The sequence below is a fragment of the Neolamprologus brichardi genome, chromosome 9 (assembly GCF_056152115.1).
Source record: "Neolamprologus brichardi isolate AB-2024 chromosome 9, ASM5615211v1, whole genome shotgun sequence".
Classification (NCBI taxonomy): Eukaryota; Metazoa; Chordata; class Actinopteri; order Cichliformes; family Cichlidae; genus Neolamprologus; species Neolamprologus brichardi.
Genome location: NC_142112.1, coordinates 30,196,197 through 30,266,864, shown reverse-complemented (window position 1 = coordinate 30,266,864; position 70,668 = coordinate 30,196,197). Strand labels below are relative to the sequence as shown.

General features: G+C 38.1%; 6 protein-coding genes across 8 annotated transcripts; all 6 read right to left on the bottom strand.

The window, feature by feature from the left end:
• Positions 1-13,256: 13,256 nt before the first annotated feature.
• Positions 13,257-20,842, bottom strand: and1 (actinodin1). Of its 3 annotated transcripts, XM_035911347.2 has the most exons (7): positions 20,637-20,841; positions 20,117-20,197; positions 17,555-17,599; positions 17,048-17,193; positions 15,344-15,730; positions 14,722-14,928; positions 13,260-14,643 (listed from the first exon to the last, which is right to left on the bottom strand). In XM_035911347.2, exons 2-7 carry the CDS (start codon positions 20,187-20,189, stop codon positions 13,669-13,671), a joined length of 1,833 nt encoding a protein of 610 aa, XP_035767240.2. In that variant the 5' UTR covers positions 20,190-20,197; positions 20,637-20,841; the 3' UTR covers positions 13,260-13,668. The 3 variants fall into 3 exon arrangements, with proteins under 3 accessions (XP_035767238.2, XP_035767239.2, XP_035767240.2); XM_035911345.2 differs by having other exon boundaries at positions 13,257-14,928; positions 20,637-20,842; XM_035911346.2 differs by having other exon boundaries at positions 13,257-14,928; positions 20,117-20,191; positions 20,637-20,842.
• Positions 20,843-23,540: 2,698 nt separating this feature from the next.
• Positions 23,541-30,679, bottom strand: cops9 (COP9 signalosome subunit 9). The gene is made up of 3 exons (XM_006799226.1): positions 30,503-30,679; positions 29,524-29,596; positions 23,541-23,726 (listed from the first exon to the last, which is right to left on the bottom strand). The coding sequence occupies exons 1-3, from the start codon at positions 30,563-30,565 to the stop codon at positions 23,689-23,691; spliced, it is 174 nt and encodes a 57-aa protein (XP_006799289.1). The 5' UTR covers positions 30,566-30,679; the 3' UTR covers positions 23,541-23,688.
• Positions 30,680-31,165: 486 nt separating this feature from the next.
• Positions 31,166-34,181, bottom strand: otos (otospiralin). Its single transcript, XM_006799227.2, has 4 exons — positions 34,073-34,181; positions 33,835-33,901; positions 33,367-33,390; positions 31,166-31,575 (listed from the first exon to the last, which is right to left on the bottom strand). Exons 2-4 carry the CDS (start codon positions 33,890-33,892, stop codon positions 31,388-31,390), a joined length of 270 nt encoding a protein of 89 aa, XP_006799290.1. The 5' UTR covers positions 33,893-33,901; positions 34,073-34,181; the 3' UTR covers positions 31,166-31,387.
• Positions 34,182-35,761: 1,580 nt separating this feature from the next.
• On the bottom strand, positions 35,762-39,222 carry LOC102790970 (apolipoprotein D). Its single transcript, XM_006799228.3, has 5 exons — positions 39,181-39,222; positions 38,862-38,977; positions 38,184-38,305; positions 36,922-37,007; positions 35,762-36,102 (listed from the first exon to the last, which is right to left on the bottom strand). Exons 2-5 carry the CDS (start codon positions 38,970-38,972, stop codon positions 35,873-35,875), a joined length of 549 nt encoding a protein of 182 aa, XP_006799291.2. The 5' UTR covers positions 38,973-38,977; positions 39,181-39,222; the 3' UTR covers positions 35,762-35,872.
• Positions 39,223-39,786: 564 nt separating this feature from the next.
• LOC102791448 (apolipoprotein D-like) lies at positions 39,787-42,206 on the bottom strand. The gene is made up of 5 exons (XM_006799230.3): positions 42,083-42,206; positions 41,317-41,432; positions 41,103-41,239; positions 40,478-40,563; positions 39,787-40,377 (listed from the first exon to the last, which is right to left on the bottom strand). Exons 1-5 carry the CDS (start codon positions 42,144-42,146, stop codon positions 40,151-40,153), a joined length of 630 nt encoding a protein of 209 aa, XP_006799293.3. The 5' UTR covers positions 42,147-42,206; the 3' UTR covers positions 39,787-40,150.
• A 13,200-nt stretch (positions 42,207-55,406) lies between these two features.
• Positions 55,407-57,163, bottom strand: LOC148101492 (apolipoprotein D-like). The gene is made up of 4 exons (XM_087845661.1): positions 57,029-57,163; positions 56,803-56,933; positions 56,512-56,597; positions 55,407-55,925 (listed from the first exon to the last, which is right to left on the bottom strand). The coding sequence occupies exons 1-4, from the start codon at positions 57,137-57,139 to the stop codon at positions 55,693-55,695; spliced, it is 561 nt and encodes a 186-aa protein (XP_087701787.1). The 5' UTR covers positions 57,140-57,163; the 3' UTR covers positions 55,407-55,692.
• Positions 57,164-70,668: the final 13,505 nt, after the last annotated feature.

Genomic DNA, 70,668 nt, shown 5'->3' with positions numbered 1-70,668 from the left:
TTCTTTTATTTATTTTACTCAAAATTTTGATTTCAATTTAATAAGGGTAAGGAGAACAAGGTTGTGGATTTATCCTCTACTGTATCATTTTTGCAGTTTCAATTAAGACCAGGGCAACATCCACATCTCAGAATATGAAACAAATTACTTTTTTTTTAAAATCACTTTTGCTTTTAAAAAAAAATATCTGATATATCTGAAATATCTGATCACAGCTGCAATATTTCGGATATAAAGCATCGCTCCAAACACTGTCCATGGATGTTTGTACTTGGAATTGCTTTTCTCGTTACACTCCAGATAAAATATCCAATCCAATTTTATTTATAAAGCACTTTAAAATACCCAGCACAGGAACAAAGTGCTGTACAGAAAATAAGTTAAAACAGCAAAATAAATAAATAAAACACAAAAAACATAAAATTAGAACAGCCGTATATTAAAACAAAAACAAGATAAAACAGCATTGAATCACCTAAAAACAACTTAAATAAAAATAAAAACCAAATTCACGTGGTGTCAAAGGCCAGGGTAAAGGGGTGGGTTTTCAAGAGTGACTTTTGGAGCTGCTACAATATAAGCACGATCCCCTCTAAGTTTACGTCCAGTCCTGGGTACATTCAGGAGCAGCTGATCAGCTGACCTGAGAGAGCGGGTGGGTGTATAAGGCTGTAGCAGCTTTAAAAGTAAATAAAAGAATTTTAAAATGAATCCTAAAAGAAATGGGCAGCCAGTGAAGTGAAGCTTAAACAGGGGAAATGTGCTCAAACCTTCGAGTGCCAGTTAAAAGACGAGCTGCAGCATTTTGCACCCTCTGTAGATGACTAATATATGATGCGCTGACCCCAATATAAAGTGCATTACAGTAATCCAGCCGAGTGCTAACAAAGGCGTGGATCACTGTCTCAAAGTGCTGCCGTGAAAGAATTGGCTTTATTTTTGACAGCTGCCTGAGGAGAAAGAAGCTAGATTTTACCACTGCCTTAATCTGATTATTAAACTTCAGATCACAGTCCACTTTGACCCCCAGGTTTGTGACAGTTGGCTTAACATACTGTGCCAGGGAATCTACATACACATTGGGGGTCTCAGTGGGGCTACCAAAAACCATCACCTCTGTCTTTTAATCACTGAATTTTAAAAAGTTAACAGACATCCAAGTCTTAAAGTCATCGAGACACTGAAGTAATGGCTGTGTAAGGTATCTGCCTTTTTTCTTTAGAGGGACATAGATCTGACAGTCATCAGCATAAAAGTGGAAAGCAATGCCATGCTTTCTCAGTACAGAACCAAGAGGAAGCAGATATAAAGAGAAGAGGAGGGGGCCTAGAACTGAGCCCTGTGGGACACCACACAAGAGGGGAGCGGAGAACGACACATAGTCACCGAGGCTGACACAAAAAGTTCGCCCCGCCAAGTAGGACCTGAACCACTCCAGTGCTCCAAACAAGAGAATAAAATGGCATAATCCACGGTATCAAACGCAGCTGTCAAATCTAAAAGCACAAGAACAACACAGTCCCCAGCATCAGTCGCTAAAAATATGTCATTAAAAACTTTTAAAAGGGCTGATTCAGTGCTATGAAAGAGTTTAAAACCAGATTGGAAAACCTCTAACACATTTTGCTTTTCCAGGAAGGCCGTTATTTGGCTGTAAACTACCTTTTCAAGAATTTTGGAAAGAAAAGGTAGTTTGGAGATAGGCCTGTAATTTGCAAGAACCGTAGGATCAAGAGCAGGTTTTTTAATCAGGGGTTTGACTACTGCATGTTTAAAATCTTTAGGGACAACACCTGACATCAGACTATGGTTTACCAGCTCAAGAACCAAAGGGCCAACTGTAGGTAACACCTCTTTTAAAAGTCGAGGAGGGACAGCATCATTTGGAGACCCTGTAGGCTTAAGATGACCAACAGTCTCCTTTAAAAAGGACACAGTCACAGGCTCAAACCTGTCAAAGACAGCAGAGCAGGAAACAGAGACTGAGAGGTCATAAGCACAAGGAGAGATTTGAGCCCTTGTGGAGGAGACCTTCTCAATAAAAAAGTGTAAAATTTTCACAGGCTTCTGATGAGGGCTCGATACAGTCAGTATATGGTGCACTAAGAACAGAGTTAATAGTTTTAAATAAAACTTGCGGGTTGTGGCAGTTTGACAAAATAATGTCAGATAAGTGTTTTCTTTTGGCATCTTTTACAGTTCTTTGATATTGACGCCAACGGTATGGATCCGATCAGCGGCACACACTTAGATCCTGAAGGTTCCTGCTTATTTTCTTTAGATTCCTTTCTTTGTCTGACCTGGGAAACATCACCAATCCTCGTGGACATCCTTCCAAACTGCAGTCTCAGCCTCAGATATTTGTGCATTCTGTCTGCCTTGCTATTTCAGTTAACTTTGTCTATTCATAAGTAAGCTGTGGTCCCTGTTAGTAACATTTTTTGCATTCTTTTATGAGGCTTTTAATATAAACATTTTAATATTGTGATGTCAGTATGTGGTTCCGCTAATCTTGTATCCTGAATACAATGACAGTAAAAGCTTTCTGTCCTATTCTAATGTAAATTTCCCATTAACAGCTGCTGACAGGATGGAGGGTGTTGAGGATAGTCTGTAATTGATTTGACAGTGCGATCTATTGTTAGTCTTTAACAACTAATCAGTTTGGACTTGTTGACAGCATCAGTGGAGTCGCCTCCTAGAAACAAGAGGGAGTCCCAGCTCCAGCATGTGTGTGTGCTCTGACTAACAGACGAGCGTGATTACAAAACACAATTTTTCACTGCTCTGATTTCTTAAGTGATGAAAATTAGGCTTTTGTTGCAGTTTTGTTTGTGTGCAGGGAATATGAAACTCTCAGCATCAGGAGGCTGAGGATGCTTTTTCTGTTGCATGCAAATGAGAAATGTGCCACTATTTACTTCTCCATTCAGCTGGAGTTTGTCTCACACCATCTACTTTATGATTTGCTTCATTGTATTGTTTTGTTGGAAATATTTACTGATGTATTTAACATGCAAACTCCTTCGTTAGCTCTTCCGGTGTTGTCGTCCTGTCTGCAGGAGAGGAGGAACTTACTGTGCAGAAATTTTGTCCCTTGTTAATCTCAGCTTCCTCAGTAGGATCTCGGTTAGTGAGATCTTTGATAAAAATAAATTTCTTGAGAGACTCTTCCCCACTTTACAGGTGTGAGAATTGTATCACAGTCTGTGTGGAAAAGTCCTCTTTCAATAATGAAGTTAATTAAACACAAAGAATCTCTGGGTAAGAAGTTTTAGCATCTACATGGTGCAGCGTGCTGGGTGAGAAGGAGGAGAAATAAGTCTGGATTGGCAGGGGTTCAGACTACGATTGAGTTATAGGCACATGTAGTTAGTGATCCAAGACATGTTGTCAAACAGCGTCTGGGCATACTCCACCAGACTCCGGAGCAGCTGGTTGTGCCGACCCAGGAGGATTCCTTGGCTAGAGATGGCTTTTTGAGACTGTGGCTGGAGTCGAATAGTTGAAAAAATTACCTCCTATGTGTTTTTGTAATCACTTTTCCTTGGACTTGATGGAAAACGTCATGAGGTCCAGAAAAGATGTAAGGGGAGACTTGGAGCACTGAGGTGAACTGTAGCAAAAACCTGACTGTACCTCTAGTATAGTGCTTAATACTCTATCATGTTTAAACTACAATGATCCTAAAATGAGCTACAAAAAAAGTGCATTCTTAGCATGTTGTTTCATGCAGGATCGTTATTATGGACAAGCCTCGGGGGTCCAGGCTTGCTCGATAAAGTCACTGTGCCCTCTCAGCTGAATTCTACTGATACACTTTGACTCTAATTCATGCAAATTGGTTAATCACCCATTTTGACTATAAGTTATTGCAGTGCAAACTCAGTTTAATTATTCAGTTTAGAGTAGTTTAGTGCTTCTGCAGAAATCGTGGTAACCAGCATGACTCAGATCAACACTGAGTGTTCACCCCTCGTGTCTCTTTGAAACTAAAAAGAGATCCTACGTCATCTTGTGCAGCTAGTTTTGAAGCATTACCCTACTTAAACTTTTCAAAACAAATGGAAATGTGTTGGGGAGATAGACTCACAGTTAGCTGTCCTTGTGTGTGTGGTGAGTTCATTGATCCACTTCTGCACCTGGAAAGAACGTCTCAACTGTCTGTTCCTGCTTTGACCCTAAAATCTGAAACAGGTATTTTTGCACTTTTCTAAGTGTGGCTTTCTTCTTCTGTGGTGGCAATTCTGAATATGTTATGTGAGTGTAGAATAGCAAATTGACTTGAGCTGAATGCTCCAATGTCAAAGTTAGTTCCCCATTCAGTTCAGTTCATGTGCTCTGTTGCCGACACTGAAGCTGCATAAATGGAAACATGCTGGTAAAGAATTTCACTTCATAACCAAGGCTGGAAAGAAAGATGGAAAACAAGTGAAATGAGCTTTTAATTTGTTGTTCATATTTCATCTTCTGTGAAGATATGATCCAGCGCAGGACCTAACTGTATTTAAGACTTTCAAGATTAAACTACAATTTAAAATACTATTTTATTTTCCTAATGAGACCCAATCCTTCGTATGCCTACAGAATTCATCCAGCTCTTATTTTGGCTGCCACGCCGATGACATGGTAAAAAAATGGCCTGTATTTGTATAGCGCTTTACTAGACCCTAAGGACCCCAAAGCGCTTTACACATTCAGTCATCCACCCATTCACACACTGGTGATGGCAAGCTACATTGTAGCAACAGCTGCCCTGGGGCGCATGATAGGAAATCTTTTAACAGAGCAAAATAACCAAAGAAAAATTGAGTTTTAAAGGTGCTATTTCTGTGGAGTCTACTTTGGCAAGATTATGCAACAATTAACTGGCTGAAGCACAGAACAGAAATGAATTAGCACCTTTACAATGTTTTGCTGATGAGTAAATGGAAGACAGGTGTGAAGGCTAATGAGCAATCAGGAGTCCAGGTGGAGGTGAGGACATGGACACAAACATAGAGACGAAGCAAAACAGTAAACACAGGAAATGGAACAAGAGCTGAAATGAGCACACACACAGAGACAGGTCTGTGTGCGCCCGCAGCAACTCTTAAACTACATTATGTGCTCTCAGATGTTTATGGACCATTGTTGGTGCCGCAATGTGGGAAAAGCCTGACTTTGAAATCCAGAAAGTAATTTCACCCCTTACAGAGGAATGTCCGTGGCTTTCAGATGGAACACCAGGCGCTCACACACATGTAGACAGCTAATCAGAGGGCTCTAATACAAAACAGAATCTGGGGCTATCAAGGTAACTAGAAGTTTAACCACACCAGTCCTTCTGACCCGTCACTGATTATGTATTAGTTTGAGAACTGATTTTAGCACTACATTGCAGTTTTTTAAGCCCTCCACGGTCTGGCCCATTTCTATATAAGCAAGATGCTGACTCCATATGAGATGTCGACGTCAGAGTAGGGAAGGCGGCCGGTGTCCTCTGACGTCTCCAACCTATTTGTAACTCGACCTCCCTGAATGTTAGTATCAAGATCAGACTATTGAAGTCTATCGTCATTCCGACTGCACTGTACGCTAGCAAAACCTGGCGCTCAACAAATGCGATCACTTAACGCCTGAACTTGCTTCAACAATGTGGTCTGCAGAGAATCGTGAGAATTTCTTACCGGGACCCGATAATGAACAATGAGGAAGGCACCTGCCCTTTAGCTGACGTTGTTGGAGAAAGGCGCTTCCGCTTTGCAGGCCATATTCTACATCTACCCCCTTATCGCCCAGCCAAGATCGCCATTACATGGTTCCTGCGCACTGGCCAGCGAAAGCAAGGCTGACCAAAGATCACATGTTGTCGAACGTTTAGGGATGATCTGAAAACCGTCGACATCGCCTGGGACAAAGCCGAGGCAATCGCCGCTGACCGGCATCAATGGAGATCGTTAGCTGTCCGATGCCGGCGGCGTAGGAGGGACTAAGTGCTTAGTAAGTTGGGTGAGATCTGTTGGCATGATTTGTGGAGGGCACTAAAGTTTGTCTAGTAAAAGCTGATCAAGCCTTTGCAATTGGGGTTCCAATTCCCTGCCTGAGGATCTCAGAGAGCTCTCTAACCTCTTTTAGAGAGCTCTCTGTATTGGTTTTTCCTTCATTTTTCTTTTTCTTTTAAATTTTTTTTCAATTTCATTGTAGTTATTTAAACTTTAACTTTTCATAGCTGTTGCTTTCATTACTATTCAACACTTTGTAACTTTGTTTTCAAGAGTGTTTTATACATTTAAGTTCAACCTTTGATGGTCAGTATTATGAAGGTGGTTCTCTTTTTACTAGGGTACATAACTATGGTAAGTTGTGCTGCAAACCTAACCTGCTCCAGAGCTAGCTATGTTCCAGATTAGAAATCAATAGATTTGAAATCATTGCTAATAAATTATTCATAAAATTGCAAAATCACTCGTAGAAGATTTCTTGGACTTCACACATTGGTGCATGGATGGATAATTTGATTACCCTACATGGATTAGTAGAGCAGTCCATGTCTGTTATATGCTGCCAACCCCAACATCACTCATATCACATCTCATTTTTATTTCTTCCCCTGCGTGAAAAATAGTACTTTTGTGCGTTGGACACTGACACTAAAAATCTAAATTGCTTTGGAATAATCCGTAAGTAAAGATCAATGTTGTTGTGACAGAAGCCAGAGAAATATGAAAAAAGGTTTATTTTTTCAGTGTTGACCTCTCAGGACATCCAAGCTGCATCTAATATTTTCAAGATAAACTGCGCATGTGTCTATTTTGATATGATCACATAGTTAATTTCATAGAAGCACAATATCCTTAGGATGGGAAAAAAAATCAGATAAAGCAGAGGACACGCAGACAATAACCAGCCTTGTGAATAAACAGTTACAGACATGACCTCACTTCCAGAAGAAAGTTAGAGCAGATTTACGACGCTGGCTTTGAATGAGCAATGAATGATTTCTAACTGGCAGACATTTAAGAAATAGTTCAAAGAGGAGTACGAATTAGCTTGATGACGGCAGAATAATTAAAGGACTCTGGTTTAGTCTGTACAGCGTTTCATTGGACAGGATTTTTGTCTACTAAGATGGTCACTGAGTCATTGAGTCATGTTGTAGCTTTGCATGTTTCACTATCTACATGATGCATCTTCTCCTCCTCCTGCTGCTTCCTCTCTTTACTTTCATGTATCCTTAAAATCTGCTCTCTTCACTCATGATGCTAAGGCTAAGCCCATCCCTTGAACACAGGGTTGTTTTGAACATGCAATAGCTCACTTAATGTTTTAAATCCTCCACAGTAAATGAGGAATGCCAAGGAGGATGATCTTCTGGAGCTCTTGTATTTATGTTATTATATTAAGATATTTTGCTGGGACTTTGTTAGTGTGGTCTTCCACCCTTTATTGATCAAACCTAAAGCAAAAATTGAGAAACCTGAATGGCATAACTCGAGAACGAAGCAACGTAGGAGCTTCATATTGATGCCATAGGTGTATCTAAAAAGTTGGAATCTCAGTGACCTTGACCTCAAGGTTAGAGGTCAAGTTTTCTGAAAAAATCTTCTGAATGCAATAACTTGTGAACATACTTTGAAAAGAGATTCTTTGCTCCTTAACTCATTTGTTGTCTTGTTCACGTTGGGTAGATTTAGTAGAAGAGAAGCTTTGATTTGTTATCAGTACCTGGATTTCTGGTCCAGTTATTTTTCTCAGATGTCTTTAGTTCAGACGTAAAAGGTCATGTTATTTTAGGCGAAGCCTTTTACTCGCTGCATAGCTGTGAATCCACTCAGCAGGAGAGGACTGAAGATGTGCCAATGTGACAGGATATTATTTTTCCCACTCTTTTATATTTCACAAAATAGAGTCAAAATTTTATTAATTTGTTAGTGATGCAAATTGTGTTTTTCTTCCCACAGCACCTCTGTTTTGTTAGATAAAACATTTTTAAAACGTTTGAGTTGATTTTCAAATCTTTAGAAGCTCTCCTGTCAGTTTGTTTTTATGTTTTTATCTCAGTTACTCAAAAAACTGAGCCAATATTTGTAACTCTGATGATAGAAGACAGCTTCTTGTTTTACTTCCTGCTTTTCTCTTAATGTTTATTCATCTGGCTAAATGCAATCACATTTCAACTAAAACTTCCCACTTCATTTAATTTATTTTTTTTAACTGTGTCCACAGTGAATAAGTATTCCAAAAAAAGAGGCTGATCCAGCTTTATCAGTGCAAGTATCATCATTTTCTTCTACTCATACCTGACAGTGAATCATCTGACGCATATTACAAGTCCATGATGTGTTGCTTCCAGATTTAGGTCCTCATTCTTCATTCCAATCTTAGAAAATTACTTAACCACCCTTGACAACGATCATCCGGTGAATCGGGTCTATCTTTGCTTTTGAGCATGTTGTTTGACAATGTTCCTCCTTTTCAAATCTATAAATGCACCTACCCTTTTACAACCATCCTTCTTTTAATTAACACCAATATGTGATGACTCAAAGGAGTTTCTCTCTGTTTTTATAAAATAAATTCTCATCATATATTCATCACAGCTTGCACCTTATCCCCTGATTTTTATTACCTAATTAAAACAAAAACAAATCCTGCATACCCTTTGTCCTTTTGTTTGCAACTGAATGGCAAAGTTTTCAGCTGAACTTTGAGACCTACAAGAGCTTCACTCCAGTCTGCTGAAGGCATGTAGCGTTAATGTGTTTGACGGCTCCTGGATTAATGAAAGTCGGGCCTCTCACCCTCCTCTTGCTGTGTCTTTTGGAGCTAACTGAGAGATTCAGCATGGAAGACAATGGAGTCAGAATTTGGATAAGAGTAGAGCAGAAGAAACCTCAAATTTAAAAAAAGAAAAAACCATCAGTCCTCACTTAGAGGAAGCGCAAGCAGTGACTGACTCGACCAACATAAAAATAATCTAGTTTAGGACATACAAATAAGTAAATTTAGGAAAGTGATAACAGTTCTTTTGACACTGCACGCACAGCACTGGAAACTACAGCAAGTTGAATGACAGTTGCGATCGTTTGGTGTGAATCATGCAGTTCTTTCCTGCATGACCGTAACACTGCTGGAAGTGTAGTACAGCTCTGTCTCCTTGTGCCTTCATTTACAACAACAGTTCACACTCCAGTGTGAGTGTTCATATGCTCAGGCACTTTGGCACGGCTGGCCGGCCGCACGCACTCAGTGTCAGGTCGCTCAATCATCTGATGGTTTCTATCACACCGGCCACCATCAGTGCTTACCGGGGGTTCTAGCATGCTGCTGCATAAATAGGAGAGACTGATTAAACAATGTGCCACAGCTGTGCCACTCAGTCTCTGATTGGCACTGAGCCCTGAATCTCCTGTTCCACCTCTACTCCCCACAGCTGAGCCAAAACCACACCCCACCACCACAGCAATAGCAAAACCACATTTTTGAGAAAACTAACAAGCACATTGCTAAAAAAAAATTCTGTTTCGTGGAACAGCTGAACTCTTTTTCCTCCTTCACAGCAGGTGCTGGGCCCCGAACATTTGGTGTACACCGTGTAATATACAGTACTCACATAGGTTTTTTGGTTTTTAAAGGAAGACTATTAAAATCCCATGTGAGTCTTTCTCAAAAAGCAATGAGATTCATGAATTAATGTTAATGGTAAACTCTCGTTCGTAGTATTTTCTACTTGACTGGGGCATTCAAACGGCTTTATACAACAGTCCTCATTCAAGCATTTTTTTCTTCTCTTTCTGCTTCACATTCACAGTCCAATAAACAATTCAGAAAAAAACCTGAGGGTTGCACGCTAACGATACTTTACTTTGGCATGCAGAATGGGACAGCCAGGGACTAAACCACCAACCTTCCAATTAGTGGATGACGTGCGCTACCTCCTGAGCTACAGCCACCCCTGTGTGTTAATGAGACAGAGAAAGGGAATAATTGACAAAAGAAATTTACACTTTTTGCATTTACTCAAGGGCATCAGTAGAAATAATAATAATTTTACACTAAATGATAAATCCTATAGTCTGTGTAAGTGAAGTATATTTAAAGTTTTGTACACGATATGTGAGTGCAAATTTTCATTTGAGTAAAGCCTGCTAATCTGTCCAGTGTTTATTCAAATGATAACCCTGGACCAGAATATATATTTCTGTTTAGAAGACTTCAAGATTTTGGCAGACAATTCAATTCAATTCAATTCAATTCAATTCAATTTTATTTATATAGCGCCAAATCACAACAAATGTCGCCTCAAGGCGCTTCATAGATACAGAGAAAAGCCCAACAATCATATGACCCCCTATGAGCAAGCACTTTGGCGACAGTGGGAAGGAAAAACTCCCTTTTAACAGGAAGAAACCTCCGGCAGAACCAGGCTCAGGGAGGGGCGGGGCCATCTGCTGCGACCGGTTGGGGTGAGAGAAGGAAGACAGGATAAAAGACATGCTGTGGAAGAGAGACAGAGATTAATAACAGATACGATTCAATACAGAGAGGTCTGTTAACCCTTTAAAACCGGTCGGAGCGGGCACGCTCTGTTTTGCGTAACTATTTTTAAATCCCGGTAGCTCTGCAACCACGTGAGCTAGCGCAATAATTTTTATTTGCATATGAAATCTGAGGAGTTGTACTTACATCTTATGCCATCAGCTTGCCCTCGGTCACAGTTTCCTTCCACATATAGCTTCGCAAAAATTGCATAAAAAGCACTTGCAGCAACAAAAACATAATATTCCAGAAACACGCTTTGCCGATCCGATCAGCTGTTCATAACACTTCCTACATTGGATTAGACGTCAGCGCGAACTATCTCATGTCCGCCATGACCTGCCCGAAACCGGAAGTGACGTCATTTTCGCGGAAATGTTGTTTTTTATCGTCCGGGCCTCAATGAGCCTATACTGGTGTTTTTAAAAGTTATCTTTGACTTTATGACTTTCTGTGTCGTTTCTGGGATGCTTAGGACTCATATTGCACTGCTGGAAATAGTTTATTTTGATGCATATGCTGCTTTTTTGCAAATTTGCACTATAATATTTATTTTCGTTTTTCCTGCAGTGTATAAAAATTGGTGTATTTCAAAAATAAAACTATGAAGACACTCAAAATAAATTTCCTGTGGTGGGAAACTATTTTGTGCAACTTTTTTGTATTTACAGTTTTGAGGGATAAGCCTCTTAAATTTCTCTAACTAGAAATATATGTTAAAAAAACAAAAACGATTTTACATTTTTTTGTAGTTTATTGCACTTTTTTGCAATTTATGTAATCACTATGCACTTAATTCATACATATTATTAAAATCTAGGCTGTAATGGTTGTATTGATGTATAGCAACTTGAAATGCTCCCAAAAATGGCTCCACAGCATGTAAAAATATAATATAAGCTCTGGCGGACTTGGTTCTATGGTAGGTCTTAAAGGGTTAACACATAGTGAGTGAGAAAGGTGACTGGAAAGGAAAAACTCAATGCATCATGGGAATCCCCCGGCAGCCTACATCTATTGCAGCATAACTAAGGGAGGATTCAGGGTCACCTGGTCCAGCCCTAACTATATGCTTTAGCAAAAAGGAAAGTTTTAAGCCTAATCTTAAAAGTAGAGATAGTGTCTGTCTCCCGAATCCAAACTGGAAGCTGGTTCCACAGAAGAGGGGCCTGAAAACTGAAGGCTCTCCCTCCCATTCTACTTTTAAATACTCTAGGAACAACAAGTAGGCCTGCAGAGCGGGAGCGAATTGCTCTAATAGGGTGATATGGTACTACAAGGTCATTAAGATAAGATGGGGCCTGATTATTTAAGACCTTGTATGTGAGGAGCAGGATTTTGAATTCAATTCTGGATTTAACAGGAAGCCAATGAAGGGAAGCCAAAACAGGAGAAATATGCTCTCTCTTTCTAGTCCCTGTCAGTACTCTTGCTGCAGCATTTTGGATTAACTGAAGGCTTTTCAGTGAGTTTTTTGGACATCCTGATAATAATGAATTGCAGTAGTCCAGCCTGGAAGTAATAAATGCATGAACTAGTTTTTCAGCGTCACTCTGAGACAGGATATTTCTAATTTTAGAGATGTTGCGCAAATGGAAGAACGCAGTCTTACATATTTGTTTAATATGTGCGTTGAAGGACATATCCTGGTCAAAAATGACTCCAAGGTTCCTCACAGTGTTACTGGAGGCCAAGGTAATGCCATCCAGAGTAAGAATCTGGTTAGATACCATATTTCTAAGCTTTTCAGCGCCGAGTACAATGACCTCAGTTTTATCTGAGTTAAGAAGCAGAAAGTTAGTGGCCATCCAAGTCTTTATGTCTTTAAGACATTCCTGCAGTTTAACTAATTGGTGTGTGTTATCTGGCTTCATGGACAGATAGAGCTGGGTGTCATCTGCATAGCAGTGAAAATGTATGCTATGTCTTCTAATGATGCTGCCTAGGGGAAGCATGTATAATGTAAACAGAATTGGTCCTAGCACTGAACCCTGTGGAACTCCATAATTAACCTCAGTGTGTGAAGAGGACTCTCCATTTACATGCACAAATTGGAGTCTATTAGATAGATATGATACAAACCACTGCAGTGCAATACCTGTAATACCTACAGCATGTTCTAATCGCTCTAATAGGATATTATGGTCAACAGTATCGAATGCTGCACTAAGGTCAAGAAGGACAAGCACAGAGATGAGTCCACTGTCAGAGGCCATAAGAAGATCATTTGTAACCTTCACTAAAGCTGTTTCTGTGCTGTGATGAACTCTGAAACCTGACTGAAACTCTTCAAATAAACCATTCCTCTGCAGATGATCTGTTAGCTGTTTGACAACTACTCTTTCAAGGATTTTTGATATCCTTGAAAGAGTAGCGTGCAATACCTAAGAAATGCTTGATTCTAATTAAAGTTTGCTTTTATTTGCCAAAGAATCTGGAGATTTTGGACATATAATACAAGTCAGGATTTCTTTTCCCCCTTCGCATTCATTCAAAAGAAATGAAAAACCAAAAGTCAGTGGATGCTTATATTTCTTAAAACTCTACTTCAGCTTTTATATCATAGATGTAACCCCCAAATACCCATATTATGTTTTTTTCTTTCTGAGTGGATCCGTTTGTTCCAGATTATAGTAGCTAGTCAGTATGTCATGGTGCAGTAAAATGCAAAAAAAAAACTAATCAAAGCCAACAAACATATTTCTGTATTTTTTATTAGAACAATTAAAATGAAAAAAATGACAATCCATCTGTGTCAAAAAGCAATAAACAATATTTCATTTTAAAAATAATGCACAGATACAGAAGCAAAGCTGAGAGCTGTGAGGTCATTACACACTTGAAAGCACAGAGGAGAGTTTAAGGTAGAAAGTAAAAAGCAATAAATCAAAGCATCAGGCCCAAAGCAACTAAAGTTATAGGAAGGCGTTCCAGGAAAGTTTTTAGCAGGCTCCCAAAGCAAGAAGCTGTGTTTGGGATGTACATGCATGTACTTGCTCTCTGGGTCCATCAAATTCACCTGTGTCCCACCTCTGGTCCAGATAGAACTGGTTTCTCGGGGCATGAGGCGTTCAAGGGCTGAACTACAGGAACGCATTGGACTGTGCATTCATGTCCATCTGCATGCTTTTGTGCGTGTTAGCCTGTTTACTTCTTGCGGTAGTTGTCTGCATAAGCTCTGTGATCCTCCTGCCCGGGATACTGGTCTCCATAGCGCCTCAGTATGTCCTGGAGGCTGGGCATGCCTTGTGTGAGAGGCGTGTAGGGTGTGTGAGATTCCTCCTGGCCGCTCTGGTAGGGCTCTGCTTCATACTGGTCCTGATTAACCTGCTCTCTCTCGGCTGCCGTCTGGCTGTGGTCCTCTGCTGCATGACGTTCAGGCTGGCTTTGAGGCTGCTCGGTCTCATAGCGACGCAGGCGGCAGTCACGGTCATACTCGGGGTCACAGTGTGGGTTTTCAGGCTCCAGGACGCCATTGCGGGTGCCGTCAGAATTCAGGTGGGGCTCATAGGCCTCAGCAGGGTAAGGGATGCGACGTTGAACTCCAGAGCGAGGTGCGCTGGGCTTCACGGGATAGCATTCACGGTCATAGCCAATGAAACAGTCGTAGCCCTCCTTGGTTTTGCCTGGGGGACCCAGAGGGTGGCGTTCCTCCTGGGCAGGTTCCTCATAACTGGGATAGGAATAAGGGTGCTGCTGCCTGGGGGAGGGAGGGGTGTGCAGGTGCATAGCGCCTGCTGCATCACGCATAGTAGAGTAAGGATCGTTGGAGTTTGACTCAGAAGCAGCCCCCATACGTGGAGCATATGGGTCATTAGCGTGAGCTTGGGCCATGTATTGGCGCAGTACAGCAAAGAGATCAGTAGCTGGAGGAGAAGTTGGGGCACTGGCCTGGCGATACATAGCATAAGGATCAGTGACTCTGTTAACATTAGAATAAGAATCCCTATACATGGAATAGGGGTCATACTGCTCAGCAGGAGGGGCAGCACGGATGGACGCGGCCTGATCTCTCTCGTTACTTTTGTATGACTCTGGAGGAGTGGAAAATCTGGTGGCGGTAAGAGGGTTGCAACCGTCTTCAAAAAGAGGATTGCAGGATCCTGGTGCAGCTTGGGGAGCCTGGAGGGATAGAGTAAAATTAAAATATAGTAATGCAGAAAGCTGTTGAAGGAAATTAGTATGACGAATAAGACGTACCGTACTGGAGGCAGAATAGGCATTCATGTATAGACCAGCAGGAGCTTTCTGTACCATTTTGCAGGCAGGATCTTTCTTGGGGTCACAGCCAAGGTGGGCATATGATGGACGGGACCCACCAGAATACCCATAAGCAGCTTTCAGATGGTACTGCAGACACTCCACATCATCAGAGCCACAGATCCGCAGCAACTCTACCTTCTGGTCCTGAAGCACGAGAAACAAGGATCCATATTATGAGATGGGTGCAAATTTTTTCTCATTGAAAACATTTGTAAGCAATTAAATTATTGCTCCTGCTGAATGCATCCATCTTGGGCAAAAATTATAGATATAGGTTTGCAAATCTTACCCATGGGAGCTTTCAGATGCACCACTGCCCAGCAGTCTAAGGTTCTATTATCTAATGATAACATAAGTTTTAACAAGAACTCTAAATTCTAAATAAAGAACTCTAAAAACTCTAAATTACCTTCAATTTAAACAATAATCAGTTTTTCAGTTGTAAACAGTTTGAAAAATTGTGATATTTTGTATGGCATGAAACAAAACGTGCAATGAATAATTAATTAATTAAAATACAGTAAATATACATGTATACTATGCACAAAAAATAGCATACCATGGTCAGGAAAGGCATTGTGGACGGAGAGTAGTAGTACCCTGACTGAGGGTCCTTGGCTGGAGCAGGAGAGTGGACGTACTGAGGAGCAGGGCTGGCAGCCGCGAGCACCAATGGCTTGTAAGGGCTCTTTCCCTGGACTAAAGCCATGTACATGCAGTAGGGGTCCTTGGTGGGGTCACAGGTTTTTACTGGGGCAGGTTTGGGGGGTTCCGCTTTAGGACTGGCCCTGCTGGTGTAGGAAGCCACGCAGTTGGGGTCTTCAGTATCGGAGCAGGATTTGTAAACATCTCCCAGGTGTCTCAAGTAGGCCTTGTAGGAGCGACGTCCCTCAGCACGGTTCTTGTTCTGGAGGTAGGCGAGGAAGATGCGATCCATCTCCTGAATCTGAAGGGAGTAAGGGTTTATTGTTTTTTCACTGATCTGATAACATGTATCAATAAAAGTAAAAGGCTTCTCAGACAACCACCACTCTCTGAACATCCAGTTTTACAGGGAGGCGCTCAGAAAGAAACTATCTCTGGCCAAAATTATAAACTCTGTGTGGTCAACATTTGTACTCTGGCTATTTTAATTATGCTTTTTTAATATAAGAGTATGAGACTGTAAAACAGCAGTAATAACCAGCTTCTTCCTATTCATAAACACGACTGTCCTCCTAGCCTGTATTTTTGAAAACTGGTGCTATCAAGGAAGTAACTGACCAATCAGCATACATTAGCAGAACGCTAGGTTTTTGTTGGTAACCCTGTTTTATCGATTATAATGTTGACATGTAAGAAAAATGTAATTTTTGTTTGTTTCTTTTGTTTTATTGTGTTTTATAGCAGGTGTGAATCTTTAGTTTAGCTGTTTAGGTGAACTGAACCTTGTGGTGAAAGAAGCTGGACAGGCCTCTGTAGATCTGGTGCCTGCTGCTGAGTCCTTTGAAAGGACATTTGATTGTGTGTGCTTTAATTCCTGTTTGATAAAACTCACTCTGTCAAGTTTTCCCAGCAGAAAATCACGCAACTTGTCAAACTACTCCTGATTTTACTGGCTCATTAACTTTATATGTGAGAGTTGTTAGTGATATATTCAGGTTTAGGATGATTATAATATTTGCAACTTCTGACTCCACTCCTTTTTCCTGAATCCAAATTCCGAGTCCTTCCTTGCCCCCTTGTCATGTCTAAAAAACAAGGGCAGCAACAATAAATCAAAGCAGTGAAGCTGAAAGAAACCAAAAACGGTGCTAAAAGGTGCTTTCAGCTTTTATTACATCCAGTCACGTTATAATTTATGGTTTGGTCACCGCAAAAGACTCAAGCCTGTAATACCTGTAATACCTCACATTTGATACATACAGTTTTTGTGAGTTATGGCAACTTCTACATACAGCATGATTATTTCCCCCACAAAAAACCTAAATAAGCTGCACAACACATTTTTAAGCAATACATTGCAAAACAAATGCCAGATTTGGCAAATACAATACAAATAAACTGGCATGTACATTAATATATTAAAAATCCATTTGAATTATTTCATGGTTCAGGCTTTAAAGGGTTAATATAAAAACATTAATTAGAGCAGCTTTAAATATAAGAGAACCAATCATCTCATCAACAACTTGTCAATACTAAAGAGTTTTGTTTCATATTAAACAGCTGAAGTGTTACATGGAAACTTTCATTTCATGTCGAAAACAAAGCGTTCACTCACTGCCTCCTGGTTGCCGTTGTCAGTAAAGTACTTGTACCATGCCCAGAAGTCAGAGTGCTGTTTGTACCAGCTGATGTTCCTGCGGTTGCGGATCAGCCTCCTGTGTGCTGCTGCAGCAGCCGCCTTCTCCTGGATGCTTTCCCCCGCTGAGGGCAGGAGATGAGGGGAAAAAACGAAGACACGGCTGATCCAAAGGCTTCCACGCTGACATCATATTCAAGGACTTTCTAGTGACTTTTAAAGTTTCCAACAAAACATTCAAGGACTCAAACCCCTTTTTTTTGTATTCGCTAAAAAACGGCTTCCATCTCACATTAGCTCTCAATCACAGGGTCAAGTATTGAAGCTACACAGAAGCCAGGTGAGGTGGAAGTCATAAATCTGTGTTTACTTTCCAATCACAAACCTCTTCCATGGACAAACTTTTCAAAAACTCGGTCACCGTGCACTCTTTAGAAACAAACACACACGTTGAAGTATCTTTAAAGGTAAAAACCACATACTTACCATCTCCTCTGGGCTTTTGCACAATTGGTCCAGCAGACAAGAATGCTGCAAACAGAGAAAAGTAAAAACAGATGTTGCTGAAGTCAAAGTTGCTGATTCTTTCTAATCTAATTTGTCTGTAATATCCAAGCGATAACATGACATTAAACCTCAAATGCTTACGGGCTGATAGTTTTCATTAAATAGGGCTGGGGTAATTGGCACTGCCTGAAGCACTGGTTACTGCAGTTCTTTGTAGATTTTTATAGGGGCGCTTGTAACACGGAGCCCCACGCTGTGCTTTCAAAGGGCAGTGTGTATCTGTATGCACATACATGCACACGTGTGCACAGTTTGAAGTCGAAGGAACAGCAGATTCAGATTCGGCTCTGCTCCGGGTTCCTTTCATCTCCGCAGGGAGAAGGTGTTAGTCCCTCACAGAAGGGGTGGCAGAGGAGAAGGAGGAAAAAGAAGAGAGGAACAGATGACAGCCTTAAAAAGATCCACAGGGGATAAATTAGGGTTACGTGGCGAGTGTTTTAAGTGGAAAAAAACATTAATCTCTTGATTTTTCTTCTTCTTTTCTTCTTTTTTAAAGTTTGGATTGGAAGAATGGCTATGCACTGTCGCCTGTGAGGTTAAACTAAAGGTATGGATCCTAAAGTACACAACAGAATTAAAGGAGAAGGTGGGAAGGTGACCCATGGTGATGTTTAGGAGGAGGAGGGTGGGCTGAATGATGCTGCCTCAGTATATCCGCTCTATTTCTCTCTTCCTTTCTTTTAACAAGCCTGTAAAAAATGGCAGGCACATCTGGAAACAGCAGCACTTTAAGAGGGCATAGAGGAGGTGATGCTGACAGGTAATAATTTTTTTTACTGATCAAAGTAACTCCTCCTCTTCCTCGTTACTGTATTTTTTCCCCTTTATCCATCAGGGAGCGTAACTTTGAAAACCAATTTGAAAAGAAAGCATGTCAATCAAGAAGAGAGAGAACTGGAAACAGGTGGTAGGGGAACAACCTGTCTCCATGTTGCAACATCGCCGGTGATATATGAGCATCACAGACGTGTTATGATGATATATGCGAAACCCAGTGCTCATGAACTCATCAGACGTACTGCAACTAAACTTTAGCTTTAACAAACTGAACCTTGAAATGAAGCAATAGCTCAAGGCAAATGCATTTTAAGGAGGCTCAAACAATCAAAGGAAAGATAAGCTGCTAAACTGATTCACAAAATCAAAAATGTTGTAAGTCTAAAAGCTAGATCCTCTGGCTCTGAATAGCTTTATTAGTATCACACTAATCTATAGCCAGCTGTGTGTTTTTAATGGTTTAAAATAACTGCATGTCAACCTAAATGCAAAAGGTAAAAGCTCTGATTTATGAATATTTTATTTTTTTAAAAACAGACAAAGAAAGAAATTCACTCATCACTGCTGTGTCCCTGCTATCATTAAGAAATAATGGCTGACATTTGTCATCAATGTGGACTTGAATGACTCATTCTTGCCCACAGTAAAGTCTACTCTTCACCTAATGATTTACTCTTCAATCATTCAGTTTTTCAACTCGTAAAACTGGAAACATGCTTTTATGTCATCATTGTTCCTTTGTTCTACCCATCAGTTGGGACATGAATGGACTCTTATTTGCTCAAGGACTATATTTAAGAACAGATTTGCAGTGCGAGAAGTGAGCATTCACCGGAAACTGCAGTCTTTCAGGGATGTTTTTTCACTTTAAATTGCACCATCTCAGCACTGAAGACTTTTGGGGAGTGTGCTTATCTTTCAGAGTATCCGCGCATCATAGAGGCACCGTGTTTTACACGTACCTTTGCTTTAAAGTGGAGCTGGAAAAGTAGTTGAAAGTTGCTGAAGCCTGTTTGAATAATATGAGTTTAGACAGATTTTTAATTAGTTATAGCTTTGTATACACTGAAGTATTAGATAAGAGTTTAAGATATTGATCAATTTTGTTCTGATGAAAGATACGATGGGTTGCTGGTTTTGGAATGTGAGGTGTTAGTGCTTTTGTGCCTTTAATACAATTTCAAAGTGATTATCTTTAGGTTTGGGGCTGCATCTAAGATATCTGATGACATTATCTCAGACTTTGTTGGAGGCACTTAGAAACAAAACCCTCAAGTTTGATTAAGAAAATATTTGTTGCAGACCTACCAAAAACCCAGCAATGTATATAATAAAAATAAAAGAAAAAGCTCCATCTTTTCACCAAAAACACATTTTCATTTGAGATCCTAACACTGTCACCGAGCTTGGAATGCACCCATAAAGCAGACTAACCTCCAAACTCTTTCTTGCAAATATTTTTTAATAATTCTTTAATTTATTGGGCTCCTAATTGTGCATCTTCTGATTGTGTTATTGTGATTGTTTCTTCCAATAGAGATTTCAATCTGCAGTAATATATTTACACTGTGAGATTACTAATCAACATTATAATTTAGCTACCTGTCATCATTTCCATAATTCGCTATAATATAATGTATAGCTGACAATCTGGCCTTGTTATCTGACGCCGTCTGTAATGTCCCATGTCTGCTGGGTACTCACCAGGCAGCAGCATCACAGCCAGCACAATGGTGATCAACACACCGGAGAAACTGGTCCGTCTTCTTTCAGCCATGACTGGACCTCAACAAAAACACAATCTTGAAAACCACTGTCACTTTGATCCTTTCTGTGCCTGTACCTGTTTGACACTTCACATGATGCAAAATCCTTTTTTTCACATATACTTTGATCGCTGGCTCCAAAAATAAGGTCCAACCAGCCATAGTAGTAATATTTTAGCCACTAGTCACTATTTTTCCCACAAAGATGCATTTTAAAGCTCAAAAATAACTTTACAAAACCTTTAAAGCTCTATCAAAAGTCTCAACAGCTGGAGAAGTGACCTATGCCTGTGGCTTGGAATTGAACTCTTGAAACAAACATGTTGCCACAACGGCTCCTGGCTGGGTTCAATCTGCTGGTTTATCATAGTAAAACAGAACCAGGTGTTTTTCAGCAGAATTTTAAGCCTCAGAAAGTACCTGATGCTAAACACAGATTGCACTGTTTGGTCTCTTACCTGCGGTTGTTTGACTTCAGAGTTTCCTTCCAGAGGATCCAAAGTGGACTCGGATGAAGCTCAGTCCACCAGGTGTGTACGTGGGAGGTGTTTGTGTGTATGTTAGGGACTCCTTGCCTGCCCTGTTCTTCTTACAGACTGATCTGACAAAAGGATCCAGCAACGTTTTAAAGTGAGCCCATCATCTCTGACACGCACTAAAAAAGGCTCAGCATGATTACCTGAGGGGGGTCAAGGGCCACCCCAAGAACATGCCTGATTGGCTGGAACTTTCAGCCAATTGGAGGCACTGTAATTAAAGACAGAAAAGCAGAGACGGTGGGAGAGCTCGGAGTAAAGATGAAGACGTGGAGTATTGGGTGAAAAGAAGAAACCTCAAGTTGTTAATTTAAGCTATTTAATTATATTAAATGTAAGAAATCATATCTGTTTCAGAGATGCAACAATAACTCATGTAAAGTAAAATAAAGACCACAGAGGAGGCAGAGGAAAGACACAGGGCTGTAAAATAAAGGGGCGTTGAGGTGCCACATAAGCACTTCTCAGAGACCTCAATGAGGGCCAAACCACAGCTTCTGTCTGAACACACAACATGCAAGCACAGCTGGTCCACACATGAGGAATTTGATAATCTACAGTTTCCTCCTGAGTTTAACTGTGTTCAGGCATGCCAGCCACGTAAGACACACACAGGTACATAAACACACACACAATGATTTTAGTAGAAAAACTATGTATCTGAAATATAAGATGCAATATCACCACATCTGACTATATAAGCCTATAATCGATTTAGGCCATTCAGTAATGTTATCAGGTTTATGTCCAGAATAGCTGCAGAGGGTTTTTATTGTTTTTGGTTCTTTTACTGAAAATATTTTTGACACTAAATGTAATTTAATTTAAAACAAATATAACTTTTAAGAGAAAATCAGCTTTAAACATTGTCTTATTCCAGAGAAAATACATTTAACATTTATGGAAGTATAAGATTTTGAACACGGTGCTTAAATGACTGATTGGAAAACAGCTAAAGACTGAACTACAGTTAGAGGATTTTGAATAGCTTGAGGTGTTTTAGTTTGGTCACCATTAGAGAAAAGTGCAAGTCCTTGTAGAGCAAAAGGACGAGGCCTGCTCTTCTTTACAGCGTTGCTTCATTTTGGGTTAAGATCTGGAGTTTGACTGGACCATTGCAACACTTTTTCTTTTTTCCAAACAGTCTGATGGAGATTTGCTTCTGTGCTTGGGATCATTGCCCCATTGCATGGCCTAAATTGGGCCAAATGTTAGTTGTCAGACTTGTGGCCTTACTTCTGACTCTAGAACACTTTGATATACAGAGAATTTCACCATCAGCCTAATGGGTTTAAGTTGTCCAGGTCCTTTGCCTGCAAAACAAACCCAAATCATTAGCCCTCAACCAAAGTGCTTAACAGCTGGTATGAGGTGTTAGTGCATAACATCTCCAATGTAGTTTTGCCTGTCCATACGGCATTGTTCCAGACTTTAAGGTTTGTTCCACTGAATTTTTGCAAACTTAAGCTGTGCTGCCATAAACAATACTTGTTCAGTCTTTGTCTTACTGCACTGTCATGAAGTTTAACATTTAAAATTCTAACTGAGGCCTGCGTAGTCTGAGATGGAGCTCTTGGGTTTCTCTGAGCGTTGCATGGTCCATGTGATGAATCTGCTGGAACGTGCACTCCTGGGAAGATTTTGACACTGACACACACCTGAATGCAAAATTTCTGATTTATAGATGTGGTAAAGGGATAAGTGCAGCACTTGGATGCTTAGTACCCTCCTAACTTTTAAAGCTGTAAGGATCAAGCTAGTTTTTCGCAGGCCTACATAGAGCCCACGTGACTATATATGTCAGAAATACCACTGCACTTTAACTGGTAATGTAACTATTCATTACAAATGTTATTTTATTGACAGTATCACCTGTGTAATTGTCATTTTACAATAAAACACTAAACTTTTCACATGCATTTACTTTATATTTCATTTATCTGCTATGCAGAAGAGCTTTATTTTAGTAACCTTAGTGTTTGGCCTCATTGGTTTTAATCTGACGTTAAATTGTAAAATGTTTCCCATAGCAGGTTTTCCACTTGATGACCTGCTGTAGTCTGGAACTTTCCATAATCCGAGACCAGATTCTTCTGTCAAAATCTGCCTTTAGTAAAGTAAAATTAAACTTTTTATGAAGCATTAGGTAAATACTCTTGACAGCATGCTACTTGTAAAATATAACATACAAACTTCATTATTTTCTTTATCCTGTACAGAATGTAAATCTTTCCATCCACTTGTTTTTAAAGCCTCACTACAGATTTTCAGTTTCATTAAGATTTGGAGTTTTCCTGGCCATGAATCCAAACTCTGATCTGGTGCAATTAAGTTATTGCTTTGTCTTGAGACATGTTGCTCAGTCATGCTGGAAAATTCACAAATTGTCACCAAAGTACTTGGAAGAAGTTGGCCTTTGAGGTTTTAGTATAGTCGGCCATTAAAAAGAGGGTGGACAAGGAGAAACATCTTTTTTCCATTTTCTCTGTTTACAGTACTTTGCTGTTCCTGCATAGTCATACCTTAATTATTGCACACTGGCTTTTTATTTCTTTCATCTTTATTTGTTCTGGAGTTGTTGGTTTTTTTAGCATTTCCACATTTTTCCAGCCTTATTCCTGTCCCATCATGCTCCCGCTGATCATTGAGTGATCACGTTAACACATATGTAATTACGTCTGCTAACAGGTGGTTCTCAGGAGAAACAAGCCTACAATCCAGGCAGGAGCAGATTCAAACAAGACGACACCAAAACCATACTCATAATTTTCTCTTCAGCAGGAATGTAAGAGATTCTCAGAATTCAGACACCTGGTTCACCACCACTTTTTTTGTAAAAACAAAAAGGTTTTATTTCAATATTGGGCTGAGTGATTTACACGAGGGAAGCTGTACAAATAAGAGACTTGTAGAGAGAATGGGGCAATTTCTTCATTCCTTTTATGTACATGTTCAGCAGCTCAAACAGGTGTCATCACTGCAGGTCATCGTCATCAAACAGATCCTCAAAATCTGCAAAAAGAAACAGGAGAACAAAGACAAGGTAAGAATTACAGAGTTTAAATCTACTTTATATATTGGTCACAATTCATGCTGCTCTGTAGATACTTAAGATTTTTCTTTTTTTTTTTTGTGCACCACCAACACAACACATACGTAAATAAATAATTATCTTATACCCCAGTGACGCAGACCTACACACTGGTTGGTGACTGCCTGGCAAACACTGGTTGTTAAGAAAAAAAATAGGTATTCGCCAACAAGTTGATAAGCAGTTCCACAGAAGATGCCGACATATCTGCAAACACTTGCCCACTAAGCAGTAATTGATCTGTGAGTGTGAGCAAAAAGATTCAAAGCAAAATTTATGTCTTTTGAAAAGAGTCGATTTCACTGACTGCTCTCTTGGTCTGTAACTGTGGCCTTAAAAAGACAAGGAAAACTCTTTATTTACATATCTGTTCACACAACGAGTTAATAAAGTTATATGACTGGTCTGAGCATCACAGGTGGAAATATTTAATTTTTTGTGATTTCTATTTTATTATCTTGGGACATGAGTGTTGGGTAGATGGAAACCACTTAAATATACTTAGAACCCCAGAAGGAAGAGGAACAAATGATTGGCCAATGGATTGTTTTATTAATTGATGACATAATGGAAAAAAAACAAACAAGTTAATGACAAAATTTGTTAGTTGCAACCCTAGAGGTTAAAAATAAATAATAATACTACTAAAAAGCCAGTATTTTCACATCTGGAGAACTGGCAGCATGGTGTCTAAACCACTACAGATGACTTCATTAGAAGACATTATGAGGTTCTTCTGAGACTTTTTCCCCACTTTGACAAAACTCTAACAGGCCAGTTAGCAAACTTAACAGTCTGACTGATGTGAAAAGGATCTAACTGGCTCTGACAGCTCGATATTAAAAGGTTAAAATAGCACACAAGTGATTTCTCATCCAGGGTGAATAACTGGAATTTTAACAAGATCTTTAGGGAACAAAACGAGGCAGTATGTTCGCGCTAGTGTTGCCATGTGCCACTACTACTGGCCAGAAGGAGAAAGTCACCAGAAACATATCAAGTGAATGGGGGACTGTCTATTAATATCAGTTACATTCCCTCTAATCAAGGTGGAACTTTCCTAAAACTGCCTTAGATGTGACACTATTTTACACATACATTAAGATGCAAATGCACAAATTTGAACCTGCTTACATAAGCATGAATCAAGCATTTCTTCCTTAAGTGATGAATTTTCAGTTATGACAATTATGACCATTATCCGTCTCTCTCAGTGCTCATACTGCCGCATACTAACTGCTCTTGGATGCAAAGCTGTGAGTTTTTGTGTGGTGTAAACTAGAAATTAAAAAAATGTAATCCGATCCATTAAATATCACACGTAACTCAGCCTATCACCTTAGCACGTCGGACCAGTATGCGTCACTTGATAGAGGCGCTGTGGCGTGCGAGACCTGTCAGCGGTCTGGTTGAGCATTTGGAGCCTCGCTACCAAACCGGCATTTCATCTCCGAGAAAGTTATCCCCGAGAGAAGTAAAGCAAATGTGTAAGTCCATCTCTGAATGTTTGTAAAGCATTCCCACGTTAAGTTTAACAACCAATATATGGAGCGACTGCCTCTTCTCTCTCCCTCCCTCTCCTGTTGCTACTTCAATCATGAAACTGATCAATGATCAGCTGATCAGCTTTTCTGTCGCGACTCCCGTCTCTCTTGTTTGTTTTTGGCCCACTTTGCACTAGAGAGAGAAAGCCAGCGGCTGAACAACAGCAGCACGTTTAAGCTTGATAAGCTGTTGTTAGAATTTATTTAATATTACTTTCTACACCAGGATCCTTTTCTACGAATCTGACGACTGGTAACTGTGCAGGGGCGGATCTAGCAAAGTTTAGCCAGGGGGCCAGGTGGGGCATTAACAGGGAAAAGGGGGGTACCAAGAAATACTTTTCTTTCTTATTCTCATTTAAAATGTCTCGCTTTTAATAAATAATTGTCTGAATCTTACACCCAAAGTTTTAATCTGATGTAAAATGTACTTGTACTATGTACTATTTAATTATTGTAGAAAAATAATTGATTTCTGTGCATATTTATTTATTTTACACGTGCATTAAATTAAAGTTGATTACATTGATTAAGCATCACGAGGCAAAGGGGGGTTCCCTATTTTTGTTTTGCTCTGAGTTTGCAACCCTATTAGTTAGGTTGTTTAATATTTCTTCTAAGTACTCTTTAAAATACCAGAATAGGGAGGATGGTGTAGGGTTCAAGTTTATTAGCTCAGTATTGATGAACTATGAAATATTTTGGGTGCAGTGTATTTTTTGCATACAGGTTTAACAGAATAGCTTTAGTGTATTTTTTTAAACTAAGATATTAAAAAACAGTTTTGTTGATTACAAAATACACTATATCGGATTCATATCGGTATCGGCAGATATCCAAATTTATGATATCGGTATCAGACATAAAAAAGTGGTATCGTGCCATCTCTAGTCTAAACTGCACTCTGACCTTCCAAGTTTTTAAGAAATCTGCACCCACGTAGTGAGACAGAAAATACTGATACAACTGTGCAACCACTTATGCCGGTCATATGTAAGAAGGTTTGCAGACTAAATTTAATTTGTCAAAATATCCAAAGGATGGCTACGATTCGCCACAGCAGGCTTGAGAAACTGTTTGACGAAATGAACATTCTTCAGTCTTCAGTAATGAGGGACCGTTTGCCCTCTGGCTACCTGTAATTACTTTCAGTGGTGTAAAAACACGGCATAAAAGCCAAAGCTTCCTTGACACACCTCACTTTCACAATCTGTCTTCAAAAGAAAAAAAAAATCTCATGTTTCACACTGTTGCATTGACCTTATACTACCACACTTACAAAGCCCTGTCAAAGGGCAGAGTCTCTGAAACAAACCAGCAGTTCTGCATGGTCATCCAGCTTCTATAAACAGATAGAGCCAGTATTCACTGACCATAAGAGTAAAGTGAAATCTCCAGAACAATGGCCTCATTTTTAATTAGCATGATGTGACTTGGCTCGATTCGACTCGGATATTAGGGTTTTCCATATTGGGGACAATACCTGGTACCAGGTAGAGCAGGGCAATATGACCAAAAATATTTATCGCGATATACATTTGAAAATTTGCGATAACAATATAACTGACGATATAATTGACACTAGACAAAATACTTTACAACTCCACAACTTTATTAGTGCAAAAAAAAAAAAAAAATCAATGTATTTTCACTTAAAGAAGCAGCTGTTTTTTATGTGCATTAAAGTTATATAAAAATGTAACAGTGCAAATGCAAATTCCTTGCTGACAGTTTAACCAAAAGGCATTTCCAGTGGAAATTGGCCGACATATCCTCAGCATAACCATGTATAATATCCACAAAACTTAAAGAGTTTCTACACACACAATACGGTAATATTATGTTGAAGCACAGTACGTATCACTCCGCGAGGCTCCTGCCTACAATAGCCATAATGCTCCGACAAACCATCAAGTGGTGCGGGTTCGTAGCTTAGCAAAGTCGTACTGAAACATTTGACAGATTTTCGAGCACCGTGTACCACATAAAATTGTTTCGAGGTCAGTAAACACAACCAGAATTCATACATAAGGCACACGGCATTATATAGGGCACTATCGGTTTTCAGAAAAATCAAAGGATTGATTTTAGGTGTGCCGTATTTTCCAAAAAAAACACGGTAATAACGACGGCCCGCTAGCATGCTCTACCAAAAATAGTGCTTTGTTGTGTATCTGACGGACGAAAGCTAAACCAGTTCCACACCACTGACGTTGCAGCATTTTTACAAACCAATTCTAGTTCATCTGTTTCATTCAACAATCTGCTTTTGCCCTTCTCATTCTCCATTGCTGCCTTGCTTTTTCTGCCATGTGCGTATGAAAACAAAGGCACTGTCCATGCGCGTTTTACCCATATTATTGTTGCCCAACATTATACCGGTATTACCGTGAACGGTATGATATGGCCCAGCCCTAGTACCAGGTACTTTTTAATACCCAGTAGGCAGGGCTTCCAAGCAGACTGAGCTAAACCAAAAATGTGACGTCAACAAACTGCATGCCACTGATTAGCCAGGGAGTGACATCACTGATTCAGTCATGTGAGTGACTCCTTCACAAAAATTAAATTCACTATTCCTGGCAACAAGGAATGGTTACACACAGAGCAACACCATGGCCCAGTGATGAGGTGCAGACACTTACGGTCAGTTTAGCACCAGAGATACGATTAACTTGATATCCTCTGTTGTTGTTGTTGTTGCGTTTGTGTCACGTACAAATTACATCACAGCACTTTTGAGCTACATTGCTATAATGACTTCACCCACACTGAGATGGTACCCAATTTTAATGGAAAACGTCAGAAACTGACTAGAGTCGAATCAAGTCAAGCCAAACAAAGTGAAAAAGAGGCAAAAGAGTCAACTACAACTACCTGAAAAGAGGTTCTGGCTCCAAACCAAACTTTTATGTCAAAGTGTGAACAGCAAGTTATAGTGGAGCTTAAAGGTGTTAATGCTGCAATGGGCTTCAAAATACAAGGACTAAAGCCTCTATTACATGTGCATGAGACGTAACATAACTGCACTCACCCTGTCACGGTTAAATGTGATCTGGGGACCTTTGCCTTCTTCAAGTCAGCACAACCCCTTCTTTAATTACAGGAAAAAACTAACAACTTTAAAAAAGAGCTTTAAAATATGATGATATCTATAGTTTTACAATACTCTTAAGTACAGAGCTTATTAGGTAGAGGGGAACCAGTTCTAGCAGTGTTAACGACCCAGGTGATGAGTGCCGATGTGTGTGTGCAGCTGACTGGCGAGGTGTCCCGCTGAGTTTCGGTCTGACAGCAGCTATAAACTCACTTTACCATCCTCTTTCTCTCTCATTTCCCCCACGCTCTCTTTTTAACAATCAGCTCTTTTCTATCTAGGTCATGTGCTGCTGAGCCAAAAATTGTTCCACCGGCAGCCAGCACAAAACAGATTTGCTCGGTGTTTTATAGTGTGTCTTCTGCGTCTGTGTTTGCACATAAACTGGTGTTTACAGGGGAACAATGGGATTGCTGAGGGTTAATGTGAGAAGATAACGTGGTTAAAGGAAGAAAATGGGTAACAGGTTTAGGGCTTTCTCAGCCACAGCCTTTCAAATTACTGAAATAATATACTGGAACATATAGGGTTTATTTCACGTCTTTGAAAGTTTATTTGCTGACTTTTTATGTTTGTTTGAGTTGTCCATATTTGCACATAAAGTTACACTTTTAATGTATTTTAAACTTTAAATGAAGGTTTTGAAAAAGCAAAATGTCTGCTCATCCTATTATGTTTACCAGTTTTCTGTTATTCCCTTGAACATTAAAGAACCTTCCTCTCTGCATGCAAACACAATCTTGCTTAAACTAGGCAAATTTACAAACTGGGGACTCTTAAATGGGTTTTTACTTGTTAACATCACACGTTTTTCTATTAGCTGTGATCAATAAATAGAGAACGGAGCATGCCGTTGCTTATTTTTGGAATGTTATACCATGTGTTTTAATCACATTTGTTTGCCTCATGAGACAAATTAAGGAATCGTAGCTTAGCCGTGCCATATGAAAACAAGATTTATGTTTAATTCCAGCTCGACTCTATAAGCCCTAACCTCATTAAATTGAATCAGTGAAGTAAATTTAATCCTCATCAAATTTAATAATTTGGGAAGAGATGCAGAAACCTGTCCCTTACCATTAAAGAAATCGGAGTGCACAGCTTTTTCATTGGCTGCCAGGTCCATGAGCAGACCGCTGCTGCCTCCTGCCTGCAAACACACAACAGTGCAACCAGTCATACCACATGAGAAAAATCTAACAAATACATATACACCAACTGCTACACTTACTGCATATTTAAAAACTAAAAATAACAGGCCCAATATAAAGTGAGATAAGACAAATCTTTATCTATGCGAAAGTTGTAAAATACCGTTGTTATAGCAATTAAAACTAATTAAAAACAACAACAACAATATTTTAGGACTGAAGTCTCAGCTTTCAGAGGGCAAGAGGCGGTTTATACCCAGCACAGATCACCAGACAGTCTCACTCTTACGTTAGTTTAAAATCTCCAGTTAACCTGACACACATGTCTTTAGGATGTGGGAGGAAATTGGAATAACAAGAGAGAATCTCTCCATTAAAAAAAACAAAAAATATGAAAGCTGGAGCCTATCCCAGCAATCGTAGGGTGAGAGACGGGGTACACCATGAGCAGGTTGACAGTCAATAGCAGGGCTAACACATAGAAAAAGATAACTTCCTACTGACACTAATGGGCAATTTAAAATCATCAGTTAACCTAACCCCATTAACTATATGTCTGTGGACGGTGGGGGAAGCCGGAGTACCCGGGAAAGCCCACGCAAACACGGGGTTAACATGAAAACTCCACACAGAAAGATGGTGAACTCAAAATCAGACTTCTTGCTGAGGCAACAGCATAGACATGGACGCATTTAACGGGATGAGCTGAGGTGTTTCTATCAAGAATACTGAATAACCCAAAATGTAACGTATTAACGCAGTTAAATGTAAAAAAAAAAAAAAAAAAACAAGCTAGGCAATTATATTCATCGCTTCCGTTTCATGTGATTTCAAACATATGGAGCTAGTTAGCGTTAGCACATCTAGACGCCGGTTAATTTAAAGCTCTAAATCTGTGAACCTACCTCGTCCAGGTCCACATAGGGACCAGCTCCTTCAGGAAACATTTCATCCACTGCAGGCTTCATGTTATTCTAAAAGCAGTTCCGCCGCAATTAAGTCAAACGGTGCGTTTGCGTTAGCAGTTGTCGAGGCTTAGGTGGTAAACAAAACAACCGTGTGCAACACTAATTCGTGCCCGGCTTTCGCTGCTGACTTGCCGCTTTCGATCCGCCCTCAGCAAAATATGGGTGATTATAATATTCCTCAATATGACCAGGCGCAAAGCACGTTAAATCATTTCTAATAAATGAATAGATCAAATTAAAGTTCATGTCTTTAAGTTAAACGTTTTTTAAAGTTAAAAAAGTTAAGCTAGTAAAGTTAAACTAGATAGCCAACGTGAAGAGTACGGTTTGCTCCATTTAAGTCCTGTTTTGACAGCCTGCAAAATATACTATAAATAGTGATCACAAGTTTTGACAGTCTTTTTGTAAGCCTCTTGTTAAAGCAAAAATGGCAACAACAATAAAAACAAATAAATAGATAATAATAATAATAATAATAATAATAATAATAATAATAATAATAATAATAACAACAATAGTATAGAGAAAATACTTTTAAGATCTCAAAAGACTAAAATAAATCATTTCTCAGACTCCATTACATATTTGAAGAATGGTTTGTTTATTTATTTGTGGCACTTTATATGACAATAAGAGGGCTATTTATTTCTAATTCTATTGTATATATGTGACTAAGCTACTAAAAATATCTGTTCCTTTTCACATCCCCCTTTTGTTTCATATTTATAATAATTTCCTTATTTCCCTTTAATAAACCCTCGTAACATTTTTTTCATGTCATTCTCTTTTTACTTTTTCTCTCTTTTGGGTCTAGCACCTCTCTTAGTGTTCATGTCCTGCATTGGTCTCATATCCTAGAGTGTCTCCTATGGGCTGGTGGGCGAAGAAGGCCCGGGCCATCTCATTGATGTAGTTGTAGGCACCGATGGATCTGAAGTACTCAATGTAGTTCCAGAAGTCAGAGGTAGTGTACGGCCAGTAGGGAACAGCTGGTGGTTCATCATAAGGCACTGAAAGACACATGGCATGTCAGAAGGGACAGGGTACATCCGGTCTCAAACAGTGAGATGCTATTACAGACCATAAAGTATCATGTTAGGGATTTACTGATGATATTTTGCAGTAAATATAGTTTTTAGTAGTAGTTCATATTCACACATTCAGAAAAGCACCAGGTGTTTTTAACTCCTGATATATCACAGGCACCGTTTCCCACATATGAAAGTGAAAAGAGAGGCAATGGCTATTTATTTTCTACAGTGAACAAAGTGAGCCACAGCCCTGCATGGGCATTGCCTTTGTTGACTTATTTATCATATTCTATGAAAAATGTGGTTCTTACAATGCTTTTGTATGCCTTTCATTTCCACAAGGTATTTAGATCAGCAAAGGGTTTTGTTGCTGTCCCAACTCAATCACAGAACAATGGTATTGCATTAGGTAATCCTAAGTGTAAAAGCTTTATTTTGACAGCTAAACACTGGCAAATCATAACAACAATAGTTTCCTCATATTTTAAAGTAAAAAACGAAACAAAAAACCCTACAATGTGTGAAGTGTGTGTGTGAATGTGAGAGTGAATGAATAGTGGCATTGTAAAGCGCTTTGGGTGCCTTGAAAAGAGCTATATAAATCCAATCCATTATTATTATTATCATTACAATAATAGAGCAAAACCCCCAACAATCAGATGACCCCCTCTGAGCAAAAATAACAGGTGATAGTGGGAAGGAAGAACTGGTGTTTACCACTCTCAGAGAGACACAACCAACATTAGCTCATTAGAAACATCTTTATTTCATTTAAAATCATATATTTGCTCTTGCTGCTAAATGCAAACGTTAATTCAGAATGAATGTCATATCAACGCTCCTTTTAAAGACTAAAAAGACCAAATTATTAACTATTATGATTTATCTCTAGTATTTCTCTCTACATAAACACCTGATCTATGCATCCTGATTTTTTTTTTAGCATTAAAAGTGTTCTAGTTTATTAAAGTTGCTCTAAGATTCCATTTGAAGACTGTTACCACCCCATCCACCCATTTATAAGCAAGGCTTATATCACTGTGGAGAAATTCTTTTCCTAGGTAGGGTCACAAGAGTCTCAGAGGTCACTCACCGCTGTTGGAGCCTACATGTGAGAAAATAATGACTTACCATCTGTCATGTGAGTCAGTATTTAAGGACAAGCATAGCTGACGCGCCCTTTCTCCTTTGTATTCTTGTATTCTGACAACAGTGTGTGGGAAGGAAATTCAAATATATATGAATGGCTTTCCTTTGTGCGAATGCTCCCTGTTAACATAGTTGCTCTGAGTCGAGCTCAGTGCTATAAAAGGCTGTGGAAAAAAACTGAATGTCTTCAAATAACCCTCCCGATGAACCTGGTGTTGAGTCCACATGACTCATTTGACCAAAAAATATGACTAATTTATGGATGACAATGCTTCCCAATATTTATTTGAAATAAAAAATGTAGCAGTTCATTTTCCTATTTGTAAACATTACATGCCATGTACTTGTAATGTTATCTACAGAAGAGTCATGAAAGGTTATAGAAACATTTTGATGCCGATATAATAATAATAATAATAATAATAATAATAATAATAATAATAATAATAACAATAATAATAATAATAATAATAATAATAATAATAGGACATATATTTCAAAGAGAATGCAGGGTTTGATTCACCGGGCACATTTGGCTACTTCTGATGTACAGCATGTATGCAAAGTTCATTGAGCTTTTTTATATGTCTGAAGACGTCTAAAAGAAGTTTGAAAAGTTACCTCCTTCTGGGATGATCCTGGCCTCTGCAATGAGGAGATGGAGAAGGAAGGGGGGAAGGAAGAGAGGGAGAAGGGGGGGAGGAAAGTTAACATTTCAGGCATTCCTTGAGCACAAAGATGGGATTCAGGTCTGGAAAAGAGAGCTTTTTCCTAGGGGACTACAAATACCTGCTCCCTCCTCAAATATTATTGTTAACTATTCGCACACACACGCACAAACAGACTAAACCAGAAGGAATTTATGATGGAGACTCAGTCAGAGTCCTCTTTGTACACAAAACAAATCCTCTCCAGCAGCACTGTCACATCACATGATTTCCAGCTATTTTCACCGACATTTCTACCTGTACATATATCAAACTTAGTCTTAAAACTTATTAATGTTTGCACTGCATGAACAAACTCAACACACCAACTCTTGAATTCAAGGGAACATATTTTCTGTGGATTAAAAAAAGAAAAACTCACCACTGAGATGACAGGCAAAGAGGCAGAAGACAATACCGAGAAACACCAGCAGCTTCATGTCTCCCTCCTAAATGAAGAAAACGCCCACCAATGCTGTAGTTTTTTTTTTGTCTATGTTGCAAAAGTGAAATCTCTTAAACAATAAATAAAGTGAATAATATGTCTATAACTATTCACAATATCTTAGATATATACTAGAAATCTTCTGAAACCAGAATCAAACTCTGCAGCTGTTTACCTGTGAATAGTCTGTGAAGCCGTGCAATGAGATGCTGCTGATCTTCTGCTGGTTCACTGAGGTCTGTGGTGTGAGGGTCTCAGTGGAGAAAGAGGCATCCGACCTCCAAACACTCACTTAAGCAAACACACACATGCAAGCACATAACCCCGCCAGGCCTTGCCCAGATTATAATGTACCCTGTGTACTCAGAGGGGAGCTGTCCTCATATTTTCACAAATATTTCTCTCAGTTGTGTACACATCGCACCTACTAAAAAAAAAAGAAAAAGAAGAAGTAGTTTGATTTGTTTTGAATTTCAGGCTCATTTATAGCTGTTTGGGAGGAAAGTAAAAACTTGCACACAGTAGCAAGTTGGTCCTTCTGGACCACCACTGTCTATCTGCTACTGATCGAGTCTAATAGTTAATGCTGTAAAACAGTTTTACTTCTGATAAAGTAGAGCTGAGCTGAATGGCTTTTATTATTTTTAAATGTTTATTCTTTGTTTATAGAAATAAACAGACAAGCATTTTTTGATAAACAGATAAACATTTTACCCCAACAAAACCTACTGCAGCAACTAATGTAAACTGAGATGTAAATTCTGATTAAAACACCCAAACAAAAACTGGAAAAGAGAAAACGCAGCATGTATGGCCACAAGTGTAAATCTCTCCTGACTCTTTTAGTAGAGCAGTAACATTTAGTTCCCCATAATAAATATTTAGTTCCCTGTATAAATAGTCAATGAACTGGTGATCTGCAAACATTTTTTTTTTTTTTTTTAGTCACATTTTTAAGGATGAAGCCAAATATTTGCTGGTTCCACATTCTTAAACTTGACAAATAAAATTGTCACCATTAAAATTAAATGGCATCCTCACAGCCCCACAAGCTACGCGTCTGGTGCCTTCTTCACTAATCCAGACACAATTATCAGTCCATGTCTCAGCTGCCAGTTCAGAGTTGGCTAGTTCTGGTTGCCACTCAATCCCAGGACTGACACAGAGAAACAGGCAGGCATTCACATGCGCATTCATTTAAAATGTCTTTAAAGAAACATCTTTGTGATGTTTTCATACCACAAAGAAACCACTGCATCACTGTGCTGCAAGAATAATCTGTCAACTACTGTATATAAAGTGATACGTTCCCCCTTTATATAAATCATGTCAGCGGTAACCCTTAAAAACTAGAAATTAATTTAAAATACTGCATTTCCCCAATCAGTGTGAATCAGAATAGAATGATAAATATATTAATGATGGTTGTAAAGAGTAACTGTAATATATACAGAACCTTTTTTTCATCACCAACGAAAATGATCCACTCTAGTGTCAATATGCAAACATGAAGTTCAGAGAATAATGTACATCATGATATCATCTTTCTATCATCTCCTCTATCTTTTTTCCTCAGTGTTGTAGTTATTTGTCTTTTAGGCACTTTTTCATGTTCTTGTCTTTGTTTTACCTTTTCCTCAACTTTTCTCTATATTTGAGTGTCCTGCTGTTTTTATTTCCTTCATATTTGTCTATATATATATATATATATATATATATATATATATATATATATATATATAGAGATATATATAGATAGATAGATAGATTTTTTTCTTGGAATAATTAATAAATAATGGAATAATTAATAAATAATGAGTTATTTAACTCTTTTGTACAATTTTAATACTTTAACTTAGTGATCATTTTATTTAGAATTTACATGTCTTTTCAAAAGGCAGCAACAGTTGAAAACAGATATATTGAAATGGGATGAGTTCATAAGAGAGGAATAACTGAACGTGTCTATTGGTTATTATTTATCCTTGCAGTTCTGATCTGTGTGTGTCATCCTGAAAATGTCGATTCCTTCATCAATTAGCAGCTGTTTGGCGTAATGCACAGTCTCTGGAGGCAGATAGGGCGACCGGGCAAGAATCCAGCTGTAGTTGAAATGGAATATGCGAAGGATGTCTGTGCAGGAGTACACGACAGACAAGCTGGTGTAGTCAGTAGTCAGAACCCAGTATGGCACATATGGAGTGACTGAGAACAAAGAGAAAAAAATGTATAGAAAACAAATTTTTTTCCAAAGGAGAATCTCTATATTGATTTTCTGAATAAAACTGATTCAACTTAAATGTGTAATATTATGGAGCCTGACAAATATATGATTTTTAGTGACTTAAAAATCTGCTTTTGGTTTTCTTTTTCTCAGACAAATGAAACATAAACAGATTTTGTATAGTTTTTTTTATTGAACTATTTATGCTTTGCCTCTGCTCTGATCAGCTGGTTGATTTATTTGTGGCTTTCCAGTTTGTTTCAAACAGGGACATAGCATAGTGCCCTCTGGTGGAAGAAACAAGCAACATCAACATTCATAGCAAGTCTGAAGGGTGTTTCTACCGTCTCTTGTTTACTCTAATTTTTCTTTTTCTTTTATTGGCTAAAATACTGATACTGATAGATCAGCAAATATGTAATATGAGTTGATAAAATCAGTCCACTGATAAATTAGTCAAGGTAATTACAAAATTAAAACATCATGATGATACAACGGGTTCAATAAATAAGACCGGCTACAGCCATGACAGTAAAACTGTACAGTATCACAGTGCTTTAAGGCAAATGCTTGTATCAGCTTGTCAATATACTCACAATCTCACACTATATTGTCATCAACTAAAGTACTGGACAGCTCCAAATTATAGCCAACAGAAGGTGTTTGAGTGAAAAAATACAAATGTCAAGATGTAATTTCAAAGGACCACCAGACTTTGTACAATTTGATCTCAGTGAAGCAGGAATACTGCAACAATGTTTCATCAAATAGTTGATAAAATAAAGATAATAAGTACTTACAATATGAGAAACTGACTCCCAGTTTGGCTGGTTCTCGTGGGTCTGAAACTACACCTGTCCCTTCTGCATGCCTCTTCTTATCTTTACTGAAATGAAAAAATATGTCAACAACGATTTCAAACAGACTAACTATTAATTCAACTAATTATAAAACAGCAGGAATCAGAAAGACAGAATCCCTTATGTAGGCAAACTCCACCTAGGGTGTGCCGGCAATCAGCTTTAGGTCAGTTGTCCATGGTCAGTGTCAGCTTTATTACTTTTTGCTCATCATACAATACACACCCTGAAGGAGGCTAAAAAAAACTCACAAAAAAATCAAATCACCCATCATCATGGCTTGGACCAAGGTATGCCTTGAGCTACTGCTGTAAGCCCCTTGATTTGAACATAGATGTATCTTCCTAACCAAGCTAGAAACTGAGACAGACTCACTATTCGTGGAATCTTTTGCTTTTAACATCCTGGTCATAATACCTATAACCAGATGGCAGTTCCCCTGGAATGTTTGACTCTTAGACCTTATCACCTTTGTTTTACTTGTTTGATCACTTGTCTTTTGCCTATGTTTAACACTCACTTGTGCTTTGATGTAAATAGCATTCCTTTTCAGGGTTGGCTTACCTTTTCATCACTTGTCACTTAAAGCCGACAGTTAACTGTTTGTCATTCCAGGCTCTGGATCTAATCTCTGAAAGTAATCCTCAAATTTATATTGTATCCTGTCATCTGTGAGTCACCAATATACTGTGCTCCTATTGGTTGTCTTTTCATCACTTGCACCAGTTTACCCTGGAACAAGCTTCCAACCATCCAGCCTGTCACCGTGGCAACATGGCAAACAAATAAAGTCCTGTGCAACGTTAATTCAAACAAGAATCTTTTTTCAAACAAGAGGAGTTGCCCATTGCTGATCATAACAAAGGATTTAGATTTAAAGCACTTTAAGCTGTTTACTTTTTTGAATCTGGGACTATATACAGACATATTTCATACATAGAGAAGAACATGATTTTTGGTAATGAGTTTTGAAACAAAGTATTCTTTCTGATTCTGTACACAGACAACAGTTTTTATGCCAGAAACAGTAGAATTATTTTTGTCTCCAGCATCATATCAACCATACAAATGAGAGTGATATCAAGCTTTTCAGTGGTATCAATATTCCATGAAAAGAGTATATGCTAAAAGAAAAATGGAAGTTGCAGAGAAATGTGGTGTCAAGCGAACCAACAATAAGAATCCTTTGCTATAGTACTTACTAGATCTGCGAGGTCAACAGCTGGATGGTCCCATCTCTCCTAATGGAGTAGTTTATCTCAATGCACTTTCCTCTTGCAAAGGGAGCAGGCAGCTTCTCAATCTCATACCATTTACCCAGGTACTGTAACAACCATAGGCAAGTCATTAGATCTGTGCAACTCTTTGTTTAATAATTAGAATTATTTCACTTGTATATCATTAAATAAAACACAGTTAGAAAATGCTTCACAGTTTGCATAAAATCACACATTGAAGATAGGTGTACATATCCAAGCACACAAAAAACACGGTCAGACATGTGGTCTTACACTCATTCTTGCATACGCACTCACATAAATACATATTAGAAGAACAAAAGCCAAAAATATTGGGAAAAAGTTTGAGGAAATGCTAACCTATAGAAATTATTTTCAGAAGGCTAAGGCTGATCCAATGTTTAGAATTGCAATAGCCTCTAGATTTAAAAGAAGAGGGTGTGTGAGAGGGTGTAAAAGAGCCCAATCAGATGATCAGAGAGGACGACTATAGTTATAAGGTCCCAGTAGCTCAGCTATATATATATTTACGAGCCTTTATATTTAGGAGGTCTTTATATGTTACAAATTTTTTAAATTGATTTCACTGAAAGGCGGTGAAGGAAAGCCATTATAGGAGTGTGTGTCTTAGTTTGTACTCACCTGCTGAAGGTTAAAGTTGGGCTGCACCTTCGGAGTAGGACAGGGACCCCAGTGATAAGTCTGAGCTGATAGCAGAGGGAGCATCAGAAGGAGAAAGCACACACCAGACATTGTTCCTTCAGGAGATTAGGGTAGAAGTTACATTAGACAAGAGCTATTGCAGGAGTGTATATTTTCAGTAGCAATAATGCAAGAGCTGCATTAATAATATACTTAGAATTTCAGTAAAAAGATACACTATGGGTATTAAAACATAAATCTTTATGCTCAAGATGTTTGTTGTATTTCCATTTTATTAAAGTTATTAAAGCGTTCTTACCTGAGCTCTGTACAGATGTCAGGTGGAAGTTAGAGGCTGAGCTCTCGGTCACTGTCTGAGCTCTCCAGACAAACACAGGTCAGCCTTCGCATTACGTCACTCGGACAGCATAAGGACATCTGTTTAACTAATTGTAATCATGCGCACATTCCTGTATGGTGAAAGTGCTGTCACTGTGAGAAAGGATGAATGTTGTTATTCATTCAGGAACCGCTGTGTTAATGCTGGGTTCATCTCCGAATTAAGCTCTGATTTATTTCTTTATCATTTTCATTTGAATTGTTTGTCATACACCTGAAGATACCACCTTGGAATGAGGGAAATTATATAAATGATATTATTCTTCATCACCTTTAAATTGTTTACAGATAAAATAACTAGCTGAAAAACCAATACTGATGGCTCTTCAGTTGTACCGCTTTATTGTGATTTGAGGCTAAGAACAAAGATGATTTATGTGTGATATTTCTTCCACTTTCTTACAGTGAAATTGCAAATACTTTTTTCTTTATTAAAAATAAAATGCCCCTCTATTATTTCACTGTGGGTCAGGATCGTATAGCATTTTCTTCATTTAATGACAGTTATAATGAATGTAAGCCAAGCCAGTGTTTAATCGGTTCATCTTTAATGTCAGCAGAATCTTAGCAAAGTTTTTCCTACACCAAGTACAGCATGTTTCATGGATTATTACATGCAATCAAGGATATGCAAACACTGCTTAGTTGATTAAATCCAAAACCTTTAAAAATAGGACAGCTTTTACTGAATAGTTTCCAACTATCAAGCGGCTCACACAGAGTTCAAACCATTTCTGTGTTCATGTGCAAAACATATTAAAACACAAAAATAATGTACTTTTTAAAAACAATGGCTCATGTAAAAAGTTACAGGCGTAGGTAATCAAGGAAAAAACCTTCAGAGAGAAAAAACACACTCTACCATAACTGAACGTCTCTGCCAGTTCTTGCTAAACGCTACAGCTCTGATCTGTGGGAGTCATATTGGAAATGTCGATCCCCCCGCTGATCAGCATCCGCTTGGCCTGATCCACCATCTGTGGAGGCAAAGAAGGCGACCGCGCAAGAATCCAGGCGAAATCAAAGTAGAAGATCCCAAAGACATCTTTGCAGGAGTACACAATGCTATAGTTGGTGTAGTCGGTTGACAGAACCCAGTATGGGGTGTAAGGAAGAACTGGGAATAAAGATCAGAAAGAGAAATAAAATGTTAAAATGAGTGTTGTAACAGTTAAAACAATATATATACATATATAGATGATAAAGGAGGTACCTACAAGACAAGAAGTTGACTCCAAGCTTGGCTGGTTCTTGTGGGTCTATAACCTTGGCTGTCCCTTCCAGGTACCACCTTTTACCCTGACTGAGAGAGACAAATATGCAATTTCATCAATCTATTCATTGTGTCATATCTCTTATCATACCATGGTCTGTCTCTAGTGCATTTGCTCCTAATCAAAAAAACTTCACTTGAGGTGTGTCACCACTAAGCCTTTTGTCAACATAGATTACATGACATTTTTTCTTACTCAACCCAGCTCTTCAGAAGAAAAATACTTGTGCAAACATTAAATCAACACTCGGAACAAATCCAAAGAAAAGTCACCAGAAGTAAAGTTCAAGGTTTCACCCTGCAGACAAACACATCCATTATTAGCCATCTATTACCAGCGGCCAATTGCTTCAACAACATTAACGCTACTGCAAGAAACTAGACTTTTTTTCTTTGTTGTTATAGTTAAAAGGATTTTTTGATATCTGCAGGCGGAACTATACTAGCTTTTCCCTGCGTTATTCTCCTTTATGCTAAGCTTATCTAACTCTACTGACAAATGAATAGTATCAGTCCATCTAACCTATAGTCCAGTCATCAATCCATCGACCTGATCCTTCAGTACTTACTGGTTCTGGGGGTCCCACACCTGTGAGTACGACACTTGAACAGACCCATCTTCCATCATGGAGTTTTCCTCCCTGATACACTGTCCTCTTCCAAAAATATCGGGCAGCTTTTCAATCTCATACCACTTACCCATGTACTGTAACAAAAAAACACCCAGCCATGAGTTCTGCACTAAAAAATGTTTACTCTGGATGCATATATCTCTTTGCTCACCGGTTGAAGGGTGAAGTTAGATTGCACCTCTGGAATAGGGCAGGCACCCCAGTGAAAAGTCTGAGCTGAGATCGCGGGGACCAGCAGGAGAAGAAGGTAAGCAGCAGACATGGTTCCTTTAGAAGATAAAGGGGGGGATTGCAGAAGTTATGTTATGCAGCAGTTATACCTGTCTCAGTTCATCCAGCCTTTTTTAATACATGTAGAGAGTGTGTTTCACTCTATCTCTATTTCTAAAGTTGAAAAATGTCATCACCTTTTATACTGAAAGGTTAACAGAAACTAAATACAATACATTTTTTCTTCACTCTTAAGATTTGAAGCAAGTTCCCCATTTAGTTGTGAAATGGTTGGTTAGAAGGTCACAGATTTATTAAATTAGATAGAAGAAAGCGACAGAACAAAGTTTCGCCTTCCTGTGAGAGGTAACTATTGTAGCAAATATTGTCACACCTGTTTTCCTGGTTTCACAAATGCTTTCTGTGAGACACTGCGAAGCATGTGTTCAGCACCATGTCATAATCATTAAAAATATATATGTTAATACGGACAACAAGCATATGGTAAATGCAATCTGTAAAGATATCAGAATACATTCTGATTTAGGATAACACAAAAAAAATGATAAAAATGAGTGAAAATTAATGCTGGAGTTAGTATTACAGAAAACTGTGTTTAAAAATATCAACATTGCTAAAACAGTACAAATTTTCAATTGAGTTTGGTGTTTTTTCTGTTAAAAAGACAAAGTAATTTAAGATCTTACCTGAGGTGTGTGCGAATGTCAGGTGAAGGCTGGGAGAAAGTGTGTGAGCTCTAGGAACAAACATTTTATATACAGTTCACAGAACAACAGAGGTTGGCCTCCAAAACAAACACGTCAAACAGCACTCACCAGCTCCTTATCGCTAGTCATAAGAATATTCTATGGTTGTGAAATGTCACTGGGTTAAGGGTTAAATATTATTGATTACATTTTTTTCATTCAGGCCTCATGTGTTAATGCTCACTTTATCTCAGATTTGCTTTGTCATTATGCAATGTGTTTTTTGCTATTATTGAAAAATGTACCCTTTTTTTAGGTAAATTACATGATAGATAAACTGTCAGCTTTAACTATTTGAAGCTGACATTTCTCTTCTTTACATAAATCATAGTTCACTGTCACTCGCAAGGTTAATAACGGTTAACATAAAAATAAACCAAGCTGCTGTTTAATGTGCAAGAAATTTTAATCTCTACTGAACCTTAATAAAGTTTTTCAATCTCAAGAACAACTCATTTGACTTGTTGTAGTTGTTGTCAATAATAATAAATACACTATTAGACAATGAAACTAATGTCATGTTCAATCTATAATATCCAGAGTTAGTAAGAAGCTAACCCTGAGTTAAACTAGAAAACATAGATATCAATGGAAAGCCCGGGATGTCCACTATTTAGTACATTAGGACTTAGTGTGGTAGCTCAGATAACTCAAAAGAAATAGACCAAAAGCAAATGTCCAATACAAAGGATGTAAATGAGCAGGCTGGTTCTCGGGAGGATATGATGAAGATGCAATTTGGTCATTTAAGTGGAAACTCTATTAAATTCTCAGGATATCATAAAACATTAAAAGACAGCAACAAAGTAAAACAGGTACAGCTCTGAAATCTGAAAAGATAAAATTACTTATATCAGTTATTTCCTATTTCTGCAGTTCTGATTTGTGTGTCATCTTGGAAATGTCAATTCCTTCATCAGTCATGAGTTGTTTGGCATGATCGACCATCTCTGTTGGCTGTTAGGGCAATTGTACAAAAATCCCTGGGTAGTAGAAATGGAATATGTCATAGTCACTTTTGCAGGAATACATTCTTTACAGTATGGCTGCTAGTAGTAATACGATGGCACTAGTCCAATATAGCAGCCAACCAAACCCGTTTGACAACCTGTTTGACCGGTTTCGTGCGTGTGCGCATGCGCGTTCAAGTGTGCTGGGGGTATGCGAGTTCATGTGTGGAAACACACAGGGCTCAGAGAGGTAATATTAGTTCAGTAGCGGTTTTAGATACGAGCGACACGGGCGGTTGCCCGGGGCGGCATCGTGGTGGGGGGCGGCATCACGGGCATCGGCAAAAAAAAGAGAAAAAAAATGCTCGTACTCATACTGCCCCGACGTCAGCCAGCGCATATTGGGAATGGCATAGGCACCGATCGGTTTTCTATCGCCCATTTGCTGGGAGTAAGGGCGCCCTCCGTTTGCGAGGTGCGCCTGCTGCTTGCCGCGCAGGGAGGAGAGGGCGGGGCGGCGGGGGATTCTCTGGCTAGCTGGAGCAGCATCTAATAACCAACTCGCAAAATAAAACAAAATAAAAACAAACCAACAAACACGAAAACACCAGACATCCTGATACAGACTTATAATTTGCACCGATGTTTTTTCAAAATTCTAATTCGAAAAAGTGAGCGCGAGAGCGCGAGAGCCCTCGGTGCGCCTGCTCGCTGCTGAAGTCAAAGTAAACTTTATTGTCATCTCCGCTACATACAGTCCAGTATATAGAGAGACGAGACGACGAGGCTCCAGTTACAGCAGTGGAAGTAAACAAACAATATATATAAGAAGAGTAAGAAAATAAATATACACTTTAGGACTCGGGGTAAAGGGATCAATAACAATTTAAAATTTACAGTTTGATGATTTAAAGTCTCACACACAAGCCGTCGAAAGGGGAGTGGGGCCGGCTGCTTTCAAATAGAGCACATTTCATTTATAATGTTGTAAATCCAAGCCCATTATGTATTCATGATTTGAATCCTGGGTTGTGTGAAATCTCAGAAATGCACCCTAGACAAAGTGAATCTGTGAACTAAGGTGTCGGTGTGTTAGATCATGTTGTGGTGATCCTCGGGTTGAGGGATGGGTGTTGGGTGGGATGAGTGCAAAATTAAAACCAATGGAAGATGGACAAGAAAAGTTCAAAGCCATCAGGTCCTCAGTTTAGAAAAAGGGAGGGAGAGGGAGTGTTCGCCCAGGGCGCCAAACAGGCTAGGACCGCCACTGTATTAGTTCATGTGTTTTTAACTGGGTTTTAATTTAATCAAACCATAGGGTTTTTAATTAAACTATTTTTATCGCTTTGCCGTGTCTCAACATTCAGTTATGCAGACATATGTGTTCTTAAAAGCAATTCTTTGTTTTAGCGTGGAGGGGTGGAAGCCGTTTTGGTTCAGTGCGCATTAACAAAGCCGGTGCTTCTTATTTACATCTAGTCAAAAGTGTTGGTAATAATGTTTTAATCACACTAATTTTGTGATTCTGACAATGTCTCAGCTTGCAGTGATGGAAGCATTTTATTTTAAAAACAGCACAAAATGGCAATTTCTTCTGAATGGGCAATTTCAGCCTTTCCACAAGCGTTTCGTTTAATCAAACCACTAGTTTTAGTTTAACTAGTTTTTTACGCATCTACTGGGGTTTCTTTCACGGGTTGATGCGATCATTTTATTTAAAAATCGGGATTTCGGGATGTTGAACTAGATGGAGACAGAGCCAGCTAGTTGTTTAAAGTGGTAAGCTCTTTTTGTAATTCTTCGAGAAGGTAAAAGCCCCGCAGATGTACCAGTCGAGCAGGGTCTCGCCTATTTTCAGAAGTAGCCAGCAACAGCGGACCCTTAGGCCTATCTTGGCAAGTTACACCGGAGCTTAGCAACTGCGTGCCCCACCCTCATTGTTTTAAACTTGCACAGCAAGGTGATGCCCTGCAGGTGTATCGCCCCCCAGACTTATCGACACCCCATCTATTGTTTTTGGAAGCACCCGGTCCTATATGAAGCTTTCCTGAGAGCGTGAGACCCTTGACATTTCGCGTCAGGACCAGCGCCGGTGTTGTGCCAAAAAGTGATTGTCTGCCAAAAAGTGATTTCCGGTATTTGCCAAAAACTGATTGCTCGTATTTAAACTGCTATAAGTAACTTGTTGGGCTATAATATGTGAAACATATGTTAAATGCATCCCTCATGGATGACATAAAGTCATATTGAGCCACAAACAACATTCGTGTAACAAGATAGAAGCCGCAATCAGTTTTTGGCAGTGACTTTTATATAACCTTTATTTATGCAGTTAAAAAATCTCATTAACATTAAAAATGTCTTTTGTCAGAGTAAGCTGGCCAAGAGGACAGCAGAAATGGCAGCAAATATGACAATAGTTCTGTTAAAATATTTTAAACGAGGATAAAGGACCGGATTGGTTATAATGTAAGTACAATAACACAGAGCTGTAAAGATACTTGAAAAAACAGATAATTTTTTAATTCTATATATAACCCCTTTGTAAACGCTGTTCACCGAAGTCTATTTATCAACATACATCAAGATATTACACATAAAAAAATACACGGAAACATTGGAAATCGGTTTTTGGCAGGCAATCACTTTTTGGCACAACACCGGTGCAGACCATTTTCTACCACACAGAGCGTTTCTGACAGGCTGGCGTTGCTTATGCATAAGAGAAAAGCAACAATACAACGCGGTTCTCTGCTCCAGGACATCGCGGGTCCTTTCACACGGTAAGCATGTGTGTTATAGCCGGCGCTTTATAAATGTCTGTTTGGCAGCGCAGATTATTCAAACTGTTTTTAAAACGTGACTCATTTGTTGTCCAAAAAACATTTCCTCTAAATTTGCAAAATTACTGATTTAAAAATATATATTTTCGAATTTTTAGCTGGATGTCAAACATATGATAGACTCTTGAGCATATTTATATAGCAAAATTCACAGTGGCATAACCATAAAAGATGCCCAACTGTGCACCAATGCACTCTAATGCAAGCCTTTAAACTGTATGCTAAGCGAATGAAGTATACCTTTACCTCTATAGCTGAAAAGAGTCTGCATCCATAATTTGTGGATCTATTGATTTGTTTTTAATGTGGCACTTTTTTTTCACGAACTGCAGATGATGAAATCCTCTTTATTTGAGAAATTGTCCCTAAGGTATTGCTGCTCATACTTACTGAGTTCCCTAGCTACTTCTTTAATATGTCAGTAAACTTTTTGAACAAGGCAGGTATCGTAGATTTAAAGACACATCTTCAGTGAAGCAAAGGCAAAAAATTGGAATGAATTGTATGTGGCTGTTCATATTAAATCCATCAAAGAGTGAAAATCCAAAAAGCTGCTGCAATCCTTTGTATTAATGATCTGTGTGTGTGTGTGTGTGTGTGTGTGTGTGTGTGTGTGTGTGTGTGTGTGTGTGTGCTCGCAGAACGAAGGTCAAGGCAGGAGGCTTTTTTTTAATGCATTTCCAATCAGCTTTTTTTTTTTATTTACAAGAAGTGTACACTGTTCCAAAAAATAGTAATATCGAAATATCTTACTGTATATTTTACAGTTTTGTACTGTCTTTCTAGAATATCATTAAATTTACATAAGTAAAATTTTACATGTCAAAGGTAAAATAACATAACATCACTGTAAATATAGTAAAACACAATTTGCTTGTTTTTTAAATATATTTTTTTGTACATATGCATATTTAGATTGTAAAAATACATTCAGAAATGTATCATAATTTCACAAATATTTGTCTGTTATGTGAGAGAATGATCTGTTAAATTCAAATGTAATACTATGGAAAAATATAAAAAATGATCGAAAATTAATGAGAATAATCAATAATTAAAGGAGTATTTGAATTATAATTGTGCTGAAAATTTCATGTCATCTAGGTCTGATTTAATAATTCAGAGGTAACAAGTGAAAATATCATTAATAGGAATAAAAACTAAAAAAAAAACCCATATAAAACATTGCACGGCCACGCTGTGCTAATTATATATTTTTAAAAATAAATGTAGAGGTAGGAATTGCAATTAATATAAATCTCAAAGTATTCACAACATTCCTGAACAGAAATAGGCCTCTGCACCTGGGGTGAGGGTGTGGCCATGAAAACAATGTGACATGCCATTGGATGTTGGGACACATAATAACATGACGCTAAGCATCGGCCAATGAATGTTGAACTAACAACCACAAGGTTGCGAGTATGGCTGCACTGTAGGAAAAAATTCCAAAGTACGGCTCAGTAAACGAACAAGGTCTCTAAATTCAGAACACAAATATACAGTTGGAAGATTAAGATTGCATTTTTTTTGGTAAACTACCCCCTCTTCTTCTTCTTTGTGTTGATGTTGTTCTTGTGTGTGTGTGTGTGTGTTCATTTAGAACTGAGATTCTAAGTTCTAAGCAGAAATCTTATGCTCAGCCAGGAGTATGTTTCCCCACTTTCACAATGCTGAGGTGTCAAATCCATGATCCAACAGATGGTTTGTCATACGTTGGCGAGAAGGGCAAGCCACCCCTTACTTACACAACCTCACACACTATAGATTTTTAAGTTCTTGTGTACAATGGTTTAGCTACAGATATAACTTCTACTTTTGATAAAGATCACTCCCTCTGCACATTTCATAAGAAATGAAACGTCTTTACTGGGATATTTATTGTCAAACTATGCAATTTTCCAAATGTGTGTGGAGTAAAATGTTGTGACCAAGAATCATTCAGGATTAACAACACAAACTGTTTTGATAGCAGAAACAGTCTGTCTTATAGTTCCCATACTTTACCGCTAGTTTTACAAACACATGTCTGTTTACATGGTTTTTGTGAAACTGATTTTCAATAGTACAACCAACGTCTAACTTTTCTTTGCTCCCCAGTATAAATGCAAGAATTTTGCAGGCTTTATTGAAACAATTTAACACTCAATGCCATAAACAGAGTTGATCCATGTCTCTATGGACACTGTTTTATACATCAACAGTTCTGAAAATCACTTTTAAAGTAATGTAGAACATGATCTCTCTCACTCTCAGTGTGTCTAAAAACCCAGCAAACTGACAATCACCTCTAAACAAGGGGTTAGTTTTTAGGTTTTTTGTTTGTTTGTTTGTTTTGTTTTTTATCAGGCGCAACCACCAGACTAAGTTTGTAGTCTCACCTACTAATATTATTTTATTATAGCACAATATTCAGCTAGGTTACTACTTTGACTTTACTTTGACTAAATCTCTTTAGTCAGTTTCCTCCTCATAATAGAACTTTTATGTGTCTCATCTAATTTAAACTGTATTAAGGCTAAAAATCTAAAAGACCAAAATGCATTTTGACAAAAGACTCTTTCACAGCGACAGACAGAATGTCATCAAACTGATGCTGCTGTGTCATTAATCACATGATGTTATTGTTATTCTACAGGCATAAGTGTCTGTAGTAGGTAGTTTATGATCATTTAAAGTGCATAATTATGGTTAACAAAATAGCAACCAAGGAGAACAATAACATAAGAAGTATGTTGAAAAAGATGACAAACATATGGGGATGATTAAAAAAATGTTTGCAACATGAGAAGCTCACTCCAAGTTTCCCTGGTTCTTGTGGGGTCCATAACCTTAGCACTCTTTTGTCCACCTATTGTCACTCCTCATCAAACTTACCCAGGTACTATACACAAAGACAATTCATTTATGAGTTGTTTTTTTTAAAGCTTTTCTTTTGGAGGAAGGAAGGTTCAGTAGTCATCATCATGGGCTCATCCGATTAGAATGAGAATAAGCAGTCAATCATTTACAGGTTTTGTCGTTTTATTGAATGATGGGTAAAGGAAGGAAAGACACACATGGACTGCTATCTCTAAAAAGGACATAAAGTATGATTTAAGTAACTCAAAACGATACATGAACTCAGGAGACTCAAAGAGATACTCACCTCAGCTGCCGCCCCCAACGAGTGACAGGTGAGTGCCATTAAGGCCAAGCACCACACCCAATCAAAGGCGAGGAAAAGAAACAAGGTGCATCTGGTGAAGTGAATGTGCTGAAAGATGAGCCTTTACAACAGCTTTGTTTAATTTGTTTTTTTAATTTGTGTTCATACAGGTTTTGATCCGGGCTGCACCTTCAAAGTTGAACTGAGATCCCAGGGAGCAGCAGGAAGAGAAGTTAGACAGCAGGCATGCTTTCTTGGATCGATTACAAAAGTTATGTTGTGTAAGAGCTGCACCAAGAGCTCATTATAGCTTCAGTATACCCACTCTCTTTTTATTACATCTGTGTTTAGGTACACAGTCAATATTTACTTACTGGATAACGCTTAGCACACACTGACCAATCAAGAGAAGCATGCTGTACGAATTTGAGCTAGCTTTACAAAATAAAACTGAGGATTAAAAAGGCAATATCTACTGCAGAATAAATTGATCGCCTTTTTGTTTTTTAAAGAAAAATGATAAACTGAACACAAACAAAACCTTTCTATCGGGTATTGGAAAAATGTCCTAAGATATTGTCTTCACCTTAGAATAAGAGAACTTGCATCACCTGAGCCTTTTTTAGCAGGAGATAAGATTACAATATGAAATAGATTATTACAGCAGACATTCTCATGTTCAGAAAATAGTTCATGTCTTAACTGAAGACTTTTCTAATTTCGGTTGCTTCATTTTTATATTGACTTAACAACTAAAGCTTCATCCACAAAGGAAACGATTCCCAGTAAGTCGAAATCAGTGACATTCGGTAGTGATTACAGATGGAAATATTACTTGCAACACAAAGTGAGCAGATCCCAAGACAACTGAACTCAACTTTGAGATCAGCAATTTAGGCGCCTACAAATGAGAGAGCAGGATACCAGTGACTGACTTATGGCAAGGTAGTAAATACATTAGAGCTTTACCTAGTCAAATAGAGCCTGCTAGCAATCATCTATCACCTTAACAGCTCTCCCTTTGTCAATGTCCTTTAACACAACGACAATGTCTAAAAGAATTTCCAAAAGGAACTTGAAAACTTTCCATATCTGCATCACTGCAGTTTGATTTGAGGAACAGTAACACTGTCAGGATGATTTATGTTTAGATGCTGATGGAACTCAAAGTATATGGTGATGTTTTACAACAATATATTTTATAGTTTATCAGCTCCTTCCCAAAATTTAAGTATCTTAATCATTTATTGAAATATTGATCAAATAAGTGAAAACTGTGGTGACATCTTTCACTATCATTAGTTTGTCATATTTCATTTAAGGTGCAAAAAAGGCAGGGACAATGTCATGAACATATACTTATACGCTAATATACTAAAATTTGCCCATCTCTGTGGCCAATTCTCCTCATATTCCTTAAAAATTCTGATTCGTCTTGGTTGCAGAACACTAAACCAGCTCTTGAGCCTCTTGAGGATGCTCAAGGGTGCATGGAAATCTACTAAAAGAATTTTTGTTTTTGTGAATTTGTGTTTTGGGAGTTTGGGTTATCGGGCCCCTTGTTATTGGAAATTCAGTCACTGTACAACCACAAGTTTTGTTCGTGGCACAGTTTTTACAGTTCAACAGTAAAAACTGTGTAATTCTTTGTGTAATTCTTTTCAGCACAACCTCAAATGTCTACTAACTGGGCTGTTCAGCCCTAAACAACAGAACTAGTTCATAGCTAACAACAAGACAGTCGTGTTACCCGAGGGCAATGAACTCTGCTAAGGCCGCCCTCTCTCACTGTTTCTCACTGTTTCTCACTTTTCACTTTTCACGAAAAGAATTTCTAGGTGCAGCCAAAGGGTGTGACTTTTGTTGATCTCTAGATCTCATGATTTTCCATGTACGAATTGTTCCTCCAAAGTCAGACTTGAACCTAGTCTCAAAATACATTGGCAAATACCAGCATAATGCATATGCTACATATATATATAAATATACATAAATGATACAAGGCTGTGACAGAGCCCCTTAATATCAGTGACATTACAAACATTACAAACTACTGCGTTACATGTTAACTGGTGTTGTTATTGTTGTGTGTGCCTTCAATCAAGATGAGTTCAGAAAAGCTTATTGAATGGTTACAAGGTAAACAAAGGTCCTATAAGTGAAGCAAAATATTGTTTTAGTTGTTTTGTTGTCTTTTTTCATCAGTTTGTAATGATCTTAAGAGCCTAATTATCCTTAGGAAATGAAGAAGAAAAACAAAAAGAGTAATAATGACCAAAAAAAGGACAATTAGCAAGAAGAAATGAAAAGGTGCCAAAAGCAGTATATTTACAGCTGTAAAGAGGGGTGATAAGAAAACTGCATACAAGGTGAGAAGTTGACTCCAAGTTTTGCTGGGATCCACAACTTTGGCTATACCTTTTATGGACCACGTATCATCACTCCTGAGAAACACAAATAGAGTACTATTAATTCAACTGTGAAGTAGTAGGAAAGGGACTCCATTAATGCGTCTGAGCTGAGATCACAGGGACCAGAAGTTATATTACAAAGTTATGAATGTTGATTTGAAACATTTTTGCGTCACTTGTTCCCTATAATAGTTATGACGCATTGTAGTTACGTGGGTCTTGTTTTTGTGAACTTAGATTCCAGTAAAAATGTCAGAAATCTTTCCTTTGTTCAGGTCTGTGTTTCCTTTTGGGTGTTTTGCATACCGCATGTTGCCACTTGTGGTTTCACAATCACTATTCTATACTGTGTAACAATTTAAAAAAAAAAAAACTAAAAAAGAACAATTATGAATCATTCAATTACATGAAACATCTGTTGATATTCAGAAAATACTTGTACGTGTTTTATAACATATTTAAATAAATAACATCAAACTTTTAAGATTGCAGTTTGGTGTATTTCCCTTTGATTGAAGCTATTAAAGTTTTCTTGCCTAAACTGTTCACCGATGTCATATGGTGGTCTGACGCTGGTAGGCACTGAGTGTATGAGCTCCTGTTACATAGCAGCTGACGTGCCAAATTATGAAAACACTGTAACTATGACAAGCAATAAAATATTTAATTTATCCAGATCCCATGTGTTTCTGCTTCTTAATCATTATCTGGTTTGATTAGATTCATATAAATATATCGAAAAAACACGAGGATGACTGGCTGTTGACTGGCTCTAGATAAGGCTCTACTATGCCCATTTTCTGATTGGGTGAGCAGCCTACAGACCGTGTACAAAGTCTCCCACTGCTAACTCTCTTCACATGATCAGAAGATAAAGTCAGTGGATCAGGTGAGTAATCACAAAGTACGAGCATTGCGAAAAAATACGCATGCACACACGTTTTAATTACAGGATTAAAACAATCAAAAGCACTTGATGTATATGGTATTAACACAAACTTCCTAAAGGAACATATGGATTTGCTTGTACGTCCAACAACTCATGTTTTGAATATGTCTTTCAAACACTCCATTGTTCCAACAGATTGGAAAATTGCTGTAGGTGTGAAGACTGACTTGCTAATTATCGCCCCATAAGCATACTCCCGGTCGTATCTAAAATAGCTGAGAAGTGGATGGTTAAACTCCTCACTGCTCACCTAGAAAACACCCAACCCTCATTACATCCATTGCAGTTTGGCTTTCGGGCACATCACTCCACAGATACTGCCCTGTGTATGTTAGTGGAGAACTTGAAGAGCTTGCTGGACAAGAGTCCCTGTGTTGGAGCTGTATTTTTAGATCTGACGAAGGCTTTCGACTCTGTAAACCATCAGATATTGTTGTCCAGATTGACTCAGTTTAATATCTCTAGTCAGGCTCTTCAGTGGTTTGCCTCATATCTCTCACACAGGAAACAGTGTGTGGTATTGGATGGGGTTAAATCTCCATATTTAGACTGTGATACAGGGGTTCCTCAAGGATCTGTTCTTGGGCCCTTATTGTTCTCTCTTTTTATCAATAACTTACCTGAAGTCTGTCCAAATATATTTGCTCAAATGTATGCGGATGATGCAGTTATATATACGCAAGCAAATAGTGTCCAGCAGGGGGCAAAAGATCTTACAGCTGCTTTAGCATTAATGCATAGCTGGCTGGAGGACTCATGCCTAATGTTGAACACCTCAAAAACTGTCTGTATGTATTTTTCAAAACGCCCCTTAAACTTGAAGCAGTCAAACATATTCCTGGATGGAGTAGAGCTTGAATTATCTCCAGAATTTAAATATCTTGGGGTCATTCTAGACCCAACATTATCCTTCAAGGGTCACATAAATAAAGTGTCCCAGATACTTAAATTTAATAATCGAAATTTTAATCATATACGTAATAATTTAAATATGAATGTTGCAAAAACGTATTTTTACTCAATGATCATCTCTCATATGGACTATTGTTTGACGTCCTGGTCACTTGCTTGTGCAACAACACTTAAAACTATTGAAAACATTTATAAAAGAAGTTTAAAACTACTTGACAAAAAAACGACTTCCCACCACCACTGTCATGTGTTAAAAAAACATAAATTACTGAACTTCAATAACTTAGTGAAACTTAAAAGAGTGTGTTTAATATATAAAGTCTTACACTCCCTTGCTCCACCACCACTAAAGCAGTTCATTAGGCATAAAGAAAGCTCAGACAGGACCACTCGAGCTACAATCCGAGGAGACTTGTTTATACCCCACAGACGGACAGCATTTGGGCAGAACGTCCTTTCTGTCCAGGGTGGCCATCTGTGGAACAGTCTTCCTCAACCCATTAGAGAATGCTCTACACTCAATTTGTTTAAGGCAAAGGTTAAAAACTGGTTATGGACAAATCAAGTGTGTGATCATGTATGAGTTGTATAGTTTTAATGTTTTATTTGGGAACAGAATGGTGTGTATGTGTAAGTTTGGTGATGGAGTTTTTATTATGAATGAATGATGAATTTTTATGAATTATTATGTCTATTTTTTTATGCTTAAGGACAACAGATGGAAATTAGCCCTTGGCTATAATCTGGTATGTTTACATTCATGTATTTTTTTTTTTTTTACATTTATGTTCATTAACATGCACTGTCCTAAATAAAAAGAAAAACAACAACAACAACAAAAAACCACACACAAGGTGTGATATTTATAATATTGTGATTCTAACACCTTTAACATAACAGTAAATACCAGCATGTTTTGGTTATGCATCGGTGTTATTGCTGGTAGAGAACTTGCACTGTCTGTCAATGACAACCTTTCAGTTTGCTGCACATTATAGTTTTGAATTGTTATTTCTCATAGTCCTGCATGCATAACAACATGAAACAAATACATTCCTTATCTAACAAGCATACATTTTTCTTCTTCTATGAACCAGAGACATTCAGTGAAAACCTACATTTTAATTGATTATTTTAAATTTGCAAACTTTGGAACAAATGAGTGTTCTAAATATTAGTGACTATAAGTTTGTCTATGTCACGGTCTGCCAGCCAGACCGTGGGGGTGTAGGGAAGGAGGACCCAGGCGAGGTGCTCTGTGTGTAAACAGTGCGTTTATTTACAGTGTATGAAACTAAACAACAATAAATCCCCGTGCTTTCCCCAGACTCCCGTGTTGATTCTTCTCCCAGCACTCCCCGTGCTGGCTGCTGTCTGGCACTCCACCCCTCTCCTGGGGACACAATAGAAGCAGCCGTCAGGACACATACAACCGCGGGCATACACACACACACACACACACAAAAACCAAGCACAACTGGGTGACTAACATGGAGTCTCAAGCAATGATCCTGCGTCGGTCGGAGCTCCAAGACTCTCCGAAGTAGCTCCCCCGACGAGGCCTGATCAGCAGCAGGTGTGTGGCTTCGGGTGTGGCCAGACCGTCAGCAGGGCCACACCCACCAGGCCTAAAGGCGCCCGCCAAAACACATATACATATACACACACACACGCAAACAGGGAGAAGGACAGCAACACCAAATATACATACAATAATAATAATATAATTCATAACTGCTCAGGGATCCCTGACAGTCTAACACTTCTGTCATCTGCCACATTAAATACCTTCTAACCTTGTTGGCTTTTCACCTCCAAATAATCAGTTATTATTTGTCAGGCTTTTGTTTTTGCATTTTTTTCTTTTTCTTAGTTTGTTGTGTTTTTTTTCTTTGTCGGCCTAGAAACCGGTCAGTGAACCCCTAGCAACCAATTACAACGATCAGTCATAAAAATGTTCAGCAGAAGAAGGAAAAGAGATGAAACAATTGAATGATGGATGTAACTTTAATTTATACAGAAGCTTTATATTTTTTCAATTACCAAAAATAGCTTGTTTCACTGATTATTGTAAGGAAATAAACATTGTTCTGTTAATCAAATAATATCTTAAATGAATACCTTAACGTGCTGATATAGGTTCCCCTTTTTAAAGTACCAAATGAATATTTTAGATGTAACTTATCATTTAAGTGAAAAATGTACTAAAATTGTGACAAAATTCTCTGGCCCTAAAGAATTCAAAGAATTAAAAGGCCACAGAGTAATACAGGTGAACTGAGTAGTTTATATAAAATATTCAGGAAGGAAAACTCTAATGAACATCTGTATTAGACCTCAGTTACACAATACACACTCATGATCTGTGTGGGTCATCTTGGAAATGTTGATTCCTTCTTCAATCAGCAGCTTTTTAGCATAATTCACAATTACTGTAGGCAAGGTGGTCGACCGTGAGAAAATCCAGGCGTAGTTGAAATGGAATCTCTTATAGATTTCTGTGCAGGAGTACACTACAGAATAGGTGGTGTAGTCAGTCGACACAACCCAGTATGGAGAGTAGGGAAGAACTGGAAAACAAAAAAATCAAAGATACTCAGACAAAGATGAACAAAACAATAACATTTTGACAGGCTGTAAAGAGAGAGATGTCTTCAATACATATTGTACATTTTTATGTAGGCATATTTGCTCCTCTCTTTGGGCAGCATAGACTATAATACTTAGATTACATGACAACATTTTCAGGAAGATTTCATGTCAGATTTTTACTTATATAAGTGGCAGTATAATCTACATGATGATGATTTGGGCATTCATTTGATTTTTTTTTAACAGGCTACAGTAAGAATAGAGATCACGTGTTTGGTGTCACGGTTTTTTAACGTAAATACTACTGTTAGCATGCTAACATACGAGCAGTGTTAGATTATTTATTCAACACCTTGTCCTAAAAAGTGCATAAGTAAGCTTGTTATAGCCTAAACCAAGCAACAATTTCTAAAAGAAAAATTAAACCAATACAGACATGCCATACAACTTTTAAGAGCCTGGTCATCCTTATGAGAATAAAAGGCAAGCGAAAAAAAAGAAAAGAAGCAAAAACAGATAAAGAAAAACACTGTTATAAAAGAAGTTGATAAGATGGGTACTTACAAGATGTGAACTGGACTCCAAGCTTGGCTGGTTCTTTTGGTTCCATGACTTTGGCTGTCCCCTCTACAACCCACCTACCGCCATTCCTGAGACATACAAACATGTGCACAACGTTATATATTAAAAGACTAATTATTTCCCAGAATTTTAAGTCTACCACACAGACAACACAGTGGTACGAGTCTCCTTATCTAATCTGCCACACCAGCAGACAGACAGACAGAATATGTGAAGTTAAAGATAAATTTTGCCCTGCTGAATCAGCATATGGCCCAATCCTTCATCACTTACCGTACTTTTAACACCTGAGAGGTCAGTACTCGCACAGTCCCATCTTCCCTCATAGAATAGTTTGCCCGGACGCACTCTCCTATTGCAAAGTAAGCAGGCAGCTTCTCAATCTCGTACCACTCTCCCAGGTACTGTAAACAAAGACAAGCCATTAGTTCAATCAAACTCTTTATATACTGAGTATACATAGACAGTAAACCAAAAATATTATGCTATTTGTGCTCACCGGTTCAAGGATGAAGTCAGATTGCACCTTTGGAGTAGGGCAGGGACCCCAGTGAAAAGTCTGAGCCGAGATCACAGGGACCAGCAGGAGAAGAAAGTAGACAGGAGACATGGTTCCTTCAGGAGATCAGGGAAGATTACTTGACGTTATGCTGCACGGGTGTGCTAAAAGCTCATCGTTTGTATCCACTGTGTTATTAACAAGGTGGGGCTCATGTGCTCGTCAGGACTGATGCGGCAACCGTTGTGGCACACCAATTAAACAAAAATATGTCACTCAACCAGTTTTCAGCCAAAACACAACATCCTCGATTCTGACATGAAATAAGAGGATTAAGAGGAGAATAAGAGGAGTAATTACTTGAAGGTAATGTGAAATGTTAGGAATCTCTTCATCTCTTTGTGTGGGTTTTTAATCTTTGCAGAAAATCACACAATGCTACACCTGTTCTTCTGTTTCACACGAAAGCTTTGAAGGTTCTCCTTATGTTCAGCATTATGTAAATAACAAAGCTCAAAATATTTAAATCGGAATTTCAGGTTAGAAGGAAAGAAAAACCTGTAAAAACATTGGTAAATTCCTATTTAGGACAAGAGAGGATCAAAGGAAAAAACAAATTATTACCTCAGAATAATTTTTTTGTTACAGTGCTCCATTATAAACAAACATTAACAAGACAGACAATACGCTAAATAAGAATAGTACAAAATATACATACATATATTATATATATATATATATATATATATATATATATATATGAGGCAATGAGGTGTTATCCAACATTGTCTTTATCTTGGACTGCACTGGCCACAACAGACTGGTAGAAAATCCTGAGCATTTTCTGGTAGATGTTGAAGGACCTCAGTCGCCTCAAAAAATAGAGACGACTCTGGCCCTTTCTGTAAAGTGCTGTGGTGTTTTTAGCCCAGTCCAGTTTATTGTCAATGTGTACTCCAAGGTATTTATAGTCCTCCACAATGTCAACACTGACCCCCTGGATTGAAACAGGGGTCAAGTGTTTCCTGGTCTTCCTGAAGTCCACTATCAATTCCTTGGTCTTTGCCACGTTGAGCTGCAGATGATTCTGCACAAGCAAAACCTTTCTATCGGGTTTTTTTAATTATTAGAAAAATTTCTTAAGATATTTTCCTCACCTTAGAACAGGGGTCTGCAACCTTTAACACCCAAAGAGCCACTTGGACCCGGTTTCCACGCAAAAGAAAACACTGGGAGCCGCAAATACTTTTTGATATCTAAAATGAAGATAACACTGTATATATTGTTTTTTTTACCTTTATGCTTTGTGTGAACAACTCAAGTAAGTAAGTAAAGTTTATTTATTAAGCACTTTTCACAGACAGGCAGTCACAAAGCGCTGTACACAAATATTAAAATAAACAATACAATCAATAGACATTATAAACAATATAAAAGATCAAATGTAAAAAGTGTAAAGAATATAAAATACGTAGATCAAAAAAAGGCTTGTTTGAACAGAAAAGCTTTTAACTGCTTTTTAAAAGAATCCACAGAGCAACTAAGGTGTGTTGCTTATGAACTCCATGAAGTGCTAATGAGAAAATTACATTTTATTTATGTAAATAACACATTTTAAACTCTTAAAGAAATGTAACAAAAGGAAAGACACCCAGCTGAACTAAAATGATCCAGCAAACAAAAACTGTTGTGAGCCGCCACCCTTATATCGCCTTTGGACTTTTAGAGCCTTGACCTGACTTTTAAAAAATAATTGGAAAAAAGCACTATGCTGCTAAAAGATGAAAAATAGATATTTGCAAAATTCTGCCTAAATATGTATTTTACCTGGTTAATTTGTGTGGCGGGGCGTGGTCTGCAGCGCCGCTGTATGGGAGGCGGACGCATCTGAGCGGCAACCGCAATCACGCCTCGTTGCCTTAAACTCTGTGCTCTCTCTGCTGTTGTTGGTGTGTGTCGGGCTGTGAGCTGAAAAGCTACAGCCGGCTGTATGCGTACAGCAACCATGTGTGAAAAGTGGTCAGTAAAGAGATGCTGAAAAGCATCTTCATGGAAACATCGTCGGGTCTGCCGTGATATGTTTACAATAAGACTTATCGTCCCGAACCTCTGCGCACAGCATCTGCAAATCGGGGCTTTCATCTTTAGCAGGACTGTAAGCTGTAGTCTGTGAGGCGTGAGCGGTGTTCGTTTTAACATAGTTCACGGTGGAGCTGCTGACATAATGTGGATCTGAAGATCCATAACTGGCCTACCTGGGGTCGAAAGTCTCGATAAATGCACAGCGTTTCGGCGGGTATAGCGGCTTCCGCGAGTGTGACGCTTATTTTGAGCGATGAAAAAATAATAAGATATAATTTTATTTTTATATTTCAAAATCACGATAATCTTCCAATTTAGAACTACAAGTTAAAAAAAAAACTAACATAAATAAATTACACTTCAGCTAAATACTTCTCATTTATTTTCCCAAACCACCCAGAGCCGCAAAATAAAGACTAAAGAGCCACATGCGGCTCCGGAGCCGCAGGTTGCCGACCCCTGCCTTAGAATAACAGAACTTACATCACCTGAGCCTTTTTTAGCAGGAGATAAGATTACAATATGAAATATATTATTACAGCAGACATTAGGGCTGCATGATTTTGCATAAAATGAGAATCACGATTTTTTTTGCTTAGAATTGAGATCATGATTATCTCATGATTTTCTTTTCCAATATAAATATTTATTGCACTTATTAACTGCACATCAACTTCGTAACAGTTGAGATTGAACATAAAAACAATAAATAAACATAAAAACAACAAATGTCTCACATTTTGTCATTGCCGCAAAATGTTGTACTACTTGAAATTCCATCTCCACCGTTGCTCAACACTGCGTGTATAGAGTAGGTAGTGCAACAATAGAAAAATACTACTACTACTGTGTAGCGTTTGTCTAGGGTGTTGATCATTTTCCTAAATCCCTCGTTTTGCACAGTGTTGATGGGAGCCATATTGTTGAGGAGTACGTGGTGAGGGCTAGTTCTTTTAGGTTCAGCAGCTAACAAGATGGTGTATCGGTCAGGATACAGGAAGGAGGACAACAGGCTTCCACTTTGCTGGATTGTCACCGCCAGCTGTTTTATTGCCACCTAGATGCTTAGTGTTGCCAGCAGTCTGTAGTAAGAAACAAGTTGTATATAAATATACAGCAACAGCTTCACTAAGATAAACATAAAGAATTAAATGAAATAAACCAACACATCCATCTGATTATACACATAACACAACATATATGATTTGAACTATGCCAATCTTACATCTCTTGCTCCAAACACAGAAAGGACACAATAAACACAGTGAGAATGTCATACATAGCCGAAACATCCACTCTAACTGTAAACAAAGGGACTTTGGCGCCATCGTGTGGCCGAATAAAATTACTACATAATGGCGGCGGCCAGCGGCACATGCCTCTAGTCACGAGATGAAAAATGCGGTGCTACAACGCGGTAGAATGTAACTAAAGCCGCGGCCAACATCAGAATCGGAAAATAAACATATTTAAGGAAACTTACTTCCGGTCATGAACTTAACACTCGGAGCATCACCGTGAAGGATGGCAACCAGGAACACAGCTTACGAGGTAAACAGAACTTTTTTTTCTTTTTTTTAACATGAACTTTATTTAGAACAATAACAATGACAATCTCAAAGAGACAAGCGACATATTGAATCATTCAGAACAGAATCACACCTCCTTTTTCTTTTCTCCCAATTAGAGGAATACACATCACTGCCACAGTGCAGTTGGTATACCACAATGAAATCGACAATAACTGAAAGTAAACATACATACATACATACATACATATATATACATGTATATATATATATGCATATACACATGCATACGCACACATCTATACACACACATCTACATAATAATAATAATATAAAAAGATGAATAACCAATACAAAAATAAATAACAATAAAAAAGAATGAAAAACAAGGAACAGAAATAAAGGGGACAAGGGGGATCATAAAATCTCTAAAAGTGAGGTTCCATAAACAAGACACATAACTTAAATAAGGGGCTAAGAAAAATCAAACTCTTCTAAAAATCTATGCAATTTGATTGCTTGGGGCTTATTTATGAGCTTAAGAGATTTACGGAACAGGGAGAGTTCGTTTTTAAGAGCAGGCCATGAAGGGGGGGATTTAGCATATCGGCATTTATGAATGTAATACTTTGTTATAATAATGAGATTGTTAACTAAAAACTCACTACTTTTATCCTTAAGGATTACTCCAATTTGAGTATTTTGAAAAGACCAAAAATCAATATTTCCATACTGGGACAATATTAGGACATGGAGAGATAAATCATAAATCCTGGATTGTCACACACCCATAGAACATGTGCTCTGTTGTTTCCAAAGTTGTTTTACAAATATAACAGTTGTCTAACACAAATTTAAATCTGTCTCTCAAAAATTCATTGGAGGGGTAAATATTTTTTGTAGTTCTAAAATGGACTTCTTTAAATTTGGGGGGAATTGGAAATTTTAAATATTTGGTTCTGATCAACGAGATCTCAGATTTGTTATAATCTTTAAAGATGAGTGAATGTTTTGTCCTACCTGGATATAAGGTGTCAAGACCATCTAGTTTAATTTTATGTAAATTTGGAGTCGGTATATTTGAAAAATTGTTCTTTATCGTATTTACAAGGACTATTGGGATATTCTGTGAAACCTTTTTATAGAGCTCGAGCGAGCAACTCATGTCATATTTCTCATTAAGCCTGTTTAATTCAAGTATATCTCCATTTTCATCCATTATATGTGCCACAGACCAAATTTGTTTTGTCATCCATTCTTCCACAAACATAGATTTCCCCCGATTCAATATCACCCAATTATTCCATAATGGAACGTTGTGGGGACTAAAGTTATGTTTAAACATTAATTTCCAATTTAACAAAACTTGTTGATGAAATTTGGAAAGTTTTATGGGTAGTTTAGAAATTTCAAAATCACATACTAAAAGGAATTGGATCCCCCCAACTTTGTTGAAAATAAGAGATGGTATCAAGAACCAGATCTCATTATCATTTTTCAAGAAAGATCGGAGCCAATTAATCTTTAAAATGCCATTCATTATTCAAAATCGATTGCTTTTAAACCCCCCTCTTCATAGTCTTTTATCAAGTCCCTGTTACTGATGTAATGATGTTTATTTTTCCATATGAAATTAAAATTCACCTTATTGACGTCTTTTATAATTCTTGGTGGGATGGCTAGGGAATAAGCTGGACAAAGATTCAACCTTGGTCAACATTATCCTGCCGAACAACGTTAAATCTCTCTGTAGCCAATGGTTTAGAGTTTTTTTTGCATTTGTCAATTGTATTCTGAATATTCTTTTCTTCACTATCAGCCATGCATTTAGTAATCCAGATTCCAAGATATTTGATTTCATTTTTGACAGGTATATTGTACAAAGAAGAGTGAGAACAATTGTGGATACTCATGAGTTCACATTTGTCCAGGTTCAGGCGTAGTCCAGAAGCATCAGAAAAGACCTTTATTGTATCTAAGGCCAATGGAATTTGTTCTTTATTTTTTAGAAAGATTGTTGTATCATCAGCAAGCTGACTTATTATTAATTTGTGGTTATTTATGTCTAATCCTTTGATGTTTGAATTTATGACAGTAATAGCAAGTAATTCAGTGGCTACAATGAATAAAAGAGGTGAGATGCTGCAGCCCTGCCTGATACTTCTCTCCACCCTGAACCTGGGACATGTGCCTTCTGAAAGAGAAACATAACTATTAATATCAGTGTATAACATAGTGATCATATCCAGAAATGCATCTCCGAACCCAAAATGTTTAAATGTCTTAATAATAAAAGTGTGTTCGATAGAATCAAATGCTTTATGGAAGTCCAAGAACAACATAAAACCATCATCCTTAATTAGGTAATTGTAATCGATAACGTCCAAAACCAAGCAGATATTATTTTGGATCAACTGTCCTTTGAGAAATCCTGATTGTGTTGGGCTAATTATTTCAGAAATACCTGTTTTTAGTCTTGTTGCTAAAACTTTTGTAAAAATTTTGTAGTCTGTATTTAAAAGTGTTATAGGTCTTAGATTACTTAGTTTTTTCTTATCTTTCCCCGGTTTTGGAATTAATTTTATAACTCCTTGTTTCATTGTTGCCATTAGCTCCTTTTGATTTATACATTCATTTAACGCACTGAATAATAATAATTTTAGGTCTTCCCAAAAGTGCTTATAGAAATTAGTTGTTATGCCATCTGGTCCCGGTGAGCAATCAGATGCCATGCTCTTAATAGCAAAATCAAATTCTTCTATAGTTAGGTCTTCATCACAAATTTCTCTAAAATTATCATCAATTACTGGAATCCAATGACTGATTTTGTCAAAGAAGGAGGTGACATTTTGTTCTGAGTATGAAGACTTAATAAAGGTTACTGTAAAAAGTAAATACTTCATTTGAAATGCGTTTAGTGTCTGTAAATTCCTCTCCGTTGATTATTAGGTTACATATTGAATTATATTCTTGTCTACATTTTTCTAGATTGCAAAAATAGGCAGTGTTCTTTTCACCCTCTTCTATCCACTTGGCTTTGGATCGCAAATAAGCAGCCTTGGCTCTATAAAGGTACATTTCATCCAATTTAAATTGTAAATTATTAATTTTTCCTTTTTCTTCCTCAGTCCAATTCAATTTGCCATAAAGATTCATAAGTTCTTTTACTACATTTGATTCCTCTTCTTTCAGGTAAACAGAACTAACACGGAAAACAATCTCCCCTTCTCAAGTAGCATCACGTTACACCCAACTTCTGCCTACGTCATTTCCTACGACTCCACCCACACAATATTGCAGAACATAGACATAAAATCCAAGAGCCTTTTATACACATATCTTTGGTCAGGTGATAAGTAATAGCCTCCGTAATTTCTTTGTGCATGTGGGAGTTCGACGGGTATAGGGAAGCGCTGTATAAGGTTCCCGTTATTGATGTTTGGGTGGTTGACCAGGACGGATTTTCTCCTACTACTACTACTACTGCAGCTACTTAGTTTTAGTATTACTCTTATTATGCTATCTGGGTAAAATAAACAAAATAAACGTTTAACATATTTTCAGGCGAGAATGTAGCTGAGTAAACTTCAAATATCTGAGCCGACGAGAACAGCAAACTCCGGGCACATCGTTTTAGGCTTTGGCCCACATCAGTCTAAAATTGTATGTAACTATGAATAACGTGTTGCCATGTCCACCAGGAGAGACTGGACAGTATAGATGTAAAACAAATATGCCAGCAGTTTATCTCAGTTAACGAGAGGAGCAGACATGTGTTTGGCTCCTTCATATAGTGGACATTGAGTTGTTGTGTGGGGCACCAGTAGTCCATGTCTGTTGCTGTAACAGTAGTTCATGTTTAGAATAAGAAATCCCAGCTCACTGATTTGATAAGGGCAATAGTGTGCCTAAAATGTTGCATAATTTTGCTGAGAGATCTTTTACTTTGTGGTAATCTTAGATGAGTAGTTTATGGACAAAACCCACCAGGTCATTCAGTGTTCTTAGTGCTAATGTGTAAGAGATGTTGGTGTAGTTTAACTGAAGTAATGTTGTTAAGTCCTTAAAGTCATATTCTTTTATTGTAATGACTTATTTGAAGCTATTTTTATTTTTATATGATACCTGATTTATATGGAATATGGCTGAAGTAAACTAAAGTCTAAAATACTTAGTCATTTGTTTAATAGTAATATAACATTATATAATTCACATATAAAACTATGAATTGTAATTTAAATGGTTTAAAAGCATGTAGAATAGCATATGTAAGCATGTTTCTCTCTCTCTCTTTTTTTTTTTATCAAGAAGCAAAGACAAAAAGAAAAAAAAAGAAGAAACAGGGCAGGTTTCGGTGGCTGAATCATCCGTCCCCACCAATGCCAAAACCACATCTACGCCCTTGCTGCTAGCAATCATCTATCACCTTAACAGCTCTCCCTTTGTCAATGTCCTTTAACACAATGACAATGTCTAAAAGAATTTCCAAAAGGAACTTGAAAATTTTCCATATCTACATCACTGCACTTTGATTTGAGGAACAGTAACACTGTCAGGATGATTTATGTTTAGATGCCGATGGAACTCAAAGTATATGGTGATGTTTTACAACAATATATTTTATAGTTTATCAGTTCCATCCCAAAATTTAAGTATCTTAATCATTTATTGAAATATTGATCAAATAAGTGAAAACTGTGGTGACATCTTTCACTATCATTAGTTTCTCATATTTCATTCAAGGTGCAAAAAAGGCAGGGACAATGTCATGAACATATACTTATACGCTAATATACTAAAATTTGCCCATCTCTGTGGCCAATTCTCCTCATATTCCTTAGAAATTCTGATTCGTCTTGGTTGCAGAACACTAAACCAGCTCTTGAGCCTCTTGAGGATGCTCAAGGGTGCATGGAAATCTACTAAAAGAAAGAATTTTTGTTTTTGTGAAACGTGTTTTGGGAGTTTGGGTTATCGGGCCCCTTGTTATTGGAAATTTAGTCACTGTACAACCACAAGTTTTGTTCATGGCACAGTTTGTACAGTTCAACAGTAAAAACTGTGTAATTCTTTGTGTAATTCTTTTCAGCACAACCTCAAATGTCTACTAACTGGGCTGTTCAGTACGGTGGCCCTGAGAGGCCAAACGGACTGCAACTTCAGAAAACACTTGCAAAAAGAAAAATGCTGCAAAAAGAAAAATGCCGCAAAAAGAAAAATGCTGCAAAAAGAAAAATGCTGCAAAAAGAAAAATGCTGCAAAAAGAAAAACACTTGCAAAAAGACAATGCTGCAAAAAGAAAAATGCTGCAAAAAGAAAAACACTTGCAAAAAGAAAAATGCTGCAAAAAGAAAAATGCTGCAAAAAGAAAAACGCTGCAAAAAGAAAAATGCTGCAAAAAGAAAAACGCTGCAAAAAGAAAAACGCTGCAAAAAGAAAAACACTGCAAAAGCACACACAACACAACGGAAATAGGAAAAAAGACAACGGAAATGTTTCTGGGGAGCAAATAACCGGACGGACCAGTTGCATGAACCAAAACATGCTAACAAGTGCACTGGGACTGGGAGACACTTCAACGAAGTGGAAGCGGAGCGGCCAAAGAGTGAACTTTCAAAAGTAAGTTCTGAATATTATGTCACTTATTTATGTGCAAATGTTTAATAATGAGGAACATTAAAACATTACTGTTGGCCACATGCCGGCAAAGTTATGTGACATTAGCGATGTTTGTACTTTCATTGTTTACTTTGTTTTAAAGTCTTTACTTTATAGGCCGTTCGATAGTCGACCTTAATCTTACAGAGAATGTGATGATTTTGTGGATAATTAAAGTCAGTCATATATCCACAAACACAACAGGCTGAAAGTCAGTGATGCTGCTCGGTTTGCAGTCCTGAATATCACAGCACAAGCAGGATTCACTGCACTGTTAATGTTAGCTAAGTTATATTGCTGCCTCTGTTCGTGGTGTTGAGCCAAACGGACTTTAACGTGTGTTTGAACGAGCTGACGGTTCAGTCGTTAAGCTGAAAGAAAGATGCTTTAATCACAGGAGTCACACATGTGTCCACTGTACCAGCTGAGAACTCTTCTTGTTTAGCACTCGTAATAACACAAACACTAAATCCTTCTGTTTGTAGCAGTGTATACACCTGAGACTGTCACCTGTCTGTCTGTCCTGCACTCTCTCTCTGTTTCTTTCTCTCTGATTGTGGAATAAAAGTATGAACATGTATTTATAAGTTACACTTGTGTTTGAATCCTGCAGCTTATCACACATTTGATTTCCATGTGTGACAACTGCAAGTGTCCAGAGTGAGGACAGACTGAGGGACCCACTGCTGCACATCATCTGTGAGGCTTTGCACCCCTGATGATCCACCAGGACAAACTCAGCAGTGTGTGAGGAAGAGGAGGAGGAAGAGCCAGCAGCAGCTGACAGATGGAGCGAATAGACAGACTGTTCCCTGTTTGTGAAGGACTGCTAGGAAAGTTTAACATAACTAATTGTCTGTCCTGAATCAGTCTTATTAGGTAATGTTCAAATAATTTGATCATCCCAGTGTTTTCAGTGTGGGAGAAAGTACTCAGGGCCTTCAAGTTACACATTATGAAAGGCAGCAACAAGTTTAATGTTCAGAAACCTAAAGTATGTATCAGCAGCAGAATGGAGCTAAAAATAATTGTTTGTTTCAGTTCTATGAAGCTTTGAGTATTTTGGATTAGTAGCACTGCTGTGTTTGTTGCATCATATCGCTGTAATTGTTTATATGCTTTATATATTCTGAGGTAAGTTGATCTATAGTATTACATCATATTCTATAAGGATGTTATGTGTTTGTAGACTTTCTGCCCAGTTTGACCCATTTAGCAGAAGTCAGCCTGTTTAAGGCTCTGATATCTATTCTGTATGACTTAAAGCAGTTATGACATGGTCTGATTTTCTCACCCAATAAAGGAATATTTAATATATCAGTCTACTCTTCATTCTATCAGAAACAGTTATCACAGCTCGTACATTTGCTTCTTCCACACATATATAAGCATTGAGCCAAATTTAGTAATGCCAACATATTAAAAGAACAATATTTGTCTCTTATATATAATACATCTATATATACACTGTCACAGATACTTGTCTTTAAGTGAAGATTTAAGGTGATAGGAAATATAAATAAATGCAACTTGAATCTTTACTGAAGCTCAGTGTTTGACACAGAGTTCATGTTCACCGCTGTAATAACTAATAATGATTAATATAATATTGGCCATATTATATTTACATTACCAAAGTGAGATGACTTTAGTCTCATGAACAACATTAACTAATTGTTATTTACTTTACTTTAAGGCTGCAGATCCTGAATTGGGATACAGCAATTCAGGGACTGTTTCCCAATTCAGGGTCTGCAGCCTTAAAGTACGCAGCCTTAACGGTCCTCAAGGGCCGCGTACTCAAAGACCGCTAAGGCCGGAAGTGTGAGGCTTGTGAAATGGGACGGTCTAGCCTCCGTCGCGCTGCCCAGGTTGCCTAGCAACCATGATAGCTGGAAACGTGTGGTTGACAGAAATGAAGAACATATTTTGTTCATTTGTTTCTACACGAGCTTTGTGTGATTTGATAAGTATCTGAGGCTGAGACCACGGGACTGTAAAACATGATTGTTGGGCTTCATTTCTGTACTGAACAGTCATTTAAGATTAGCTAGTAAATAACAAATAGTTAATGTTGTTCATGAGACTAAAGTCATCTCACTTTGGTAATGTAAATATAATATGGCCAATATTATATTAATCATTATTAGTTATTACAGCGGTGAACATGAACTCTGTGCCAAACACTGAGCTTCAGTAAAGATTCAAGTTGCATTTATTTATATTTCCTATCACCTTAAATCTTCACTTAAAGACAAGTATCTGTGACAGTGTATATATAGATGTATTATATATATAAGAGACAAATATTGTTCTTTTAATATGTTGGCATTACTAAATTTGGCTCAATGCTTATATATGTGTGGAAGAAGCAAATGTACGAGCTGTGATAACTGTTTCTGATAGAATGAAGAGTAGACTGATATATTAAATATTCCTTTATTGGGTGAGAAAATCAGACCATGTCATAACTGCTTTAAGTCATACAGAATAGATATCAGAGCCTTAAACAGGCTGACTTCTGTTAAATGGGTCAAACTGGGCAGAAAGTATACAAACACATAACATCCTTATAGAATATGATGTAACACTATAGATCAACTTACGTCAGAATATATAAAGCATATAAACAATTACAGCAATATGATGCAACAAACACAGCAGTGCTACTAATCCAAAATACTCAAAGCTTCATAGAACTGAAACAAACAATTATTTTTAGCTCCATTCTGCTGCTGATACATACTTTAGGTTTCTGAACATTAAACTTGTTGCTGCCTTTCATAATGTGTAACTTGAAGGCCCTGAGTACTTTCTCCCACACTGAAAACACTGGGATGATCAAATTATTTGAACATTACCTAATAAGACTGATTCAGGACAGACAATTAGTTATGTTAAACTTTCCTAGCAGTCCTTCACAAACAGGGAACAGTCTGTCTATTCGCTCCATCTGTCAGCTGCTGCTGGCTCTTCCTGCTCCTCTTCCTCACACACTGCTGAGTTTGTCCTGGTGGATCATCAGGGGTGCAAAGCCTCACAGATGATGTGCAGCAGTGGGTCCCTCAGTCTGTCCTCACTCTGGACACTTGCAGTTGTGACACATGGAAATCAAATGTGTGATAAGCTGCAGGATTCAAACACAAGTGTAACTTATAAATACATGTTCATACTTTTATTCCACAATCAGAGAGAAAGAAACAGAGAGAGAGTGCAGGACAGACAGACAGGTGACAGTCTCAGGTGTATACACTGCTACAAACAGAAGGATTTAGTGTTTGTGTTATTACGAGTGCTAAACAAGAAGAGTTCCCAGCTGGTACAGTGGACACATGTGTGACTCCTGTGATTAAAGCATCTTTCTTTCAGCTTAACGAGTGAACCGTCAGCTCGTTCAAACACACGTTAAAGTCCGTTTGGCTCAACACCACGAACAGAGGCAGCAATATAACTTAGCTAACATTAACAGTGCAGTGAATCCTGCTTGTGCTGTGATATTCAGGACTGCAAACCGAGCAGCATCACTGACTTTCAGCCTGTTGTGTTTGTGGATATATGACTGACTTTAATTATCCACAAAATCATCACATTCTCTGTAAGATTAAGGTCGACTATCGAACGGCCTATAAAGTAAAGACTTTAAAACAAAGTAAACGATGAAAGTACAAACATCGCTAATGTCACATAACTTTGCCGGCATGTGGCCAACAGTAATGTTTTAATGTTCCTCATTATTAAACATTTGCACATAAATAAGTGACATAATATTCAGAACTTACTTTTGAAAGTTTACTCTTTGGCCGCTCCGCTTCCACTTCGTTGAAGTGTCTCCCAGTCCCAGTGCACTTGTTAGCATGTTTTGGTTCGTGCAACTGGTCCGTCCGGTTATTTGCTCCCCAGAAATATTTCCGTTGTCTTTTTTCCTATTTCCGTTGTGTTGTGTGTGCTTTTGCAGCGTTTTTCTTTTTGCAGCATTTTTCTTTTTGCAGCATTTTTCTTTTTGCAAGTGTTTTTCTTTTTGCAGCATTTTTCTTTTTGCAAGTGTTTTTCTTTTTGCAGCATTTTTCTTTTTGCAGCATTTTTCTTTTTGCAAGTGTTTTTCTTTTTGCAGTGTTTTTCTTTTTGCAGCATTTTTCTTTTTGCAAGTGTTTTTCTTTTTGCAGCATTTTTCTTTTTGCAGGACTTTTCTTTTTGCAGCATTTTTCTTTTTGCAGCATTTTTCTTTTTGCAAGTGTTTTCTGAAGTTGCAGTCCGTTTGGCCTCTCAGGGCCACCGTAGTTCAGCCCTAAACAACAGAACTAGTTCATAGCTAACAACAAGACGGTCATGTTACCCGAGGGCAATGAACTCTGCTAAGGCCGCCCTCTCTCA

Coding starts and splice junctions, on each gene's coding strand:
- LOC102790970 (XM_006799228.3), bottom strand. CDS start 38,972: ATGTCTGGTGTGTGCTTTCTCCTTCTGATGCTCCCTCTGCTATCAGCT. Junction 38,306..38,861: donor CCAACTTTAACCTTCAGCAG/GTGAGTACAAAC, acceptor TGGTTGTTACAG/TACCTGGGTAAATGGTATGA. Junction 36,103..36,921: donor GGGAGTCAGTTTCTCATATT/GTAAGTACTTAT, acceptor CTTTGTTCTCAG/TCACTCCATATGTGCCATAC.
- cops9 (XM_006799226.1), bottom strand. CDS start 30,565: ATGAAGCCTGCAGTGGATGAAATGTTTCCTGAAGGAGCTGGTCCCTAT. Junction 29,597..30,502: donor CCTATGTGGACCTGGACGAG/GTAGGTTCACAG, acceptor GTGTGTTTGCAG/GCAGGAGGCAGCAGCGGTCT. Junction 23,727..29,523: donor GCACTCCGATTTCTTTAATG/GTAAGGGACAGG, acceptor TTCTTTTTGCAG/ATTTTGAGGATCTGTTTGAT.
- LOC102791448 (XM_006799230.3), bottom strand. CDS start 42,146: ATGTTTGTTCCTAGAGCTCACACACTTTCTCCCAGCCTTCACCTGACA. Junction 40,564..41,102: donor GTGTGGGACCCCCAGAACCA/GTAAGTACTGAA, acceptor TGTCTCTCTCAG/TCAGGGTAAAAGGTGGTACC. Junction 40,378..40,477: donor TGGAGTCAACTTCTTGTCTT/GTAGGTACCTCC, acceptor CTTTATTCCCAG/TTCTTCCTTACACCCCATAC.
- LOC148101492 (XM_087845661.1), bottom strand. CDS start 57,139: ATGTCTCCTGTCTACTTTCTTCTCCTGCTGGTCCCTGTGATCTCGGCT. Junction 56,934..57,028: donor CTGACTTCATCCTTGAACCG/GTGAGCACAAAT, acceptor CTTTGTTTACAG/TACCTGGGAGAGTGGTACGA. Junction 55,926..56,511: donor TGGAGTCCAGTTCACATCTT/GTAAGTACCCAT, acceptor TTTGTTTTCCAG/TTCTTCCCTACTCTCCATAC.
- and1 (XM_035911345.2), bottom strand. CDS start 20,189: ATGGCTGAAAGAAGACGGACCAGTTTCTCCGGTGTGTTGATCACCATT. Junction 17,600..20,116: donor GGCTGTGATGCTGCTGCCTG/GTGAGTACCCAG, acceptor CTCTGTTTGCAG/CATTCTTGTCTGCTGGACCA. Junction 14,929..15,343: donor CAATGCCTTTCCTGACCATG/GTATGCTATTTT, acceptor CTCGTGCTTCAG/GACCAGAAGGTAGAGTTGCT.
- otos (XM_006799227.2), bottom strand. CDS start 33,892: ATGAAGCTGCTGGTGTTTCTCGGTATTGTCTTCTGCCTCTTTGCCTGT. Junction 33,391..33,834: donor CTTTGCCTGTCATCTCAGTG/GTGAGTTTTTCT, acceptor TCCTCATTGCAG/AGGCCAGGATCATCCCAGAA. Junction 31,576..33,366: donor CAGGATCATCCCAGAAGGAG/GTAACTTTTCAA, acceptor TGTGTCTTTCAG/TGCCTTATGATGAACCACCA.